Source organism: Hakea prostrata, unplaced genomic scaffold (assembly GCF_041222555.1).
Source record: "Hakea prostrata isolate BN-2017 unplaced genomic scaffold, UWA_Hpros_2 contig_71, whole genome shotgun sequence".
In the NCBI taxonomy this organism is placed as follows: domain Eukaryota; kingdom Viridiplantae; phylum Streptophyta; class Magnoliopsida; order Proteales; family Proteaceae; genus Hakea; species Hakea prostrata.
In genome coordinates this window covers 159540-231628 of record NW_028291190.1, presented here as the reverse complement: position 1 = coordinate 231628, position 72089 = coordinate 159540, and the positions used below count along the sequence as shown (strand labels likewise).

Below are 72089 nucleotides of genomic sequence, written 5' to 3'. Positions count from 1 at the left end.
TCAAAGGAATTAAATAAGACACTATTTCTTAAATGAGTAAGTACTGCAGAAGAAGGATGACCAAGCCGGCAATACCAACCCTTCAGTAGAGTGATGCCTGACTCCAAATCCTTAACACAGAAACCCCATGGAAAAAATTCAACAGAACAATTATTGTTAGATGTAAGTTGAGAAATGGAAATTAAATTCTTTGACAATTGGGGAACTATTAGTATGTCAGTAAGAGATAAATGATTTGAATTTGTTTTCAATTGAGGAGCCTATATGAGTTATAGGGAGTTTCTTACCATCACCAACTGAAACCTGGTCTTCTCCTTTGTAAGTGGCAGATTGTTGTAGCATGGTGGATCAAATGACATATGGTTGGTAGCACCTGATTCCGGTATCCACTATGTATCATTCTGTGGTGTAATGTGTTGGGTATTTTGGGTACCATGTAAGCCAGGATAAGGAATGTGAGGTGGTGGATTAGGATTATTTCGGCTCTGGGCATAATGGAAATAGCATCTATTGGCCGAATGGCCTTGCTTAGCACTTATTTGACATTTGAAGGAATTAGTATTAAATGAGTTTTGGTTTGGTCGGTTATAGGAATTTTGAGATCTTGGAGAGCCATTTGATGAATTTTGGAAGTCAGATCTAGGTGGGTTTTGGTTGTTGGGTGGATAGGAATTAATACTATTATTAGGCCGATTAAATTTAGGCTGATCTGTAACAAGTAATGCAGTAGGGGTATGTGAATCAGTTAAGATTGATTGAGTGTTTCCATAGCCACGGCGTAACCGTTGCTCATGAGTAAGTAGTTTGGCTCTTAGGTCGGTAAAGGTAACGGGTGGGGTAATATTTTCCACAGTGATGATGAAAGTGAGATAATCCGAACCAAGACCATTTAATGTATATGCTACCAAGTCAGAGTCATTTACCTTGTCATTGATTGCCGCTAAGGAATCAGCGATGGACTTAATTTTGTGAAGATAGTCCGTAATTGTGGTTGTTCCTTTATTGATCATCTGCAATTCACTGTGAAGATAAGTCCTTCGAGTAGTGGATTGTTGTTGGAAAAGTTGTGCAAGAGAATCCCATACATCTTTCGCTGTTTGAAGGCCAAGAATTTGAGAAGAAAGAGACAGTTTGAGGGTGGCATTGATGCATGCTCGAACAAAATGATCATTCTTTCTCCAAGTTTGAAATGCTGGATTCAGCGTTTGAGTTCCTCCAGTAGTGATAGTTTGATTTGGCATCGATCCAGTACCATCAAGATGATGCATAAGATCACAGGTAATAAAAATGGATTCTAATTGTTCTCTCCACATGAGATAATTTTCTCCATCAAGCTTGACAGAAATAAGGTTGGAGAGATTGGTAATGGGGAATGGAGTGTTAGCAGTGGCCATTGAAAATGTAGTGTTTTGGGAAGAAAAAAAAAATCTCAAAACCTTAGCTCTAATACCACGAAAGAATGCAAAGAAAAACTATAATTTTGATAAGTAGATTGCTTACCTTGATGGGTAAGTCTTATGTATTTATAAATAAACATGGCTGTTGTACAAGATTCATTTAGAATATTCAAATTTGAATTCAAAATTGAAAACTTGAATTCAAAACTTGAATTCAAAACTTGAATTCAAAAATTGAATTCAAAAACTTGAATTCAAAACTTGAATTCAAAACTTGAATTCAAAAATTGAATTCAAAAACTTGAATTCAAAAATTGAATTCAAAAACTTGAATTCAAAAATCAAATTCAAACCATAACAAATCCGTTAGGGTCTTTCACTAGGTTTTCCTTTTAAGTCACAAAAGTTACTGGTGGCCCAATTCCAACACAGTGCAATATTACTCGTTACTCACTGTTATTCATTATGTTAGGGTCTGTTTGGTTACTTGAGTCTAGATATTTAAAAAATCTAGAGATTTCAAATATATGAAGTCATGGTTCAAAAAATTAACCGTTTAGTTAGCCTAAATCTTTGGAATGAAATTTGTAGATTCATTCTTAAAAAAACATCTATCGAATCATGGTTCACATATTTAGCACTGATGCGTCCAAAATCTACTTAGCCTCAAGATCTGTGAAGATGATCCTGCAAAATATAGTTCTACGTGGCCTGATCATACGATCGAGAGACCACCTCGGAAGGCTAAGTCAGCCAATGAACTGATCACAAGACTCTGGCTGATTGCAGAGTAAAAATGAACGTAAATGTAGAGGAAACGATTCAAATACCTCGTATCGAGTAGGCTACTCATTTATATAGATTTTACCTGTCATTCTCGATCGTTGGATGAATTCATGATCCTTGTTGGTGGTTGTCCGATTGTAGGGGGTTTACCCTTGATATTCGGGATCGTGAGTAGTTACCAATCTTAGCACGATTCCCTTCTCTACCTCAATGGCAATTACCTCCTATAACTTGGTTACGTATCCCACAAGGTTCGAGATCACATTCATGGCTTACCACCGTCAAGATGGCTCTTTCCTTCATGATCGTAGAGATCGGGTCAAGACCGGTCCCGATCGCGATTCAACCGGGTCTTGAGACTCTAACCCGATCCGATCAAGTTCGGTTAGGTTTTCTCCGTATCACTTGCCCCCCAAGTCGAGGGATTCGGGAGGACTTTGGACTGAACGATTGGCTTGGTCTTCATTGCCCCGAACATGAATGGAGACGGAACGTCTTGTCAATTTGAATAAGTCCGCATTTAATGCTTCTGACACTCGCACCTAGCGATGTGTCGTCGAGCTGCATGAATTCCTCATTTCTTGCACGTCATACGCCACGTAGTGCTTGGGGAAGCGTTGCCATCACTTCTTATCGCTCGAATTGTCAATAATTAAGTGTTGCCATCATTACTCTGTTGCTCAAACTGTCAACAATTGAGAACCAGTGATGGTCTTGAATCTTGCCCGTTGATTGATCCTACTCGAACAGTCGTGTAATCGCATTCGTTGATTGAACTCAATCTCGTTCGTCTATTTTTCTTTCACATCTATAAAAGGCTTTTCCCTCTTCTCTTCTCCTTTTCACTTCTTTGCGAATTTGCTTTTGCTCTAGAAGTTCTGCTCTTGCTCTGAGGATTTCCAGTTTCTACCTTCACAAATCAAGCTCTGTTCTTCAAGTTTTAGCTTCTTCTCAAATCACAAGTAAGTTTCTTCCACTTTGCTTGTTATTCTGTTCTTATTTTAATACATTCGGGTAGCCTGCTTTGTTTCTCTTCCCTTTTCTTCAAAACCTCATGTTTTAGCCTCCAACTTCTACTCTTTTCCACCATGGGTAGTGATAAAACCTCGAATGATGACTCCATTGATCGTTTGATTGATGGAGAGGGTTTTGTTGAGGTAGCAACCCCCACTGCCTCTGTTGAGCTTTCTAGCAATCAAGGTGACAGGATCACCGATTGCTGGTTGCGTTCTGTCCCAGCTAGCCCTAGGGACCCCTCTGGAAATGTGCCCGAAGTTCAGGGAACTTCTTCCAAGAAGAGGAAAGCCCCCAAGAAACCGATGGCTGGGAGTTCTGACTGTCGAAAAGTCCTTCCACCAGCCCTTCCTATTATGTGTCCCATGCTCATCCATCAGAAATTGATGGACTTTATTCTGAGTATTCCATTCCTTCTTCTTATGTTCTTCAGGTCCCGAACCTGAATGAAAGAGTTAATTCCAATCCTCCTGGAGAATTCTCCATTTATGTTGAATCCCTTAAAAGTGGGGTTCGATTTCCTTTTTTCTCCCCGCTTTTTTCTGAAATCCTCAACCATTGGGAAATTTATCCTGGTATGCTCCTCCCGAACAGCTGGAGGCATTTTATTGGCTTCCTCGGGCTCTGTCGCGATCTTGGGATAACCCCTTCTTTGGCCTTATTTTCACACTTCTACTATATGAGTAAGTCAAACCCTCCCGGATGGGTGTTTCTCTTTAAGTGCTCGAAGGGTGATTTGGGATGGCAAGGAGGAATACTTGTCGAAGGCACTTGCCCCTCAAACCACAAAGGATGGCATCATGGGTATGTCTTCTGTCGTGCTCCCGAGTCCCATCTGAACTTCTCGATCTCTTGGAGTAACCCGAACTCCTTCACTCAGCTCAATCGTCCTCCTTCTCTATCTACCACCGAAGATGAGGTGGTTCAAGCCATTAAAGCCATTCAGCCACATCAAGAGATCCATGGATATGCCATGGAATATGAAGTGGTTCTTCGTTTTTGGGGTCTAACCCGTGGTGAGCGCCCGAATTTGGTTGTCTATTATCAATTCTTTCATTCTTCTTGTTGTGATTCTAACTCTCTTTTTGATCTTGCAGTGCCTCCCAAGTTCAACCGGAATGAAATAAAGGCTCTAGCCAAGCAGAGCTTTAATGTTGTAGAAGAAAGGGTTCCCTGAAAGGGGAAAGACAAGGCTGCTTTGGAGGGTTCTCCTGCCCCGAAGGGAACTTCTCCTATTGCCCCGAAGGGAGTGTCTCCTTCTGCCCCGAAGGGGCTTCTGAAGATAAGGCAGGATCCTACTGCCAAGGGGAAGGAACCGGTGGATGTTATGGAGTCCACCCATGATGAGACAGCTCTTATTCGAAGGAAACGGAAGTTGGTTGATGATGATGCTTCCAAGAGAAGCAAAACCAATCAAGGGGAGATCTACGTCCTCAATTGAAAACTGAGGACTCGGGACCTAATCTCCCAAAACACAGACGCGTCCATTGATTGGGCAATAAATGCTCGGGCCCCTGGAGATTAGAAGGCTCTGAGTGATATGCCCGATGAGGAGCTGGTGAATTCTAACATCAGGTTTGTCCCAAACCTTAGCTTTATGTACTTGGATTTCTTTTCCTGCCATGTTTGTTGACTTATTCCCGAATGCTTTCTTTCTAGATGCAGGGTCCTCACGAAACATTTCCATCATGATATGGAAACGTACCTAAGGGTAGGCCGCCTTAGCGCTTGGGCTAAGTGTAGCGATGCCCTAGACAAGTCCAAACAGAAAGAGGTCTTGAAGCTATCGGAGGAGGTCTTATTCAGGAGAAGCTGGATTTGGAGGATAAACTAGGGTCATCCTTCAGGCCCCGCAAATCTAGATCCGGACATTCAGAAAGCCTGTGTTGAGAAGTACCTAAACAGTAAGCCCTTTGGCGATTTGTTGTCTCTTTACAACTTGGTGGCTTATCGGGTTGGCATCAGCGAGGTCTGGAAGAGCATTTTGACGAGGGATCTTGCATACTCGATCAAGCAGCATGCATACCTTATTTATGAGGAGACCTTCGAGGAACTGGGGTTGGCTATCCCAAACTGGGTTTCTAAGAAGGACAACTCTCCTCCTGCTAACCTGAACATCGAAGGTTACCTCAGCGATGAGCCTCCAATGACTCCCGAGTGTGAAGAAATGGAAGAAAATGTTCCTCTGAAGGATACTGCAGAACCAACTACTTAGGGCCAGACTCCCGATCTTGCCCAAGACCAAATCATTGATCCTCTGCAGAACTGTATTCTTTTTGTCTGAAATTCGTAAGAAAGTTGTATTTTGGACTCTCTTCTCTTTTTTCTTTTTGTGTGTGTGTGTGTGTAAGGGTTAGCCCCCCATTTGGGCCTTTATATCAATGAACCTTTCGTTAATCTTATAAAGCCAAATGCCACGAGCCCGAACTGTCACATCCACCCCGGGGGTACCCTATCGTAAATACCCGATGGAGTGATCCATAGCCCAAAAGATCAAGTTTAGGAATGATCATATCCACTTAGCATAATAACTTAATCAAAAGCAAGAACAATTCATAGTTTTCAAGTAATTTAATAATAAAAGTCAAGGAAGGAATATTAAAGGAATCACAAAGAACAGCAGAGTGCGGAAAGATACCAATAAAATAAATAGTTAAAATGTGGGATGAGGCGGAAATCCACTCTACAACAATAACGGAAGGTAGATCGAATAAAAGTAAAGGTTACAACCGGTTCTCAAAACAAGGGAAAGAAAAGGTAAGCAACTAAATTACAGTTTCTTCTAGCTTATACAATGTTTCCTAAATAACAAAATCATAAGAAACTAAGCCAGGCCGAAACTGCTCCTGACAAATATCAGTCTCGGACTGCTAGTCTTTATCAACGTGTTCACCACAACCAGTGTGGTACGAGTCATCAACTTGGTCTTCAGAGCGTTGACCGTCACAGTCAACAGTAGTAGTATCTGCAGAAAAATCTAACAAAATATGTTGCAAAAAGGAGTGAGTTCAAAAGAACTCAGCAAGGCAGTCATTCCATAAAACATATGCCATATGATACAAGCCATAACATGATGCAATATGATATGAAACACATGATGCAAGTATGGTTCTAACTCTATGAATGCTGGTCTCTAAGGTAGACATGCTTTAAGTCATAGTACCATACTTCTTTGGGTAGGTCTCAATCACTCAAGCCGGTGGGAATTGGGTCCTGAAACCTTCCGGACAACCTTGGCTGGGGTTTCGGTCACCGCTCTCTCACATCACCATTTGGTCTAAGTATTGGCGCATGTCAAGGTAAAGCCTAGCCCAATGCAAGTCATCTACTTAGTCATATCATGTCAGATCCAGATACGTCCATTTCTCGCCCCGGGCGATCCTTTCCGATATCCTTCACACTAGAGTCAGCGTAATCCCAGATTACGGACTCATCAACCCTATTGGTCATCCACAAATAGTAAACGGGAAGCTCTCACATCCTCTCACGGGTTGCTTACCGGTCTTGAGCGTCCGTGAGCCCAAGTCTAGCTATTTGCAACCCTACCAATAAATGGCCCCTTTCAGGTATCCGTAGTATGGTTTATGTCCTCTCACGGGGTGGTTACCAGTCTTGAGCGCCCATCAAACCATACCCTACCACGGGTCGTTCGATCTCAATGCCCTTTCGATTCGGGTTTGATACGACAGGGACATCCTAGCCAAACAACTGGACAATCCTATGTATGTCATCCAATAACCTGGGAAAGTGTCGATGGGCACCTTCGGAGAACATCCCATACTATTCCCTCCAATGCCCAAGGATAGAAGCGTCAATAGAACACTCCCCAATCCCAAGTTATACCTAAGCAACCACATACTCAAGTCCAACATCTCACATACATTTGATACATCATCATGATAGAAGTTCAGTCATAATATTGAAATGATTCATCATAAGTATAAGTGACCATAATAATTAATCATTATAACAAGAATATATGAAATCACAATACTACTGTTCTAAAGCATGTATAATAGTCCTATGATGTTCAAAAGTAATAAAGAGACCATGTTCACCAAGTTATGAAAATCAAGGCATAAGCACATAGCCTATGTATTTATGGCGATAACCATCCTTACCTTAATCGAGTCGGAATAATACCAATAATCACCAAGAATAGCCCAAAAGTCAGTGTTTGTACCCTAGACAACACATAAGCAACATTAGAGAAGAAAACAATCTAATCGGGGTCAAACGGAGCAATTCGGGCTAATACAGAGTTGTTGTCATATCTTGGTCAACTGGCTGGTCGACTGTCAGTCGACCAAGCAGTCGACCAAGCAGTCGACCAGAGCAAACAGTAACGGGCTGAATATGAGATTTGGCCCGAAACTGATATTCCAGTGCTCCGATCGATCCAAAACTTGGAGGGAATGATTATGGCAATATAAGAACACTATACACTAAGTTTCATCAAGATCCAACGGTCCAATTAGGAATACCCAAATTGCTAGAATCATAGTTTTCAATGAAATTGATTGCTATTGCAAGGGAATTCATAGAATCAATTAAGGGAATGATGAACAATAGATTGAATCAATTACTAACAAGAAATCAGACCTAGAATACTATAGCAAATCAGTTTTAGGAGATGAAATCATGATGTTATGTAGAAAATCATAAGAATGCAAGGTTAGGGATCATGTATAGGGAATATAGCATTGATAGAATGCAAATGGAGTTTAGACAAATCAAAAGAGATATTAGAAGAGGTGGTTGCAAGGTTGCAGCACCATCTTCATAGTCTCAACAGCAAGAAAGAGAAGAGGTGAGAGTAGATTAGAGTGTAAGTGAGAGAATACATACCTTGGGGAAGAAATTGGAGAAGAAGAATCAAGAGTCTTGTAGGAGTTCTTCACCCACACCAAAGAGAGACCCAAGAGGAGCCTTCCCACGTCCCAAGAGAGTCCCAACAGTAAATGGGGTGAAAACCACGAAGTTCCACATAAATAGAACCCAAAATGACCAAAAAAACAGATTTTCTCGGGCTAGATTCCCTTGGTCGACTGGCTGGTTGATTGGCCACTCAACCAGGCAGTCGACCAGACAAGAACAGAAACTTCGGAAAGAGATTCGGAGGGCTATACGGGGTCAAATTGAGTGGGGCTTTCTCCTACAAGTCAATCAAGAAGTCTATTTTCCAGAAATACTTTTGGATTGTGCACAGGAGTTCATTATGTGCTTCAACTAATTCAATCTTCTTCGATGCGCAGACAGGATTGGCCAGACATAGTTCAGCAAGTTTGGACAGGGATTCGGAGGGCTATACGGGGTCAAATTGAGTGGGGTTTTCTCCTACAAGTTAATCAAGAAGTCTAGTTTCGGGAAATACCTTCAGATTGAGCACGGGAGTTCATTAGGTCCACCAAATAAGCTCACCTTCTTCAGGCTGCAGATTCAAAACAATCACTGACAATGCATCCAAGTATGGAGCACCATCAACCACATCCATGGGTTTCGGGTCAAACACCATGTCTTCCATAAAGAGGGCCCACAAGGACAACTTCCATCATTTCGGGACATGGATCTACACTAAGGGAAAGATCGGACATGACTTCCTAAGGTTTTCAAAGATAGTAACACTGAAATCAAGGTCTAACATTAAACAAGTCTTTCTTCACCCAAAATAAATAGGGTGCCCCGGGCTAGGTTTGGGCTGGATTTCACACGAACACCCCGTAATCAACGTACTTAGAAGAATTTCTTTCGAATTCCTTAAGCTTTTGGAGGACTCATTCGGGAATACACCCGATGCCCCCTAATAAATATACTTACCAGAATTCTTTCGAAGTTCTTAAGCTTTTGGGGGACTCATTTGGGTATACACCCGATGCCCCGTAATCAACTTACTTGGAAGAATTCTTTCGAATTCCTTAAGCTTTTGGAGGACTCATTCGGGTTTGCACCCGATGCCTCATAATCAACGTACTTAGAAGAATTCTTTCGAATTCCTAAGCTTTTGGAGGACTCATTTGGGCATACACCAAATGCCCCGTAATCAACTTACTTAGAAGAATTCTTTCGAATTCCTTAAGCTTTTGGAGGACTCATTCGGGTTGCACCCGATGCCCCATAATCAACGTACTTGGAAGAATTCTTTCGAGTTCCTAAGCTTTTGAAGGACTCATTTGGGCATACACCCGATGCCCCGTAATCAACTTACTTGGAAGAATTCTTTCGAATTCCTTAAGCTTTTGGAGGACTCATTCGGGTTTGCACACGATGCCCCATAATCAACATACTTAGAAGAATTCTTTCGAATTCCTAAGCTTTTAGAGGACTCATTCGAGCATACACCTGATGCCCCATAATCAACGTAACTGAAACCTTTTGACTTGAAGATGAATATCTGATCATTTCATGTGCCCTCCATTTGAAAGGATTCAGTGCTTGAAAATTTGGATTGATATTTGGAAAAATTGATGTGTATCACATCAGAAACAAAAATAATTTCTTCAAGGATAGAACTTCTTAAGATGTCTTGCATTCCACGATCGATCTAGCTCCCGATTGGTTGTAGGATTCTTCAGCTTGTAAGCTCTCGAACCGACTGGTTTCACGATCATATACGGTCCTTCCCAAGAAGGGTCTAACTTCCTTTGATGGCGTGGATCTGAGGCCAGGGTATTTCTACGGACAAGATCTCCCGATCAATACTGTCGGTGTTTCACCCGAGCATTGTAGTGAGAGGCTATCCTTCTTTGGTAATGTTGTATTCGGGCGATAGCCTTTGCTCGAACCTCGTCCAATAGCTCTAGGCTATCTAACAATCCTTGCTCGTTTGCCTTTTCTTCAAATTCTCGATCCCTGAGAGTTCCTGCCATTACTTCTACAGGAGCTAAGGCTTCTGATCCATAAGCTAACTTGAGTGGTGTCTCCCCCGTTGATGTACGAATTGTTGTTCAATATGCCCAGAGAACTTTCGGGAGTTCTTCGACCCAGAATGAAGAAGATTAAACAAACTTTCATTTCCAAGATTACAATTTACAGTTCTTGTTTTACGAGCAGGCTTGGAATGAGGAAGACGTAGAAGATAAATGGAGTTTGCATTTTACTTGGATCTTGAGATTTCACTTAGAGTAAAAGAGGAATGTAATTTTAATCTTTGGATTTGTTTTTTCTTTTTAAGAGATTTTTTTAGTAATAAAGGAATCATATATTTTGATGAAAAGAAAAGAAAAGAAAAATATAAAGGGTATGTTGATCTTTCTATATTATAATATATAGAATAGGATAAAATCATAATATTAATTTTTATATAAAAATACTAATATGGATATATTTTTCTTTCCTCTAATTCAATTTACCATTCTAATGGAAAAGGGTTGCCATTTTAAGAGACATCTTGGGGTGTCTCTGCTAGCTTGATATATTTTTGGGATGTTTGTGATTTTGGCTATAGATTTTGAGGCGTCCTGAAATTTTGCCTATTTAATTATTCTATTATTTTCGTTGCACAATTTTATATTATACTATGCAGTGGATTGTAAGCTATGGCGAACGGTCCACAGTCAAAGCATCTTAGCTACAATCCTCTTTGCTTGATCTTGAGCTAACACTCAAACCACTTTCTGCTTTATTTATTTATTTAATTTTCTTATCTATTGTGATCCACTTATTCTTGCCTTTATTTATGTATGCACCTTTTTACTTAGAAAACGAATGGTTAGGCATTTTATTTATTTATTTCCAATTCAATTCGTCTAATGCGTTTAGGATTGTTAATTTAATTATGTAATAAAAAAAAAATCCTATCTGACTCTCATGTTAGCTTAAAAGATTCAAACTAGGTGGTATATCTCTTTCTCTAGGTGTCACACCCCACCCAGCCATATCCGGTCATACCTGAATACCCGTGGGGGTGATACACCGCAAGACCTAGGTTCAGTGACAATTCCATACAACATATGATATAGCATAATCAAAAGGATAGGAATAAATCAAGTTCAAATAATAATAAGTTATCAAATATGAAATAATGATTACACAAAGTTAAACATCAGAGTTCTAAGAAAAGAAAGAATGTCTACAACGAAAAATAATCTAAGGAAAACTCTAATGGAAGCGACTCTATATGAGCAATCTTGACACGAACATGAAGCATCATGTGCATCCACATCTTCTCCGATCATGCCCTCATTGTAACCTCCTGACATAGGATCCTCCATAGGAGTAGGGTCCTCAACCTGTAGAGAAGTCTAAAGACCACACACAAAAATAAAGGAATGAGTTCACTGAACCCAATGAGGTTAACTAACATCCATATCACACATTCATCCAATTTTCACATTATATTCATAGGATAACCATGTAAATAAATAATATAAGTAAACTGACGCATGATTGTGATATGATGTTCCTAACTCTATCATGTAGTCTCTAAGGTAGACACGTTTTAAGTTTAAACACCAATCTCCTTTAGGCGGTCTCAGTCACTCACCCTCAGTAAGAGACGTCTATTGGATTTTTCGCGGTTGTTGGGTAAAGTCCTGTCGAGCCATGGTTGGGGTATAGGTCACCACTCTCTCACATCACCGTTTGGTATGAGATTTGGTGCGTGTCAAGGATAATCCTAAGCCCAGTGCAACATCATACGGTCTCGTACTACATATGGTCCAGATATCTCCCCTCATGCCTAGTGCCTTTTTGGTTCAATACCTTCACACCTATGAATAGAATCCTCAACGGGAGGTGTTTGTTGGATCACATTCCTTAACCCAGTGGTCATCCATATATAATGGACATGATGCTCTCCATGTCCTCTCACGGGTTGATTACCGGTCTTAAGTGTCCAGGAGCCCTTGTCTATTCTATGCAACCTTACCTCTCTATGATGATAGTAGGCCTGTTCGACACCCAAGACCCAGCCACTAGCATCACGGGTTAGCCGGCTTCAATACCCCTACCGGAAAGGTAGTAGTACTCTTAAGGATTCCTAGCCCAACACTTCTAGACACCGATCAATCATGTATTTTAGTTTAGATGCAATCACATAGGGTCACTAGGGTAATGGGCAAACCCACAACCCTAGTTTGTAATATATAATAAAAAGAGTAATTTAATTCACATCATCCATATATTCTCATATCAATAATTTAAGATTTAAGAATAAAAGAAAAACTCAATTCATCCAATCTCATTCATCTCATACATTCTAATATTGTTTTATCACTAATTTTAGGGTTTCAACATAAAAAGAGAGACTCATTCTTTCCAACCTTACCTTCCGTTCGTGCAAAGTCACACATAAACATATCATGGTAGATAGAAATTTACAGCAATTTATATCAACAATATAGTTTAAAATAGCAACAATTAATTATACAAAACATGGTTAGTCATTCATCACCTTTCACTTTGATCCTTTCTCCAAAGTCCAAAATTCACTCCCACAAGTTGGTGACTAAACAATAAATAAACCTATTCATGCAAGAGGATTAATAAATACAAATTAGAAGTCAATTTGGGTTTTAAAAGATATCCCAAATCTTCCCACAAAACAAAATCCTGACCACTAGTTTAAAAAAGGTAGTTCTCAACCTAATTCGTGGATGGTCACTACTTCACCACCGATTCTAAGTCAAATCGAAATGAAACTTTGGGAAAGTCTAATTGGCAGCAAAAGGATCCTACGGACCTTCAATTTGATCCAATTTTGTTTAGATAAAAAAGCCCCAAATTTGGCTCTCCTAAATCGCCCGCGGGCGTCTCAGAGAGTCAAAAAACGAAATCTTTTGCAAGAATTCACACCAACAACTCTCTTACTAAAGGAAAACACTAAAACAAGAATTGAAGAGCATTCAATAAACCTAACATGCTTCCACTACCGTAGGGGTGTCAATTTATAGCCTGAACCGTTAAAACTGAACCGCATCGGTCCGTTTAGCCCAAACCAGCCCGAACCGAACCTTAATGGGCTGTAATTGGGCTGAGGGTTGTGGAGCCCGCACCAACCCGAAACCGAACCGCAACCTGTTATAACCCGTTTACAACCCGTTTTATAATTTTATATTAAATAGTATTTGAATCATTATATTACCATTAGGTAGTTGGTATAGACAATTAAAAAAATTAAGCATGAATGCGTGGGTTCAAAGATCAAATAGTTATTTTACTACTTAATATCTAGGTTCTTGATTTCTATAGAATGGGTGGGTTTTTTTTAATGGAAATTGACCAATGCAACTTTGCTTTTCATATAATTTTCTTTTTTGTTGTAGGATGTTCAATTGTTTCTTCTTGTTCTTTTTCTTACACACCATTAACCGTTAGTTAACCCGAATCTAAACCCTTAGCCCAAACCATTAGTTAGCCTGAACCCAAACTGCACGAAACCAAAACCGGCTCGAAACCGCTCCAAACCGCACCGTTGACACCACTACACTACCGCAATCCCACATTTAGAGAGAAGAAAAACCCCCACAAACTATGTTTAAAGAGGGTTTAAGAATTTTCACCTTTTTCCAATGTTCTTGCAACGATTCGAGTCACAGAGCACCTTTGGTTGGATGGGACCTACTCTTCTCCTTAGTTTCTTCTCTTCCCAAAGCCTTAGCCGCACTCTAGCATTAGAAAATACGTTTAGAGGTGAGTTACAACTGGGGGTGTAAACGGACCAAATTCGGATTGGATAGTGGTAATACCATATCCACATCCTATTATATTCGGACGGATTCAAATAATATCCTATCAATTTTCGGACTGATTTAGTCGGATTCAGATGATAATTGGATAGTTATTTTCTTAAGTAGATTCTTCTAAATAGGCATGAATATAGATTGAATACAAGTTTTTGACTACTTGTTTACATATTTATCATTTTATTTGTGAGGAATAAGTTTGAAATTTAAGAATTTAGCAACTTTTGTAGCTATTTTAGTAGAAAATCTAGAAAAATAGTCACATATCATGAGTAAAAAATTTATAAAAATAAGAAAAATAAATCTGAAGAAGTAACTTAATCGGATAATATTTTCGGACGGATAATAATCAGTAGGAAATGGGTATACCATATCCGCATCCTATTAGTAATTGGACGGATTCGGATACCCTTAAACAGATGCGGATGCGAATTCGGAAGCGGATTTCGGTTATCCATTTACACCCCTAGTTAAAACCTAAAATAGGGTTTAAAAACTCAAAATCCCGATTCTGTCCTAGAGTTTGAGAAGGGATGGGGGGTTGGGGCGGTCAATTGGGCCAACCGACCGGTCCAAGTTTGAACCCCCATCCAAACTCCGAATTCGGTGATTTTTGGTTTCAATAAAAGGTCTTTCGATTATCTACGTTTGGATACCTTAACCTCATCAATCGGACACTCCATCGTCGGTCGACAGATGTGCCAAAATCGTCTTTTAACGCCATCGTGATTGACTTTCTCTCTTCTCTTAAACTGTAGGAGAGTTGTTGAATCATCACTAGGATCATCAATAATCATTGGGTCCACTTCCAAACTATCGGGCTTGACTCAAATTGTCTATAGTTGTCACCGACTCGAGGCCCGGGTTCGTAGTCCTAGAATCATGAGTTAATGGGTTAGAAATCTGGGGGATTTCACATTCCTGCCCCCTTAAAAAAATTTCATCCTCGAAATTGACGTACCTGAGGCACCAAAGAGGATAGGATACCTTGCTCGCATTTCATCTTCTTTTTCCCACAAGGCTTCTTCTATTGTGTGATTCTTCCACCTAATCTTCACCAATGGAATGGTTCGATTTCGGAGTTGTTTGTCCTTTCGGTCCAATATCTCAGCAGCCTCTTCTTCATAAGACAAATCCGCACTCAATCCTTCAGGTTCTTGTGGTAATAGGTGTTCTAGGTTCTTTATGCATTGATGAAACATACAAACGTGGAACACACTATGTACACCTGCCAAGGTTGTCAGAAGTGCCAACCGATATGCAACCGGTCCTACTTTCTCTATAATTCAAAAGGACCAATATATCTTGGACTGAGCTTCCCTTTGATGTTGAACTTCATCACACCTCTCATTGGTGAGACCTTCAGAAAAGCCCTTTCGCCTACTCGAAATTCAAGGTCTGTCCTCCTTTTGTCTACATAAGATTTTTTCCTAAACTGAGCTGCCTTGATTATTTCTCTAATCAAGTCAACCATATCTCCAATGGCTTCTATTAACTCAGGGCCCAAAACTCTTAGTTCTCCAGCTTCATCCCAATAGAGGGAGTTCTACATGTTCGTCCATACAAAGCCTTGAATGGTGCCATGCCAATAGTAGATTGATAGCTGTTGTTGTAAGCGAACTCCGCTAATGCTAAGTGTACATACCAGCTTCCACTCATGTCAGCTACACAAGCACGAAGCATGTCCTACAAGATCTGAATGGTTCTTTCAGATTGTCCATCCGTTTGGGGATGATGAGCTGTGCTCAAACTTAGTTGGGTACCCAAAGCTTTTTGCCGACTCTTCCAAAATCTTGATGTAAACCTTGGGTCACGATTCGACACAATACTCACCGCCACACCATGTAATCTCACCACGTTATCCACATATAACTTTGCCAGTTTGTCCATGGTGAAGGTAATCTTCATAGGAATGAAGTGCGCTGATTTTGTCAATCTGTCAACTACTACCCACACTATGTTGTTTCCCTTGTTGGTTCGAGGCAAACCCGTGACAAAATCCATCGTGATGTCCTCCCACTTCTAACTTGGCACATGCATGGAGTGGTTGCAAAAGACCCACAGATGGTTGTCAAATGACTTTTACCCATGGCAAGTTTCACACTTGGCCACAAAGTCTTCAACATCATTTTTCAATCTAATCCACCAATAGTGCTCTTTCAAGTCCTTGTACATCTTGATGCTACTGGGATGCACAGTGAACATAGAGTGATGTGCTTCACAAAAAATCGCTTTTCTTAGATCTTCATTCGCCGGTACACATATTCTTCCTCTGTACACTAGAGCATTATTGGAGGATAAAGAAAAATCAATTACCTCATGAGGATTTGAAGAAATCTTCTCTAGCTTCTCTTGCAACAATGGATCCAAAGGTTGTAAGGTAATGATCCTGTCTCTTAGGGTAGGCCTTGCTGTCAAAGTGGCAAGGATCACATCGGAACCTTCTGGTACAATCTCCAATTCCAACTCCATGATGGAGTTCAGCAAAGGCTTGCTAAGTGCATTAAGATCAATCACTTCTTGAGTGCTCTTCCTACTCAAAGCATCGGCCACTATATTTGCTTTAGTCGAATGGTACTGGATATCACAATCGTAGTCCTTTACTAGCTCCAACCACCGACGTTGTCTCATATTCAACTCCTTCTAGGTGAGGAAGTACTTCAAGCTTTTATGGTTGGTGAAAATGGCTATCTTCTCTCCATAAAGGTAGTGGCACCATATTTTCAAAGCAAAGACCACCGCAGCCAACTCAAGGTCATGAGTGGGATAGTTATGTTCATGATACTTGAGTTGTCGTGATGCATAAGCTACCACTTTCCTGTGTTGCATCAAAACACAAATGAGGCTGATTTTCGATGCATCCGTGTAAACTGTCAATCCTCCAGAGTTATCGGGTACAATCAAAACTGGTGCATTGGTCAATCTCTTCTTCAATTCTTGGAGGTTCTTTTCACACAATTCACTCCACATGAACTTCACACCTTTCTTTGTCAACCTTGTCATTGGTGCGGATAACCTAGAGAAATTTTCAATGAATCTTCTATAGTATCCTGCAAGTCCCAAGAAGCTTCTAATTTCAGTAACTGAGTTGGGTTGATCCCGATCTGCCACTGTCTTGACCTTATCTGGGTCTACTTTGATTCCATCCGCAGATACAACATGACCCAAGAACACTACTTGTGAAAACCAAAACTCACACTTGGAAAACTTCATATAGAGCTTCTTTTCTCTCAACCTTTGCAAAGCAAACCTTAAGTGTTTGACATGCTCCTTTTCATCTTTAGAATAAATCAAGATGTCATTAATAAAGACTATTATAAATTTATCTAAGACATCATGAATATCCTATTCATCAAATCCATGAAAGCGGCTGGTGCATTAGTAAGGCCGAAAGGCATCACTCTGAATTCGTAATGGCCATATCGAGTCCTAAATGCCGTTTTGCATGTGTCGCTTGCTTTCACTCTCAATTGATGATATCTTGACCACAAATAATTTTAGAGAATATCGAGGCTCCCTTCAAATTGCGGCTCTGGTGGTGGATCAAGTACTTATGGTCGTGGGGATGGAGGTTAGTTAGAAACCCCAACACTGAGGGATCCAATGAAACTGCTGGGAATGTCAAGACTTGTCATCACTCTGGAAAATTAGGACATACACAGAGATTTTGTTGGAAGCTTCATAGCAAGCCACTTCAGGTTTCTGACACTGTATCATTAGAGACATCCATCTAGAAGGGAATACTGTGAAAATGATTGATGAAGAATATGTCCGTTTCGCCCAGTTATAGGCACTTCAGGTTCACCTCCTACTACCACCTTTGTTTAGACAGGTAATGCTACAATACTTGTTTCTACCTCATGTCATTGGATTACTGATTCAGGGGCATCCGATCATATGACTGGAGTTTCAAGTAATTTTTCATCCTTTTCCCCATCCTCTTCCATTGTCACCCTAGTTGATGGTCCCATGCCAATGTTAGAGGTATAGGAACTGTTGGCCTCATCGCCAATTTGTCCCTGTCTTCTATGTTATACTTACTTGAGTTTCCTTTTAACTTATTGTTTGTTCCTAAATTAACAACTGCCTATAATTGTTTTGTGACTTTCTTTCTGGGCTGTTGTGTGTTTTAGGATCTTAGGACGAAGAGGACAATTGGTAGAGGCCGTGAGATGGGTGGCTGTACTTGTTTGAGGATGTTTTGTCGATTGCTTGCTTGAGCACGTCTACTCTTTTCCAAATTCACTACCGTCTAGGCCATCCTTCATTAAAAACATTGAAAATTTTTGATAGAAAATTTTTGATAAACAATTTAGTTCCATTTCTTCTTTACCTTGTGAGTCATGTCAGTTGGGAAGCTTCATCGTGTAAGCTATCCCCTTCGAGTTCATAATAGTGGAGATAAACCTTTTTCTCTTGTTCATTTTGATGTGTGGGGACCATGTCCTATCATTTCCACTTTAGGCTTTCAGTATTTTGTTACTTTTGTGGATCATTATCCTCGAGTTACCTGGTTATCTTTAATGAGTCTGAACCATTTAACATCTTTTGTGATTTTGTGACTGAGATTTGCACATAATTTGGGGTAATGGTAAAATTCTCCCTTGTAGTGTTTGTTTCTTATATCATATGGTTTTGTGATATTTCAAGTATCTCATTTAACCAAATAGCTGCACGCTTCTGTTCTATTTGTCATGTTGTGTGAGGTTTATTGGTTTCATCTGTTTGAAGCACTGAACCGTTATGATCACCTATAGTTAACAGAAATGAAAGATGAGCAGGCAAAGAAATTAGAAGTCCTAGAAGCAATGTCTGCTAAACTGGAAGATCTAAGAGCAATCTGTGCAGAAAGGGAAGATATGAAAGAAGCACTTGCAAGAGTAGAAGACTTTAAAGCCAAAGTAGCTAGTCTAATCCATCGATGGTAGTACCTTGAAAGGTCCAGTTCATTTATGCAAGTTGGAAAATTATTGAAATTTGTTGTTTTGGTTACAGAAGCATATATATACACTGATTTTGCTCACCTATTTATTTGATCAGGTGATAATTGAGGCCATTCATAAGCTGGCCTATATTTTGGCAAGTCTATTTGTACTGGTAAGAAGCGAAGTTTCAGGGCACTGGATCCGTAGTTAAAAAGTTCAGTTATTTGATTATTAGCTCACTAATTATGTAGACTTTTGTATTGATATAGGTTCTCAAGAAATATTTTGCTATTGGTTTGTTTAATCAAGAGAGATTCATGAAGTATTCATGTACGTAGTATTGAGAACTGAGGTTTTAACAGATTTTAAGTTTGTATTTTGTATTGTTGAAATTAATTTGTGGATGTTAAGCATTGGATCCTATTGCTATTTCACACTTGGACAGGTTAATTGTTAGTGAAATTGATGTTTCCTGGATGTTGGGAATTACTACTGAAATGAAAGAAAGTGGATTGTAATTTCATTTTACTGAAATTAATAGTTATATCTTGTGTCTTTTCAACTCAACATATTGTGGGATGAACGAAGCAGGTTATAGTCATAAAGTTTTAGATATTTTTTTGGGGAACTAGTAGCTTTATTAAAGGGGAGGGGGGATAACTATTTAATATATGTAGAGCCACTACAAGAAAAAGTGGCAATTGCCACGAACCTTTTGCCACGGAAAATTGTAACCGTGGCAAAAGGCCATATAAATTGTCACGGAATCAAAATGACCATAATATTTACGGGATTATATGCCACGGAATCAAAATTCCGTGGCAAAAACTCAATATATACCACGTCCGTAGCAAATAGATTGACTAAATGCTACGGTAATTACCGTAGCAAATAGATTACCAACCCATTGGTTATAATACTTGGACCATTTACGTTGTGGGTATGAATACTTAGACATTTGCTACGGTACTAAATTACCGTGGCAAATAGAATAATTAAGTCGATAACACTTGGACCACTTAAAATATTAGTATTTAGACAGTGTCCCCCTAGCAAATAGTTTAATATTTAGAATATAAGCTACGGTATGTACTTACCGTAGCAATAGTTTGTGCTTAGTAATGTTAGTAATTTATATGCTACGGGAATTGGTCTCCGTAGTAAATATTTTAGCGATTAATATAGAAGCTACGGTTGGTACTTACCATGGTAATAGTTTTTACTAAAGATCGATTATACAAATAGTACAATATATACCACGGTAACTAATTACCGTAGTATATGTATTCATTTTATTTCAAAAAGATGATTTTACGTGCTTTTTATTTATTCACGCGCGAAGCTAATTGACTTTATTTCTCTGTGATAAACCTTAAATCTGAATTAAGCTCTCCTAATAATTTTCTCAAATATCTTGAAATCCTCTCTTACGATACACTGAGCAGAAGTGAAGAACAGATTGACCTTTCTCTGAGCAGAAGTGATGAATGACCGTGAATCCTTGGAAATATTGGAAGATCTGACCCGTCTGCTCACATAGCTGAGGCATTTACAACTTTTGATTTGCGGTTTTTGATGGACTAAGGAATTTCCTCCTGCATTAGAGTCTAGGGTTTTAGTGGTTCCAGTGGAGAAGCGGCGCACGACGGTGAGAAGCATAGGTGATTGCAGCGATTGCAGTAAGTGATTGTTGATTGACGCAAGCTTCGTCTTCCGTCGGTGATTGCAGCGAACCAACAGTTAGTCTTAGATTTCTCTTTCATATGCTCAACCAATTGCATTGCTTGAGATCTATATTTTCTTCGTTTCAACTGTTAGTATTCGTCTTCCATCGGTGATTGCATTGCTTCGTTTTCCCTTAGATCTATATTATCTGTTTCCACTTACTATTTCATCAACTCAAGTTTCTCCAACAGTGGTTCCCACGTCTTTTCTTAATTGAAAATGGAGTAATCGTGATTGGTGTTTAGTAATTGTCCATTTCTTTTCTTCTGTTCAAATATCGGAGATATTGGATACTGTAGTAACGGTGACGTCTGAATACCTTTGTTAAACTATTTACTTTTGCAGATTTGGCTTGATAAGTGTTTCCTTGTATTTAGCATCGTGATTACTACTGTATATTGGTTCAGTTTTGGTTTATTGACTCAATCAACACGAGCCAAAGTATAATGTGGTTTCGAGTTTCATGCTTGACATCCCCTGTTGTAGCTGAAATTGTTTTTGAGTCTATATTACCTACCACTTAAGGACTAATAAGAGGACTTTCTCCACCGTGAAAGCAGAAAGGTTTATGGTAACACTGTTATAGATGAGTATGGAAGATCATCTTGCCTCTTCGGTACTCTAATACTCTTTACAGATAATAATACTTTTTTTCCTTCCGGGAAACAGAGTAATATAAGCTGATCAGCTGTATGAGTTGATGTGAATCATTGATGGTGCCTTTCAAATGACCTTGCAGCAGATTTACATATTTTCCAACTTCATTCTATTTTCCCTATCATGAAATATTTCTATTTGGATTAGATGATTGGTTTAATTAGATTATGATAATTCTTTGCCCACTCTATTCTTGGTTTTATATTGTATTTTATTTTTTCCTAATATGACCATAGTTGTGTTTATGTGTGTTCCTCTGTTGAAGTGTTTGTGTGAGTGAGGTCACTGGTTTTGTGGTTGCTCAATCAGGTATTCCATACTTCTATTTCAAACAATAAGATTGATGGGTGACCTTCACTAGCATAAAGACTAAGGTAGTCATTAATCATTCTTTATTTTTTGTTTCCTTCATGTCGATGACCTTGTGGAGGCATTCCACTACCCATCGGTGGGGCCCCCTCTGGGGGGGAGCCCCCCCCCGCCCCCCCCCACAATTATGGTATTAGCAAAAAGAAAGCTGTTGAAAGCCCGCACGTAAAGAGAGTTATTGTTAATGAACAAAACTCGTTTATCCGCATTTTCAAGACAATATGGCAGTCTATCAAAATTGTATCTTCAAAAATTTCTCTTCTAATGTTAGTAATTCTGGGGTCTTCACTGAAGCTTTTGAGCATATTGTGCCAATAAATAAAAGTCTTAAATAACAATCATGATCAGAGTTCCATCAGCATATGTGGATGTACTTCTTCCTTTTCTTGTTAAGTTATTTGCTACTTCATGCAGGTTGTTGCCAAACATGAGTGACAATGAGTTCTCTCCTCCATCTTTGAGTTCAGGGTCTACAGGTAAGAGATTAAACATCTTTAGCAAATTTATGTTTGTTTAACTAATAGTTAATATGTGTATCTCACTAGAATTGAATATTTTTAGGTGGCAAGAAATCTGGAAGAGGGCCGGCTCGAGGGAAGGCGATTGAAGAACTCGTAGGCAAAATTGATGTACAAATTGATGATAATGGTCAACCTTGCAACGAAACAACTGCAAAGTTAATGACTTGGGTTGGAGTTAAAGAAAGGGCTGCACAACTACTTCCTTTATCCTATTCTGATTGGAGGAAAATCCCACAACCTCTGAAAGATGACGCGGTGGATAAGATATATGTAAGATATATTTCCCATATCATATTTCTTACCTATATTTAGATGTTTGTATTCATATATTGCCTAGAGCTAGACTAACTTTTACCATATTATATTTGTAGGAAAAATTCAATCTCCCTGATGGTTTAAGGAGTTGGGTGGAAATTAAGCTCAATGAAAGATGGAAGGATTTTAAGCATGAGCTTAAGGTAAATATGTTCAACAAGTACGGAACACATGAGGGGAGGTTAGCCCATTTAGATAAGCGTGTTCCATTAGAACAATGGAATATACTCCTTGAGACATGGAGCCAAGAGGCTAGTCAAGTATGATGCCTAGAATTTAGCTCATCTTGTGACAAAATAGTAAATTATGTTAGCAATAATATTTCTAATTTAATTCTGTGTGTTTCAAAATATTTTAGGTTGTGTCGGCCCGCAATATTGACAATAGGAAAAATTTAAAATCATTGCACAACACAGAAAAGACTTCTTTTGCTGTAATTCGAGAGAAAAAGGTATATGATGTAATTTGAAAGTATAAATGTTGTTTATGGAAGTTCAGATGTTGTTTATGGAAGTTCACATGTTATAATATTTTATTGTTTCTTAATTATTTAGCGTCAGGAGCACCCAGAGAAAGAACCTCCCACTCGTATGGAAATGTTCAAGATTACACGTGACCCTACAGACGAGGTTGCTAACTTGATCATTGTAAGTTATTAAATCATAAATGAGGTACTATCATTTTATAGCTTCAATTAATATATCTTGTAACTGATTTTTGTGTTTCAAATGTAGGCCAATATGGAAAAACAACTCAATGAACTGCCTAAAGAAATGCGAGGGGACCCTGCCGTGCAAGATGAAGTTTTTAGAGATTGTGTAGGTGAAGATGTCCACGGTCGAGTACGGATGTGTGGAGTTGGAATAACTCCAACACAAGTACATGGGACAGCAAGAGAGCTCAACAAGTCATATGTTAAAGAGAATACACAATTGCGGGCTAAGATACACACATTAGAGGCAATAACATCGGCACAGGCTGAAGAGATAGCTAGTCAGGCTAAAGAGATATCTTCGCTCTAGGGTGGCTACTCTTCGCTCAGGGCTGACATAGAGTTCCTAATGCAAGACCGACGACGTACTTGAGGTGAGTATGGTTCTTACTTTCAATATCCTTACTTGATCCCTATTCTTGGTTTTGATTTTTCTCTAGTTGAAACATTATCTTTAGGTTCAAGTTCCATAGATAGAATGTCCTTTCGCTTCATCTTTGGGTGCCTTTGTCAATCATGCATTATCATTCTGCTTGCAATTATATCTTGATTAGTTAAATCAGTAGTTTTAGATGCCAATTCTGTCATAACTATCTATAGAATCACTGGCAAAGCATGACCGTCACTGGGTCTAGTTGCCCCAAGGAGTTGGATGATGCGTGGACCAAGGCACCACCTTGTCCACTCAAACACATGATTTATATCTTTGATGCCTAGCACATATTTTATGTGCAGGGAAAACAGATGGTTCTTATTTGCTGACACAGTTTCACTTTATTATGTGCGTTTGATATTCATTCTAAAACTTCTTTTTTTCACTTGAGATTAAAGCTAGGGAAATCAATAGGACAATTTGTTTTCTTTATGCCTACATCTCTATTTGTAATCACTGCAGCCCAAGTATTTCTTTAGCCCTTCCCATGAGAGACAATACAGTTGCAGATATGTGTTTTGAAGTCAGTTCTGCTTCTTCCATCTGATCTTTTGCTGAACCATGACCAATGTATCTGTCAGGTAGCACCAATGATCTCAACTGCAAACATTCAAAGAAGCTCCATAGAATCAGAACAAGGCCTGGTATCTGATCCTATTGGTTGTGATGATAGTCATCTGGCATCAATATTGGCTATGGACGTCCACAAGGGTCAGCAGGAGGTTGAGATGGAACTGTTTCTCAAAGGGGAGCATGCTGCAGCTGATAGGAATTTGTTCTTGATCATTTTGTGAAATTGATCTCTGGGTATCCTGTAAAGAGAAGAGAATCTTCTCTCTTCTTTCAAAGTCATGTAGTCTTCAGTTACATGAAATGTATAGGCGTTCTTTGAAGAAATGTTGATTACAATATCTCTTTTTCATTCTCTTTTCTGAAAATATATCACTAGCCAATCAATTGAAGTTCTCTTTTCTCTTCTATTTTTCTCCTTTCTGTCGTGCTGGATTTATAAATATAAACCCACCAAAAAAGGAAAAAATAAAAATAAAATAATAATAATAAGTATTTGCCACGGTACAAAATTACCGTAGCGAAAAATAGGATCCATAATTACCGTAGCTAAAGGGAGCAGAACCGACCCCCGTTATTACCGTCGTATCTCTTTACGACGGCTCCCTAACCGACGGAAATCCAACGGAAATTTTACCGGCGGGTTTTTTTTGCTACGGTTATTGGGCTTTTGCCACGGTAATTTTCCGTGGCAAAAGCCCTTATTTCTTGTAGTGAGCTTTGTTCATAACGCAAAGGAAATCTGAATTCTTGACCCCATATCCTGGAAGTTTAAGATTTAAGATTTTGAAGTTAATAATGCCAAAGAATAAGAAAGTACTATGCTTTGCGAAATTCCATCATAGGTTGGGAACCAAATGTATCGGCTGTTAATCCTTATGACTTGCAGCTTCTTGCTGGTAAGGCGTGGAAGGCGGAAGCCATTAAAATCGAAGGCTATTATGTGGTAGAAGGTGGGTGCACCAGATCGATTCATTCTCAAGTTAAACTCATCACGGGATGTTCACTGTCTCCTCTTTTCTCAACCATGGCAGTATAAAGGACATCATTTAATATTTATACACCCAATGGATCCGACCTTTCCCGCAGCTATTGTACCATTTCACTATGGCATCATGTGGGTGCAAATACTCATTATGAATTGGCTGTATTTCGATTATGATATTCTGCAAATTGTCTTTTCATAGGTGAGATATGTGATAGAGATTGAATGCCCATCAAGGTCCCTCACCAATTACTCCTTGGCAGCTCGTGTTGCACTTGATCTCCACATGGACCTACCTACCTCTATTAAGCTCGATGGGACACAAAATCCACCCATCTTTATACACTTTGCATATGAATAGAGGCCAGCCACAATTTTCCCATATTGCTTCCGCATCGGACATCGAGGAATGAATTGCCCTTTACATGACAATCCCCAATACTCCCATGTGATCTTAACGATGTCATTCAGAGATGCTGCAGATCCTTCCTACATACCTTGATTAGCAACACCAATAAAAAGGCAGGGTTCTCTGCATGACGTAGTCGCTTGTACAAGGATGTTTTCTTTAAAGGGCTCACTCCGAAACATCCCTCCGAAACATATCGCTTCCACATCCTCTTTATCACAGCAGTGAGATATGGAGATTATTCGAAATTTCTTTATGCTTGCTCACCTATTCCAACTTCAAATTCCACAAGAATTGGAATATCGATATCTGACTCCAGATTGCATCATGAAAATTACCAGCTCCGGTATTGGTGAGGAGGACCCAGTGGACAAGAAAAGCACTTATGTCATGGTTGGAACTGAAATGCAGGATATCACAATTTCCTCCCATCCCTTATCCCCTTGCGAGGTCCCGCAAGTAGCACAACTAAATATAGTCTCTTAGCTGATAGTTACGATTGTCATGCCGTCGAGCTCTCAGTCAATCATTACAGTTCCTTTAGCTAATGAAAGGTACAAAGAAATGTTGTTTTCTTCCATTGCTATCCACTTACCCCATACTGCCAATCCTGAGCAAGAACCCCTTCCCCCACCTTCCATGCTGCCTACCCTCCTTACCTTACTCCCATGTAAGCGAAAATTGGTGCTCACTGAGATGGAGAATTTTGATATAAGATGCACTGAATCATTGGAAAAGATACTGTTTAAAAAAATAAAGGTGGGTGGAAGGATTGATTCGTGTTCCCCTTTTGAGGTTGAGATGGCTAGTCGGACTCAGCCATCACAGGAGCCATGATCCAACTCAGTCTTAATTGTCGAGGGTATGGTCATCCCTCAATTCAAGTGGAGCTTCAACGGTTTATTCACAAACTTTGACTATCTTTGTTATCTTTTTTATTTTTGTATGAAGTTAGGTCATCTCGAGTCCAACCCCACCTTATGTGTAAAAAATGGGGCTTTTTTGGTCCCCCTCGGGTCGTGTTGGTGGTTTGCTTTTGTTTTGGGACTCTGCATCAATTAGGATCTTTTGTTAGCATGCCTTGGCTACTGAATGGTGATTGGAATTATTATGCCTCGCTAACTGATCAACAAGGGTGTGTCCCACTCTCGTGGAAAGATGTCGAACCTTTCTCCACCTTCATCTCAACTTACCATCTTCATAAGGTCCCCACCCACGGCTTGAAGTTTTCGTGGACCAACAAACAATCCGGAATTCATCGAGTAGAAGGGATTCTAGACATGTTTATTTCTAATGAAGATTGGCTTGCTCTCTATGTGAAACCCGGCCCTAACCTTAACCCGGATACTCTTTGATTGTAGGTTCGAAGACCCGAAGTAGAAGTGAAAGTCAACTACGGGCCATATTGGTAGAAGATATAGTGTTCGACTCTGAACCTATGGAGATTGAAGATGATGCCCCATACTTGAAGACAATGTTGGATATAGAGAAGAGACTGCACCTTGATGAATAGAAGATTAGTTGATGACTTTAGAGCTTGGTGGGATATGATTTAAAGCCATTTTTCCATGCTAGGTATGTTATAGAACATGTGTTTAAAGTTTCGTTTGATTCCGAGTAGTGGAAGACCCTCAAATCCCTATTTTTGGCCTTCTTGGTCGGCTGGGTCGAGTGCTTGGGTCGACTGGCCAATGCTACCCAGCCAATCGACCCAGAGTTGCTGAACTCGAACAGAATCTTGCTATATATACCCCATGACTTCGTGATTTTAGTATCCCTAGCCTCCATAACACTTAGAGAACGAAAGGAAAACCATCTCCAAGCCTCCAAGAGTGAAGAAGAAGACCTAATCTTGCAATCTTGCAAACTCTCTCTCTTGTTCTTCAATTAAAGGTTAGTAATCTATCTTTTATGTTAATGATTTATTCTTTCCATGATCACACTCATCTCTGAACTGAGATTATGATGGAGATGTTGCAACCTTGTAGTCATATCTTTACAATCTCTTTTCATTCTCTTGCACTATGATCATCTCATTCATTCTTGACATGATTCTTATGATTTCTTCTTAAACTATGATAATATTTCCTATTTTGATTCATTCTAGCATTATAGATGCTTCTCTATGATTATTCATACCTTTGATCTACTGTATTCTTGTACTAGAATGAGATCTAATCATCTCTAGTTCATCTCTTTCATTCATAGCATGTTTCCAATGAAAACTATGATTTTTACCAAAATAGAAACTATGGTTTTAAATTAGTAAGTAATGTTTTAATGGTGGTTTGATGTCTAAATTATGCTTTTTAGGCTTAGACTACTGTGTTAGACAATCCCTCCAAGTTTCGTCGTATTCCGGTTTGTGTAGCATAGGTTTCGGATCAAGATTCTATTTTTACTTTCGGATTTGCTCTTGGGCAGATTGCCTGGGTCGACTGGCCAATGCTACCCAGCCAATCAACCCGCAACAGCAGAATCTGTTTTCTTCATCCGATTTGATTCGATTCATGCTTATTCTTTTAGGACTACTTCCTAATGATTGTGTGATGCTATTCTAGGGTTAATTTGCTAACTTTGGATTCATCCTCTTGTCCGTCCGGAATATTCTCGGATCTATTTAAGGTAAGGAAAGTTGTTACCATATTAACATAGATTTGCATAGATTTAGTTTCTATATTGGGAACTACTTATATTTGCTACTGTTATGTTAGTTTCTATTATGATATGAATGCTGCAAGTACATTAGGATCTTATTTCCTTATTTACTTTTATGTATTGGATTATGTATGAATACTTACTCATGTATGTTTTCTTATTTATTTAAGCTTGTCTTATTATACTCTTTCATATGATGAGATATTTGTCGTGGATGATATGACTGAATTATGATTGTGATTGCTTAGGTATGATTTGGGATTGGGGAATGTCCTTTTGACATTTCTGTCCTTGGACCTCATTGGGAGTAGTATGGGATATTTCCAATGTTGCCCTTTGACGCTTTCCCGGATTATTGGTTTTCATACCTAGGACTTGTCTAGCAGTGTTTGGCTAGGTTATACCCTTGTTATATCAGACCCGATTCGGAAGGGTATTGAGACCGAACGACCCGTGGTAGCAATGGGGATTCATGGGTGCTCAAGACCGGTGAGTATATCCGTGAGGGGACATGAATCACATTGTGGGGACCATTTGTGGGTAGAGTTGCATATGGATAGACTTGGGCTCATGGGCGTTCAAGACCGGTAACCAACCCGTGAGAAGACATGAGAACTTCCCGTTTACTATATGTGGATGACCTATAGGGTTGATGAGTCCGTATTTGAGAGAGTCGGATACGCTGACTCTAGTGTGAAGGATACCGGAAAGGATCGCCAGGGGCGAGGAATGGACGTATCTGGATCTGAGTTAATATGACTAAGTAGAAGACTTGCATTGGGCTAGGCTTTACCTTGACATGCGCCAATACTTAGACCAAACGGTGATGTGAGAGAGAGGTGACTTAACCCCTAACCATGGATTGTCCAAGATGGATGAAGGACCCTTTGCCAACCGGCGTTGTGAGATGAGACCTACCCAAAGAAGTATGGTGCTATGACTTAAAGCATGTCTGCCTATAGAGACCAGCATACATAGAGTTAGACTCATACATACATTGTTTGTCTCATATCATATCACTTTATGCTTTGTTCATGTTACTATGTTATTTATGCTATTATGGAATAACTTGCCTTGCTGAGTTTCTTTTGAAACTCACTCCTTTTTGTACAATATCTTTTGTTAGACTATTCTACAGGTTTTGATGGCTATGAAGCGCAATATGAGGAAGCACAAGATGAAGAAGCGTACCATACGCTAAGTGTTGGCGATTACGAAGATTACTTTGAGGATCCCTCGAGTGGTCTCTCTTGTTACCAAGATTAGCCCTACTGTGGAGTGGGAGCGTTTGAGCGGAATCAATTAAGTCTATGTTTATGAAGACATCCTGTATAAAGTAGAAAAGACTCTAGTTTAGTTAGAATATATCTTTCTTTCTTGTCTTTAGAATCAGTTGTAATCCCTTTGATTTTTAAACTACATTCCGCTGTACTCGTGGAGTGAGATTCCGCCTCACTCTACTTTTGATTTATATACCTATTGGTATCATTTCCGCACTCTGATGATTATCTCGTTACTTAACTATGATTCATTTGAATAATATTGTTAACATTGATTTAGTCTTGTTCTTGATTATATTGTTGTGAATGTGGGAGGTTGATTTTACTAACTACTGGATCTTGTGGACTGTGGACCACACACTCGGGTATGCCATATAGGGTACCGGCTGGGTGGATGTGACACTCTACCCTGAGGCCAACGTTCAACACATTCCATTCTCCCATTCAGACCATGCTCTCTTGGCACGTCATACTGACCCTCCTTTACCTAATGGTGTGAGGCCTTTTAGATTTAACCATATTTAGCTCCATGAAAGTTCCTATCTAGATCTAGTTGGAACAGACTGGCATGCCTTTCCACCATCCAATGCGGCATCTTAGGTAATTGACAATCTTAATTCCTTAAGACCAGTTCTTATTACCTAGAATAAACAGGTGGTTCAACACTTGGAATCTCAAGAAAAGCAACTCTGCTTAGACCTACAGAGACACTACAACCTGCCACCCTCTTTGAGGTCGCTTGAGTGGTATACCATTGAGAAACACCTCCTGGAATCTCACAAAAAATCCTCCATCAAATTTATCTCAAATGGGCTCAAAAGTCTCGCATCCAGTGGCATTCCGACAGAGACCGTAATACTCGTTTCTTCCACTTGTCTACCTTGAAGCACCGAGCTCGAAACCGCATCAAATCACTATCCTATTAGGGTATGAACCTAACCGACCCTCAACATATCGCCCAAGCATTTCAACAACATTTTCAAAAGCTATATACATCGAGCAATCCATCTTGCCCTACCAATTAATTTTCACCAGTTAAGTATCAAGTTTCTTCTGAGGATCAGTCCTTACTACTACGCCTTGTTACGGATGCGGAGATAAAGGAAGTTTAGTTCGATTCCAATGGACTTAAATCCCCTGGTCCTAATGGTTTTCGAGGCATTTTCTTTCAACATTCTTGGGTGGATGTCTCAACTAAAATATGCAATATGGTAAAAGATTTCTTTTCTAAAACTCATTTTCATTATGATGTGAACCATACTTTTCTAGCCTTGATACCAAAAGTTGATGGCCGAGCTTCTGTGGGTGATTTCTGTCCGATTAGTCTATGCAACATGACATTCAAAATCATTTAAAAAATCTTGGTGAATAGATTGAAACAAATCATGCTGCGACTCATCTCCTTTCAGCAGAATGGCTTTGTCAAAGGTCGACACATTCAAGATAATATTCTCATAGCTCATGAATTGATGCACAAAATCCACTCTCACAGGAAATGGAAAAAATGAGTCATGGCAATTAAGTTGGACATGAGCAAAGCCTATGATCGCTTAGAATGGTTTTCTGTTGAGTCAGCCCTTGGCAGCTATGGGTTTCCGCCACAACGGATTGCTTGGATTATGAGCTGCATTACTACCACCCAACTATCAATACGAGTTAATGGGTCACCTCAGTTGCCCTTCACCACATCACATGGACTATAATAGGGTGACCCATTGTCCTCTTACTTATTCGTGCTTTGTGTGGAAGTTTTGACCTCGTACCTTGAACTGGCCCTACAAACAAAAAACTCCGGGGCATCTAGCTTTGGCAAGGAGGGGAACGCATCTCACACTTAGCTTTTGCTGATGATTTGATCCTATTTGGTCAAGCAACTAACAGAAAAGCAAGAACCTTCCAACACATTATTGCAGAATATTGTTCTCATTCCGGGCAACAACTCAACATCCAAAAAACCTGGGCCCACTATAGTCCAAGCATGTCATCGGGGATGAAGCGTACTCTCTCAACTCATTTCCACATCACAACCACCATGAAACTTGACATTTATCTAGGGATTCCCCTAATCCCTGGTAAGTATAAAAAGAAGCACTGTGACATCCTCATCAACAGAATAAATAATTGGCTTCAACACTGGAGGGTCAAATTCCTATCCTATGCAAGAAAAAAGGTACTCATTCAATCCACTCTTGCTGCCATACCCACTCATTTCATGTCATCCTTCCAATTACCGGTCTCGATCACAAACACCCTTGACAAACTTTCACAAAATTTCTTTTGGTCCAATGGAAATAATAGGCATTTCCACACAATGTCTTGGGATTTAATTTGTAGCTCTACTAGAGTAGGCGGTCTCAACCTCAAAAAAACCGCCACCTTTAACCTCGCTTTTCTGGCTCGGAAGGCATGGCAACTCCTCAATCCAATGGACTCCTTATGGGGCCGCTTGATGAAACATAAGTATTTCAGACATTGTACCTTTTTAGAAGCTCCAGCATCCCCCGCGGCTTTGTAGGGCTGGAAGTCATTGATTAAAGCAAGGGATCTATTATGTCAGGGCCTCTTCCTTCAGTTAGATGATGGAAATCTAGCGAGCCCTTGGAACCTCAATTGGGTCCCTAACCACCCTTAGGACTTGGGATGTTATTCAACATCTTCCTTGCCTCTCAAAGTGTCCGAATTCATTAACTCTGCGAAAACATCATGGATCAGGTAAAAGGTGCTTGATTGGTGGCCTCCTGATGTGGCAACAAAGATCCTCAGTATTCCCCTTCCACTGCTCCCAATAGTAGATCGGTTCATTTGGAAGCTTCATTTGACAGGTATGGTCACAGTTAGTTCAACATATTGACTGGCATCAACTCCTCCTAATACCTCTACCCCATCATCCACTTTCAATTGGCTAAAGTTGTGGCATCTCCCCCTCCCACCTCGAATCCTCTTTTTCTTATGGAAGGCTATCCATGGAAAGCTACCCACAACAGATCTTCTGCTGTTGCGAGGTTGCCAAGTGCCCTCTCAGTGCACCACCTGTGGTCTCCAAAATGCTTCCGCACAACATCTATTCACATCTTTTCCTTTGACCCTTCACTTATGGCATACCTTACATCTTCATCAGGGAGACCCATCACAACTCTTCAGTCCTCAACTTTAGGCCCTTGTCTCCAACTCCACCCCTTCATTCCCAAACAACCAACAAGCTATTCACACCCTCATAGCATATTGGACTCTCTGGGGTTACTACAACTTTGTCACTTACTCGCCTCAAACACCGCAGTCACAGGATGCACTACAGAGGCGTTGACAAGCTCTCATCGAATTCTCCCAATCCTTCTCTGAAAAACCACACTGAGAAGTACAACGGCTCATACGATGGGAACCCCCGATGCCAGGTCAAATCAAACTTAATGTGGACGGATCCTCTTTCTTAGAACCAACTAGACCAGGAATTGGTTGGATAGCACACGACCATAACCATCAAGTGGTCTTTGCTTTTGGCCAAGGAACAAGATGTCAAGACTCTCTCATCTCAGAAGTACAAGCCATTCGGCGAGGACTCTCCCATGCACGTGATTATCAGCTCTCGAATGTCCATGTGAAAAGCGATAATCATGCGCTCGTGCTCATTATTCTCAATCCAACATCCCGACGCAGCTTGAAAATTCACCACTTAATCAATGACATCATCAAGTTAGCTAAATCGCTCATTATATGTACCTTTGCACATGTTCCCCGAGAGGCGAGTTTTGCTACGGACGAGCTTGCAAAATATACTGCATTAACCTAGGATTGGTTTGTGTATAGACATTCCCCACCATCCTACTCTTTGATTCCCTTGTGTGTAGGGTTCCTCGAGGCTTTCTTCTCAATCAATAAAGTACTTATTATTACCCAAAAAAAAAAGAAAAAAAAAGTACTTTCCCAATTCTGGTGGTAAGATATTTTTGTGCATGTTTTTTGATAAATACTGTTAAATTAAAATTTTAATGCAAAGAAAATGACCATCAAACCAGGAAAACTAGCAGGAGATCGATTACAAGTATCTTTTTTATTTTTTGTTTTTATCCTTTAAATTGGTTCAAGTGTCAAACGACTCAAACACCCCCCCCCCCCAAAAAAAATAAAAAATCCAAGTATCTTTCTTTCTTTTTCTATTTTTGTTTTATTTTTATTTTTTTCTTTTAAATGGGTTGAAGTGTCAAACGACTTAAACAGAAAAGAAAAAAAAAAGTCTTTTTTTTGATGAATTGATGCTGAGATCCTGCATCTACCATTGTTTTTTAACTTGGAAATGCAAAGTAAAATCTATGCAGAGCTGTGGAGCAAGATATGGGCATGCCACATATGAGTTGTTGGAGGATATTTGATGTGTCAAAATGAATCTTTGTAGAGAAAAACATTTAAGTTGACCTATATTATGTGCGAGTTGGTAACATGAATGCTAAATCTTACTAAACATTGAACTTAGCTCCTCTAAACCCTTGATAATGGAGTCTTATTCTCACAATGCAGCCCTTTAATTGATAATAAACATTTTCCACACTCTTTTTCACACATCAACTTATGACTTATCTCGCGCAAAGCCTAGTCTATGAAGACCATAACATCTTGGCATAGCCTTTGTACAAAAAACATCTTGGCATAGCCATAATCTGATGAGTTTCAATCAGAAATAACTCTAAAAACTGTTTGAGAATCTCGGTTAGGTTCGATTTGGCCTCCAATATAATGAGTCAGGGCAAAGTTTCAAGTTAACAGGAAAAAGAAATCTTCTTTAGGGATGAAATAGACATATTTGCAAGTAATGTGTTACTGACTCTGAGACAAGAGGGTAAAGCTGGATCAAAGAGATAGTTATGGTAGGGTAAATGCCTAGCAAAATTGGATGGCTTGTTTAAAAGTCAAAGTTTCTTGATTTTTAGGTCAAGATTTAGGGTTCCTAAACAAGAATCTCAAAAACTAGAGTAGGTTTTTTTAGAATCAGGTGAATTTGTAATGAAGTTTGGGTTAGGTGAGGAATATCTATATGAAGTTTGAGGGGATTGTAATGGTCCAATCCTCAGATCTGTGAAGGTCGAGGTGGGGCTCGATGGAGGGTTTCTAGCCTTGGAGAAAAAAGAACTTAGGGGAAAGATTATATGAGTTTTTTGGGTTCTTGTTTTAGATTAGGGTTTTGTGACCTCAAATCTAAATCGGACCACTTTGAAAGCAATAAGACAATGAACTAATGTTATAAATGGAATGAAAAACCAAAGTAGCTCAATTATAAGTTGATAGTAACTTACGATTTATGTAGTACTATGTTCTATTCTTTATTGGGCTTTTCGAAACAGCAAGTTTTTTGAAGAACCCTAGCCGCCTCCCGACGCTGAACTCCCTCCACCATCCCGTCGGTTGAGGCGGAGAGACTCAGCTTTTGCAGTCTCTCCGCCTCCGTCTCTTTTCTCTCCTCTCTCCTCCTCTTCCCACCTTCTTCCCCTCCCTTCTCTGCTTACATCTGATCGAATCGAATTTTTTTCTTTTTCTTCCTTTTCTCTGGTTTCAAAAACGAGATCTGACCTTCGTCTCCGATCTATCTCATCGCCAATCTCTCTCATCTTCCCTGTTTGCTCTATCCGCTTCTGTTTTTCTTCTCCATCTCAGTCTCTTTTTTATTTTTTTCTTCTCCATTTCTGATCAGTCGCTTTCTTCCTCTTTCTTCCTCTCGTCCCCGTTTCTCCGCTCCCGCTTCTCCGGTCTCTGCCTCCTGCCTCTCTAGTCTCTTCCACTACTCGTCTCCGTCTCCATCTGCGCCTCCCGCCTCTGATCTCCGCCTCTTGCCTCTTGCTTGTTGTTCGAACAATCAGATCTGTAGTTTTTGGCTTCGATCTATTTTGTTTTTCCGGCCATTCTCTCTCCCTGGTCGCAGTACATTTTTTCCCCTTTCTTCAAATTTTTAAATAAAAAAAAATTTCTTTGGTTGCAGCGATCGTTGGTGAACATCGCCAAAAAACTCCAAATCTGGATACAAGTATTTCTGCGGCAAGCTTGAACGCCTTTACGGCAGCGCCGGATGGCAGGTCTGACCCTCCTCCGCACTTTTGATGTTACCACTGCGACAACCGAATGATTTTTTGTGTCCGCCCTTGAGGCGTGTTGTCTATCCACCCTTGAGGCGTGGTGTCTGTCCGCCCTTGAGGCGTGTTATGTGTCCACCTTTGAGGCGTGTATTTTGTTCCCCTATGTGGGTGCCGTCTCTGTTGCAGCGTTATTTCTAAGGGTATATTGGGCTTGACCCATCCTTTACTCAGGATGACCCTGTCTATTGCATGTATGACAGTTTGGTCTCTTTCCGCTCCTTGGTTCGGTGAGAACCTTGTGTTTTCATGCAACTGTGTGTCTGTACTTTTCTTTCTTTAATGAATGAAGTACTGCTTAACAAAAAAAAAAAAATGTTCTATTCTTTATTAAATATTGGAAAATTTTTTTGGGACACACCAATATGATTGGGGAAAAGTAGACACGCTAAAACTTTGCCTAATCAACAATCGCTCCTTTTTCCGATAGAATAAATTTGTTAGAGGGAATGAAGAATATACGTTTAGTTGCATTATTCTAAATCTTACAAGAAGGAACTCAAGGAGGAAGACAGAAGATGAAATATATAATTTTCACACATTCCTCCTTTCAGTTTCAAATGCATATGTGAAAGATAATATTTTTTCTCATTAAAAGAGCAAAAACGAAAACAACAAACAAGTAAGGTTACAAAATGATTGAACAAGTCAATATTAAAGGACTCGCAAGGTCCACTTTCGTAGCTAATGGGTTTCTATGGCAAGTTTAATGCCACTACTTATTTATTTCATAGCATGTTGTCTTCATCAAAAAAGGCATGAAAGTATTTATAATGTATATTCTAAGTATAAGACTTCCATATATTTTGGAAAAATAATATGCCCTAGCTGCATTTTAGAGGCTGAGGACTTCAAGTACATATTGAATTAGTCAGAGATATGCATGAATTTCAAAGTCTTAATTTGAACGAAGGCTTGACTAAGTCAGTCACAATTGTTGCTTTCTGTCACATAATTAACTTCGCCCTCGACTGCATGTTTGATTTCTAGTTAAGTGAATAGCATTTTGCATGACAAAAAATGCCATGCAAAATTCATTTATTTAAATTTTTATTGTTGAATTGTTCAATCAAATTGGTGGGATACAGTCTCACTTCTTCCTTTTTTTTTTTAACCATTGTTTTAGGTAATACATTCTCGTACAATGAGAGAAAATACTATCTTTTCACATGTACACTTGAAAATATGTGAGATGATGGTTTTGCATGATAACATAAATGAATAATAAATAATTAAATTTCAAGATATTCATTTACGAATATATATATTGGTAAAGTATATTTTTGGAAACTTTTGTTTATAAAACTTTTCAGGAAAGATATTAGGAGAAATTAAAAGATGGAAAGTGAAGATTCTAAATATAAATATAAATAGAAATTTGATTAGTTAAATTTAGATAATCATCTGATTTATTAGTAAATATAGCTAATCGTTCAACTACTTTTTTTTTTTTTTTTTTTTTTTTTTTTTTTAATAGAAAGGGACTTTATTAAGCCGGGGAGGGGATACTAATATGCTTTAGCAAGAGTCAAACCTACGACCTCTTCACTAAGAGGTGTTGATTTCATCATTAGAACAGCTCTGCGTTAGCCTAATCGCTCAGCTACTACGATCGCAATATTGCTAGTCCAACATGGGCCATGCTAGTAGACATTTCTACTATCCTAGACCAGCCAAACATAAGTCTTGAGTCTTGATGAGATCTATTGTTGTTCTGTTATTTATTTTATTTTATTTTCCAAGACATATTTGACGTAGATTGTAGACTTAAATTATCTCCTTTCACAAGCATGAACTTTGCACCTATGACACTATAAATCCATTATTCTCATGAAATATTTTCACAAATCGGAGCTTCCACATTTTCTCTATACATTCTTATATATTCTTAATTTTCCAATGTATACCCCAACTTCCAGAATGAAAAGCCTCCTATTAACCATCACTTTGGCTGGACTTTTAGCAAGTCTGATGCTAGAAACTGCCATTGCTCAGACTTGTGGATGTGCCTCAGGCCTTTGCTGTAGCCAATATGGATACTGTGGAACCGGAGACGCCTACTGCGGCACTGGTTGCCAAGCAGGTCCTTGCTATTCTTCTACTCCAACTCCGACGTCTGTGGGTAATATAGTGACACAATCATTCTTCGATGGGATAATCAGTCAAGCTTCCTCGACTTGTGCCGGCAAGACCTTTTACACTCGTGATGCATTCCTGACAGCACTTAATTCATATCCTAGCTTCGGCACCTCTGGGTCAACTCTTGAAAATTACCAAGAGATTTCTGCCTTTTTTGCCCATGTATCACACGAGACTGGTGGTAAGTGTTTCTCATAAGAAAAAATCTTCCGTATTGTTGATTTCTTCAAACTTGTTGATTTAGGGTCTAATTTTTTAGACAAAATCTTGCATGTATATATTTGTAAGTGTGTGTTTGTATGTGCACAGTTTTCTGCTACATAGAAGAGATAGGTGGAGCTTCTCAGAATTACTGTGATGCAACAAACACACAGTACCCATGTGTTGCCGGACAAGGCTACTATGGCCGTGGACCGCTTCAGCTATCATGGAATTACAATTATGGTGCTGCTGGTAATAGTATAGGATTTGATGGACTAAATGATCCTGGAATTGTGGCAACCGATGCAGTGACTTCCTTCAAGACAGCATTGTGGTTTTGGATGAACAATTGCCACTCGATCATGATTTCTGGCCAAGGGTTTGGGGCAACCATTCGAGCCATCAATGGTGCAATTGAATGCAATGGCGGAAACACAGCAGCCATGGAAAATCGTGTTCAGTATTATGAGACCTATTGTAGCCAATTTGGTGTGTCACCAGGTAGCTACCTCACTTGCTAAGATTGTATGTATTGTTTTTATTAAATTCTCAAATGATGGGAAACAATAAATTAAGAATTGATTGTCAATCACGTCCGCGGTGAATAAGTTTAATCACCTTAATTGTATTGTTTATGGACTTGAAAAAAAGTATATATTCTTATACAGGGATAGCTTCCATACTAAAAGCTATGTTTTCCAATATTGAATTGTTCAATGTATTTTTCTTTGTTTCTTTAAGTGTAAGGAGTTGTTCAAACTAATTAATAAATTAGCTAGTTGGATTCAAGTTCGTTATAGTATAAATCCACCCTTTCCCACTCCTCCAAGTATTGGACTCTTTTCCTAATTTTGGCATACAACTAGTAGTATTGATGAATACAATTGAGAGACTGCAGCCTCTTATTTTTTTTTACTTTTAGGGCTCATGTGTCACATTAGACTAGATTTAAGAGGAAATGATGAATACATCCTTAGTTGTATTATGGTTGATGCGTCCAAAATCTACTCAGCCCTTAGATCTCTTGAGAGTAATCTGCAAAATCAAGCGTCAGATGTTCCACCTCTGAAGGCTAAGTCAGTTGATGAACTTAATCACAAACGGCTCTGTTGAAGCACAGAGCTAAGGAATGAATAACGAGAATACGATTCAGATTGTATGTATCTGAATGTTTTCGTCCGTCCCTACCTTGTGGGTAGGTGATGTCTTATATAGAGTGTACCTTTGAATCTCCTTCGTTGGATGTATTTGAGCCTTCTTCGGATAGTCGTTGGATCTCAACAGATAGATCTGTTGAGTGATAGATCTCTAATAGATTGGACTAGTAGATGACTCCTTTGATAATACGATCGTTATATGGTAGTTATCCATATAATAGCGATGAGTGACAGCCGCCAAACACTGCTAGCCGTCTTTAGGTTGATTAACCTATTCCGATCGCATCGGATTAGGGCGTGCTTAAGCTTGTGACTGAGTTAGTTTTCTTCCTCAGCAAGCTATCTCCTAGACCCGGCTTGCTCGGAAGCGAGTTGATTCCTTTCGTCCCGACCGGAGTTGAGGGTCGAACCAAGTTTGAACCAGGTTCAGTTATATTTTCTCCATATCACGAGCCCCCCAGACCAAGCGTTCGGTCGATCCCGAGGGCTTGGTTTTTAACTGGGTTTTCCGTCGAACGATAGTTTTGCATAATCCTCAACCCACTAAATGTCATATCACATTTAATGCGGCTATGTTCCCTTTTCCTCGAGCATTGTGAGTATTCTCACTTTTTGTGGGGTGACGCCACACGTCTTTTGTAGCCGAAACTATCGTTTCTCACGCAATCAAAACGACGGTTTCTGAACGCCTGTTTTGGATTCGTGAGTTCAAACTTTCGAATTGTCTCCAAATCTCGATCGTTGATGCTAGATTCATCTCGATCGTACACGTCCTCAAACACTCGTGCGGGTGCTTAAAAGCGGTTCGTTGTCTCCGTAGGTTTCATTCTCCTTGTCTGGAATTTTGAAACCTCGTCCTCTTCTTCACGCCTTCACGATCCTCTTGTTCTCGAGCTTTCTGCCTCAGTGATTCAGTAAGTTTACTGACTCCTTTGCAAAGTTTACTTTCGTCTCTAGGTTTCTTTTTTCTCCAGAAACCACAATCAGACTTTTCAGTAATGGAGGGCGGTAGGGTTTCTTCTGAAATTTCCCCCGTACTTAACGCCGGTAAAGGCGATAGTGGTGATGAGGCCCTTGCCTCTGTCCCCTCCAATCAGTCGGATAGCGAAAAGAAAACCTTAACTGCTCTCTGGCGTGACTTCGCATAAGTTAGCCAACAGAGAAAAGCAGAAGAAAAAGCTGAGACTTCTTCTACCCTTTCGAGTCTGGACCGTCCATGACTCCGAAGGTGACTGCTGAATCTTTTGGGCAGTCCAAACAACCCACCAGGTCCGCTGGTGGACTTGGTTCTATTGCTTCCTCCTATACTGAGGAAAACCTTCCTTCAGCCGTCAAATGTTTTGATTTTCCTTCCTCGTACCAACTTAGGGCTCCCACTTCTGATGAGAGGGTTGATTCGATCCTTCCGGGTGAATTCTCCCTGTATATAGATACACTAGAAAGCGGAGTTCGCTTTCCCTTCTTTAATACTTTGTTTTTTGCCATTCTGAATCATTGGGATATTTGTCCTGGAATGCTTCTTCCCAATAGTTGGCATCTCATCGTCGGCTTCTTGGGTTTATGCTTTGAACTTGGCATCATACCTTCACTTCCTCTTTTTGTACATTTTCATGTTCTTTCTATTTCCCATCCTCCTAGCTGGGTTGTGCTTTCTAAGCGCAACAAAGTTGAGCTTGACTGGATGGGCAACATTCTTGCCAAAGGAACTTGCCCTTCCAATCATAAAGGGTGGCGCAAGCGGTATTTTTTCTGCCGAGCGCTTGAATCAGATCTTAACTTCCCGACCGCCTAGAAGCTGTACACTTCATATTCTGAGGGTAATCGGGTCCTTCCATTATCCAAAGAAGACAGAGCTGCTGTCGGGAAGATCAAGTCAATTCCATGGTATCAAGAGATACATGGATATGAGATGGAATACAACTCCATCCTTCAGTACTGGGGGCTGGCTCAACGTGAGGTTTCTAACAGCCACGTTTCACTTTCTTGAATATACTGCGAATTTTTTTCAACTTTCTGACTTTCCTCTTTCTTTGTAGTGCCTCCAAGAATGAATCCAGACAGCCTTCGGGTGAGGGCTGCCAAGGCTGTTGTGACCGCAGAGCAACGGTCCCCTCGAGCCTTGACTGCAGAACAGGTAGCCTCTGTGCCACTTCTAGACCCTTTTTACAAGGGTATCAGGAACCTGAAGCCCAATGGTTAAGGCTTCGGGGAGAGGGAAAAAACCAATGGTGGAAGAGGTAGACATCCCCTCTCCCGTTCGAACCAAAAGGAAGCATGACTCGGTTGATGCTTCAGCCCCGAAGAAATCCAAAAAAAATAGTGATTCTGAGGAGACCTTCGTCCACTTCCAGACCCTTCTTACAAGGGTATCAGGAACCTGAAGCCCAATGGTTAAGGCTTCGGGGAGAGGGAAAAAACCAATGGTGGAAGAGGTAGACATCCCCTCTCCCGTTCGAACCAAAAGGAAGCATGACTCGATCGATGCTTCTGCCCCGAAGAAATCCAAAAGAATAGAGATTCTGAGGAGACCTTCGTCCCCCAATGGTCGCTGACGCAGACAGACCGAGTCACGCAGGATCCTGAAAAGGCCGTTGAGTGGAGCTCTCTCGGCCTTATGCCTGCTGACTGTTAGGCCTTTGAGACCCTGCAAGATGACGTTCTCGTTCGTCTTTCCACAATGTATTATTTTTCTTGAGCTTTTGCTACTCGCTTTGTAATCTCTCCTGAGATTTTCTGATAATCTCCTTGTCTTTCCAGGAATGCTGCGTTGAGCTTCTATCAACACATGGAGGCACTGAGTCGAGTTGGTCACAGTAGCTCCTTGTTGCAGACTTGTGAAGAGAATCTGGCGAAGGCCAATTCTGAGGTGGACTGGCTGAGGAAAGCAACCGAAGAGTTGAAGGAGAAGCATGACGAGGAGATGAATTCTTTAAGGAAAGATCTTGATTCGTCGATCAATCGTGCTGTTGCTGCCGAACGTGAGGCCAAGAAGCAGAAGAATGCTGCTGTCGCGTTTGGTGAAAGCCTCGAGTTTCAGCCAAGGATAACAAATGGCTGAAGAAGATGACCGTTCCTAGCAAGCCCGAACATCTTTCACAAGATCTTCGGAGGGACTGCATTCAAAAAAACTGTGTTGCGGGCTGTTGTTATTAGGAAATTTGCAGATTTTCATCTCTATTTTTCTATTAATTTTGGTATCCTAAATCTCTGGGTTCCAAATTTACCCTTGTCCTTTTAATGTAAGAGTAGTTCAACTAAGAACCACTGCATAGTAGGATCATAGATGAGATTGAATGGATTAAGGTTCCATCAACGAATCTCTATCTAATCGATCTCATGCAGCTATTGTAGCTATGCCAAGCAGCATTGTAGTGATAGGAATCTTAAGATCTCAACCAAATTGTGATCTCAGCAACAGTTGATTTGATGAAATCCTTGACTGGTAAGAGATCAACTAGTAGCCAATTCTAAACTGGCAATTTGAATGAGTACTCGAAAAATGACCATCTCTTCAGCACCCAGCAGCCTACAGGAACGGAATCACCACATTACCTGACCTACTGAATTGCCTTAATAAGGTTTTATAGGATTCACCACGGAGAGGTGTATAACTGCTTCCGCATTTTAACCTGTCAAATTCATCAATGAAAAACCCCCAGCACAACCCCCGCCCCAAAAGAAAAAAAAATCTCAATTATCTCTTCTATTACAGCACTGTATTGTTTTAAAAAAAATATGCACAAAATATATATATATATATATATATATACATATAGTAACTAACAAACATATTTCGCTGATTACTAAATAACAATAATAATAACTCCCTATAAACTCTTTAACGGAGAGAATCACTAGAAAAATCTGATAATAGAAAGCCTAAGACAGAAACCACTAAGGCACTAACTGATTATCCAAGCATGGGAGAAAGAAGGTGGAAACCTCAAGAAGTGGTTGAGAAGGCTGTCTACTCCATGCAAGAGGTTTGGGATAACCAAAAATCAGCCATATCTACTTTAGAAAGAATGGGTGGAATCTGAAGCAAATGTTCAATTGACGTGGGAACCTCCTCCAAGAGGTTTTGTGAAAGTAAATACAGATGCCTCATGGATTGCAAGAACAAAGAAGGGCGGTGCGGGGATCATTATTCGAGATACCGAGGGAAAGCTCTTGAGTGCTTCATCATTACCTGGAGACTACAATTCTGCTGAAGAAGGAGAAATTCTTGCTTTCAGAGCAGGACTATTGGAAGCACTTGCATGCGGGCACGAGTCAATTGTAATTAAGTTAGACTGTAAGCAAGTTATCAAGCATCTTGCAGGTGAAATTCAACCCCCAATGGTAGTGGAGCCTCTAATCCAAGATATTCATTATTTAATGGATAACTTCATACATTATATACCTGCCTTTATTCCTAGGAGTTCTAATGTAATTGCAGATCTCTTAGCCAGGAAGGCCCTTTCGGTTTCGGGCCCGAAAGAATGGCCGTCTTCCACTGTGTGGTTGGTGGAATTATGTTCCCTTCCACCCCATGCCCGCTTTGAATAAGATTGTTATTTACCAAAAAAAAAAAAAAAGATTATCCAAGGAAACTAGTAACATAAACATAGGAAATTCTAAAACAACATACTCTGGAATCTCCTCAGCAGAATCTATCAGCCAATCATATTTTTTTAATCAAATTATCAACTCCATTGAATTAGTTTGCACATAGACAATACTCATGTGAATAATAATAATGTGAAACAGTAAAATAAACTAGATTTTGGCCAGAATTTTGCCTGAAATCTTCCTAACCGTTCTTGTGATTTCTTTGACTAAAAGTGAATTTTCCATTTGCTGGCTGAATATTTAGAAACTGAGCTTGCAGCAATCCTCAATATGATCCTCAGTGAATTGCAATTTCCAGGCAAAAAAGATATTATTGAAAAACCATTTCCAGCTCCTCATCTGAGGCCTTGGCACCAACATACACATATTAAAAAGTCACCAAAACTATGAAGTGCTAAATAGGGTAATATTATATAGTGCACCAACATATAGCCAATATAGGCATCACCTTCAAGATGCTGAAACAGACATGGTGCAACTGCACTATAAGTCTGTTTACCAAAAAGAGAGTACATGGAATATTCTCAAAAATTTGACTTAGACTTGAAACACCAAGGAATTAGTACTTAGGACTTCGACTTTGACTTGAAACTCCAAACCTAAGATGCCAGTGAGATGCATAAGTTTAATGTTGTCATTCCTAGTTTGTGGAGTCTCATATTATTCATTCTTTGGTTTCCTTGCAGATGCGTTAGCTTGAGAACATGGGGATAAAGAACTCAAAATTGAAGATATGGTTGGATAAAATAGTTTGAGAGCAAGGGAGATTTTTTGTTTGAAACCTTTGTTTTTTTATATCTTTTCAACGATGTCATGGAGACTTACAAACTTTGTGACTTTTAGAATCTTGAATGTAGAAGTCTTATTATTGTTATTATGTTTTTGTGTGTTTCCCTGCTATATATTATGAGTTGACAAAGCAAATATGCAATTACAGGCTACATGGTCGTATTTTTTTGGAAAAAGAAAATTATAATGCCTACGGACATACCAGATTGTAGGCAAAAATGCATTGTTGTATATTTGCCTACGGTAAGCAAGTGAGCCGTTTCAAAAAATGCTTGCTTATGCTTGCTTTACCTATGTATATTTTCTCTACAAAAGACAACTAAGCCGTAACAAAAAAATGCATACTTGTGTTTACATCTTTCCCTATGGAATGTAAGAGCTGTAGCAAAAAATGTTTAACCCTACAACACTTATAACCCATAGGAAGAAATACGTACCTGGCCCGACGGGAATAATCTGTAGTCATATATATTTCCCTACAGAAGGCGATGTCTCCATAGGGAAAAATATTTAAACCTAAGACACTAAGTATCCGTAGGGAGAAGTTCCCTACGAGGTTATTCTCAATGACTTTCCTATGGACATGGTTCGTCAGCCATTTATTTTTGGCTACGGACAAAATTAGTGGCTACAGAATTTGTCCGTAGGGAAAAATGCGATTTTTGGTGGTTAAGAAAACTATCAGTTGAGAGTACATGAGAGCTTCCCGTCCATTATATGTGGACAACCAATAGGGTTAAGAGTCAGCATAGTCCAAGCTGGTTGGTGCCATAGGATACGATGACTCTAGTAGGGAAGGATACCAAACCAAGATTGTGAGATGCATGAGGGGAAGTATCTGAACCTAGATTGATGTGACTGAGTAGTTGACTTGCACTGAACTAAGTATAACCCTGACATGCGCTAGTATTAATACCAATGGTGGTGAGAGAGCGGTGACCTAAACCCCAACCATGGTGATAGTCCGAGAAGGATGCCTTGACCCCTTACTCGGGATCTCAAGACCGGTAACCAACCTGTGAGAGATCAAAGTGACGATACCTTCCCAGAAGAGGCTGGTGTTCCATCTTAATGCGTGTTTTCTATTAAAGACTAGCATCCATTAGAGTATATATAGTTGCATTCTTGCATTTTTTCTCATATCATATTGTATTATATAATATATTGATTTGGATTGTGATTGGTTATTTGTTTGTGAACTACTCGCTGAGTTCTTTTGAGTTTACCTTTGGGGACAATGTTGTGTTAGACTTTGTTGTAGATATAGATGTTACCGGAATCCAAGAATATGAGACATCGGTGATCGATCCGTATGGTGTACAAGGTTTTGGAGACTATGGCATTCACGGTGAAGAACGTTCGTGTCTTGACTGCGCATACTAGAATTAGCTCAAAATTCATGAGATGATCTATACCATTCGCGATACAGAGATTTTTTTAATTTAAGAACTATATTTTACTTAAGGATACATACCTAATTTAATACTTAGGATAGATTTGACCTTATGTTATTTCTTTTTAGTTGTATACTTTAGGTTTGGCATTACTTCCGCACTCTGATTATGGTTTTGAGATCCTTCTGAGATCCTTAACATTTGATTTTATTCTTTATTAACATTAATAAATTGATTTATCCATTCTCATAATTGGACTATTGTGTGGAATGGTTGGTGATTGTCTAAGACCTAATCTGTGGGGCTGTGGATCACACCTCCGGGTGTTCAGGTAATTGGATACCGGCTGGGGGTATGTGATAGTTGGGATAAAGGAATGAAAAATGAACTCATGACCCCAATCTTAGAGCAACTGAAAGAGAAACTAATAAAATGCATAAGGAAATTGTAAAAAATAATGAGACATTTTTTATTTTTCTTCCGCTCATACATTCTTATTTTAGATACTCTTAGCAATCATTTTGAAAATTTTGAACTTTTATTTCCTTTATTAATTGATGAAATGATTATTCTTTGCTCTTGATTAGAGGATTGTGTGCCTAATTTATTACTAATAGTGTAACTTGATCTTGCAGCTATAGATCACATCGACGGATTGTTGGGGCGGCTCTGATATTGTCGGGTGGGGTGTGACAGATATGGTATGATAAAAAGGCTATATTATAACTTTCTCTCTTTCAATTTGCATAAGGGTATTTTGATCATTTAACAATGAAAGTTAACTGGGCATAATGGTGTTACTTTTACTTGTGACCCATATTATAGTGGCTGGCATTACATCATGACTAAATATAAGGAGCACGAACCAAATTGGGTTTTCCATTTGCCCACTGGGGCTCATAGAGGGTCCATGGCCTATTAGGGTTTTGAGCGTGTTACTCGTCAGATCCCTCCTCTATATATACACATATATTGTGGGAACCAGCCGCAGAAGTGGTTGCAGCAGCTTCTCTTTCCCCTTCACTCTCATTCTCTTGTTTCCTTCTTCCACACCCTTTCCAATCGTGAATTTTATGTATGTGTCATTTGGGAATCCATAATGTTCCTTCGGATTTGAAGATCCAAGAATTCTATGATGTGAGGCTTGTTGCATTCTTCACATAGAAATATATTCATCTAGAGTTTACTCGTTTTGATTTTTCTTTAAATGAGATTCAATTGTTCTATTCTTTTTTCTTCAAGTTTGAAGGGCGCCGGGGGGGGGGTGTCTACCATCAATTCAAAGTCCTAGAGCAAGGTCTTTGGCCAGCAGTAGACCTTAACGGAAGTCTGCGCATGACATCATGTGGGAAAAACCTAGAATGAATTTCTTTCTTTTAATTCTTAAATTAATAATTGTATTTGCATCCAATAATGAACCACTGGCTAATATTATTTTTAGGTGAAGGAAAGATCGAGTGATATGATTCACGACATTAATGGTGAACACCAGGGATACAAATTTGCCTTGCTTGGTTATCAGGTTTGCTACGTCTTTGATTCCGTTGCAATAATATAGTATGATTGGTTCAGTACAAGGCATATTTTTATACCTATTATATGTGTCCTTGTATTCTGTACTTCTTTAGAATTGGAAATTGGAAACATGAATAACCATTATTAGAAGAGTAGTTTAGAAAGTGGTCATTCTTTTTATTATCCAAAAGAAAGTTGGATCTTTGTCATCCTGTAACTCCAGGATTCTAGAGAAACCCTTCCAAAGATTAACTAAGGAATGAGCTGAGAAAGATAACATTAATGGGGACACCACATCAAACCCTTGAACTACTAATGAAATAATAAAAGTTACATAGAGTTCAATCAAGTTTGGAAAATTTTAACATGAAGGAACAAAAAGGACTTGAAATCTCCATTGGACATCAAATAAGAGCACTTAGATATCCTGAGACAAACTCAACACAGTGGAGAAGATATGAGATTCAGCTGATTAGTTAGAATTGGAAACCATTACCCACATTACCCACATGTTTCTTTTCTTTTTTCTTTTTCCTTTTTTCTTTTTTGTGGGGGGGGGGGGGTATCAATGATAAGGATACTTTTCCTGGCTTACACTAAAGTAAAGTCCAATTCTACTTAAAAACACCAACAGCCCACCCTTCCAGAATGTGTTATCCATTCCACAAACACACAAGACACCACATTTTTTATTGAAAATTTGAAAAATGCTCCTTCGATTGTTCTTCTAAGATTTCCCAATGGGCATCCATTTACATTCAACTTAGTCAGATTGTATATTAGACTTTTTCGTAACAGCTCAATCATCATTGGCGTCCTTTGGTCTTTTAGTTTTAAAACCAATTTGAATTGCCACCGTTGATCCTAAACAGACTTCAGCTGGCACATTACTGATTGCGATACTTGTTGCAGATCCTATGATATCAACTTTACAATTAGACTCCTTGTCATCAGCTTTGGGTCGAATATTCATTGACTTCTTTCATCCCAAAGAAAATGAGAAAATTAGTCTCTCCACAAACTCACAAGCACTATGACCTACATTTTAGTTTCCACCAGGATAGCAAACCCTTAATAAGCATGGCTATTGCCATTAGATCTTGAACAACTTAATGTTGGGTTTGGGTATGTCTTGTATTCTACAGGTCCACATAATTACAATTTTGCTGTATTTGTAACTAGAATGAGTTTTGGGTCAATTACTTGTATAGGGACTGAATTGTAATTATATGGGAATTAGGGGTTTGGATTTTCCCCATAAATAGTCTCAATGGGATAACCTTGAAAAAGGGAAAGAAAATGGTAGCACGTGTGAGAATGGTGGGGGTTTACAGGAAATAGTCGAATCTCTTTCTCTCTAGTGGACGCAGGCAATCATGCTAAAACATGGTAATTAAGTTCCTTGAGTGTGCTTTGCCTTGTGTTATTCTTCGTGGTTGTGCATCCTTTCCCAATAAGTGATATCAAAGCAAAGGTTGGTAGATTGTCATCGAAGGTAAGAGAAATCCAAGCAGATGAGGATCAGTGCAAGGAGATCGAAGAACTCCTCAAGGTATGAATCAAAGGTACGATTCTCTGGTATTAGAGATTGTGAAATTGTATATTCCCCTTTTTATACAATTGTAGAAGGTGTTGGAGCATCTAGGAATAGGAGGATCTAGGATCATGAAATAAAAAAGAAAAAAAGAAAAAAGCATTCTTCGTTGGTTGAAGGATGGTGGCTCCTACAGAGCGGTTTTGGAAGAAAAAAGAAAGAAGGAAAGGTAGTGATTACTCTTTAAAAGAGTACCATAGTTTTGAATATGAGAAAGTGGGAACATGAAGGTGGACCCGGGAAAAAGAATTTGGTGGGGAAGTAAAACAAAAGAAATTTCCTTTTTGTTCTCATCGAATTTTGTTTAGTACAAATTATTTTCCACAAAAAAGAAAATTAATTTAGGTTGATGATGGGTACAAAGGACAAGTCACATGGTGTTGAAGACTTCAATCCATAAAACTTTTCAATGGTTATAATGATTTCACTTTATGGCAACAACTAGTGAAGAATATTTTTATGTGGGAGGGGACTGTTAGGCCTCTAAAAAAAAATCAGGATGGCCAAATATGATGGAGGAGTGGCATGAGTTGAGGGATCTAGCAAATAGTATGATCCAGTTATATCATGTGGATAACGTTCTTCGAGAGATCAGTGGGTTGGCAGAGTTAGAGGAAGTTTGGGTAAAGCTAGAGAGAAGGTACAATTTCGAGTCATTGACAAATCGATTATTTTTTTTGAGAAACAGTTATATGGTCTTCGGTTGTCAGAGGGAGTGAAGTTTGACAAGCACTTCTATGAGTTCAACAGGATTTTGACAGAGTTGTCGGTTTTGATGAGGACATCAAAGAGGCGAACATGAGATTACCTTGGTTGGTATCACTACCTTAATCATTTGGTCACATTGTGACTAAATTACTATCTGGTAAGGTTACGTTGATATTTAATGATGTTATTATTGGATTGTTGATATTTAAGTCCATTGGCAGTTATACTATCTTTCTTGGATGTAATATTGTGTCCTGGAGCTCCAAAAAGTAGGCCATAGTTGCTCGTTCAAGCACTGAATCTGAATAGAGAGCCGTAGCCAATGCTGTTGTGAACTTACTTGGCTCCAATCTTTCTTGTAGGAACACTATATATTTCTTCTGGATCCTCCAATTTTGTGGTGTGACAGTGTTAGTGCCACATGCCTTATACCAACCCCAATCTTCCATGCTCAAATCAAGCATGCTGAAATTTATTTTCATTTTGTCGATGATAAAGTTGTTGAAGGGTATATTTATGTTCTTTTCTTGTCTACAAAGGATCAACTCACTAACATCTTCATGAAACTTCTCTCTTATAAACGCTGTAGTAGTTTAATGTCCAACCTTAAGGTCACTTCACTGCCCTTGAGCTTGAGGGGGTGGGGGTGTTAAGGATATTTCTAGAAATTCAGCCCAATCCCTAGCCACCACTACTCCTCAGGCTTATGTGGCAAGGGTTTCCTCTCAAAAGCTTGCAGAGTAAAACCCTAGCTCCCACCAACTCTGAAGTGCATGAAGGTGACAAGGACTCTAGCTACCTTATCCATAGCTCATATGAAAGTGACAAGAACTCTACCATATTCTAAGTAGTGTTTGTAGCTGATCATAATTCTTGTGGAACTTGAGCCAATATTTTAGGTAATCTCAAACTCTTATCCTGTAGGAAACCCCTAAACTCTACAAGACTTGTAATACAAAAACTCCATAAGATCACAATTACTAAAGTTCTAGAGACTGATGAACAAGGACTTTGGTCCTACAAATTCTCTATAAAGAGTATGTAAAACTTTATTTGAATATAGTGGAAAACATATCAAAGTCTCCTGTGGACGTAAATTGTATTACTCAATCGAACCACGTAAACTCTTGGTGTCATCTCTCTCTCCTCTCTCTTCTTCTCAAACTCAACACACTCCACTAACCCTTATTCAAGTCTCTAATACCATATCATAATTATTCCATTATATCTATATCAAACATCTTAGTTCTTATCTTTAGTAGATGGGGGGTCAGCCTCAACAAAGGATAGTATGTCTTTAGCCAATATTAATTTGAACAGCCTGGGCATAGGAGATAGTTGGCGCTATCATTAAGCTTAATTGATGTTATTAGGGATATTTCTGGAAAATCACCAAAACCCTAGCCGCCACTCCATCTCAAGCTTATGCAGCTAGGGTTGCTTCCAAGAGTTCCATCACTGTTAGAATTGCCACATTTGATCAAACACCAGTGACTACATTCAAGGCTTCCAAGAGTTCTACGGCTGTTAGAAGTCTCACAGCTGATCAAACACCAGCTACTACGTTCAAGAATAACTCTACATTGGTACTTACAAAGACTCTAGTCAACCCAAAGAAGAGTTTGATACTGATTGGTACAAAACCCTAGTCAAAATTTTATGTAATCTAAAACACATATCTTCATGTAAACGAAAACACTGTAACTCAAAAGTCCTAGAACCACAACTACAAGAGTCCTAGAACACTGATGAAGGACTCTATTTCTATATAAAGCCATGTATACAACTCATTGTAATCAATGTGAATAATATACTTGTTCTCTCTCTCTCTCTCTCTCTCTCTCTCTCTCTTACACGCACTCTCTCCTCAACGTCTCTCTCTTCTTCTCTCTTTCTCTCTTCAACTATCATTATTTAACAGATGTGATGTGAATATTGAGTTGTTTAGATGAAAGAGAGGGTGCAGTGGTTTCAGTAGGTGCTTTGGTGGTCATAAGTACAATAAGACCTGAATAAGACAAAACAATAGAACCGGAAGGCAATCTCTGTCCCAATCCAAACTACTATTTTTTAGAAATAATAGGGCAGCAATAGTGACAATTCTCAAGAAACAATTATATTTACCAGTACCACCAAAGTGTTGGCCCATTGGCAATGACCAACGCCTTTTAGTGAAGAAGTCAAGGTTCGACTCTCCCTGGTGGTATATTTAAATTATTTAAAAGCCACCCTGAGGATGTTGTCGAGGTGTCCATAAGCTGACCTTGATGAACCTTAGATACAAAAAACAATTATTTTTACCAGAAGCATTACAGATTTGAAGTCAATTCTGGTAAATAGAGTGACAGTCATAATCGGCAGGTATATCAATTGATAATAATACACAGGAGTACTAATAGCTCTCAAAGCTATATTCGAAGTTCCAATATACTGGCATAGCAAAAGTCATTCTAGTTAACATAGATGTAGAAAATACTGGGATAGCAGCAACAACAATGCACATATGTTATCAGCATTAAAACATGTGGGTTGCAATGACAGTAGTATTCATAGCAGTAGTAATCATGTAGCAGTAAGGGTATAGTTGATCGTAGGATCTGATGCTAGTTTCTATTATGATATGAATGCTGTAAGTACATTAGAATCTTATTTCCTTAATTAATTTATGTACTTGATTATGTATGAATACTTTCTCATGTATGTTTCCTTATTATACTCTTTCACATGATGAGATATTTGTCGTGGATGATATGACTGAATTATGATTGTGATTGCTTAGGTATGATTTGGGATTGGGGAATGTCCTTTTGACATTTCTGTCCTTGGACCTCATTGGGAGTAGTATGGGATATTTCCAATGTTGCCCTTTGAAGCTTTCCCGGATTATTGGTTTTCATACCTAGGACTTGTCTAGCAGTGTTTGGCTAGGTTATACCCTTGTTATATCAGACCCGAATCGGAAGGGTATTGAGACCGAACGACCCGTGGTAGCAATGGGGATTCATGGGTGCTCAAGACCGGTGAGTTATATCCGTGAGGGGACATGAATCACATTGTGGGGACCATTTTTTGGTAGAGTTGCATATGGATAGACTTGGGCTCATGGGCGTTCAAGACTGGTAACCAACTCGTGAGAAGACATGAGAGCTTCCCATTTACTATATGTGGATGACCTATAGGGTTGATGAGTCCGTATTTGAGAGAGTTGGATACGCTGACTCTAGTGTGAAGGATACCGGAAAGGATCGCCAGGGGCGAGGAATGGACGTATCTAGATCTGAGTGGATGTAACTAAGTAGAAGACTTGCATTGGGCTAGGCTTTACCCTGACATGTGCCAATACTTAGACCAAACGGTGCTGTGAGAGAGAGGTGACTTAACCCCTAACCATGGATTGTCCAAGATGGATGAAGGACCCACTACCAACCGGCGTTGTGTGATGAGACCTACCCAAAGAAGAATGGTGCTATGACTTAAAGCATGTCTGCCTATAGAGACCAGCATACATAGAGTTAGACTCATACATGCATTGTTGTCTCATATCATATCACTTATTGCTTTGTTTGTGATACTATGTTATTTATGCTATTATGGAATAACTTGCCTTGCTGAGTTTCTTTTGAAAATCACTCCTTTTTGTATAATATCTTTTGTTAGACTATTCTACAGGTTTTGATGGCTATGAAGCGCAATATGAGGAAGCACAAGATGAAGAAGCGTACCATACGCAAAGTGTTGGCGATTACGAAGATTACTGTGAGGATCCCTCGAGTGGTCTCTCTTATTACCAGGATTAGCCCTACTGTGGAGTGGGAGCGTCTGAGCATCATCGATGAAGTATACGTTTATGAGGACATCCTTTATAAAGTAGAAGAGACTCTAGTTTAGTTAGATTATATCTTTCTTTCCTGTCTTTAGAATCAGTTGTAATCCCATTTGATTTCGAACTATATTCCGTTGTACTCGTGGAGTGAGATTCCGCCTCACTCTACTTTTGATTTATATATCTATTGGTATCTTTTCCGCACTCTGATGATTATCTCGTTACTTATCTATGATTCATTTGAATAATATTGTTAACTTTGATTTAGTCTTGTTCTTGATTATATTGTTTTGAATGTGGGAGGATGATATCACTAACTACTGGATCTTGTGGATTGTGGATCACACACTCGGGTATGCCAGATAGGGTACCGTCTGGGTGGATGTGACAACAATGATCCAACGGTCATGATTGAAAAAGTGTTATAAGCGGGAAAGTTTATATAAAGGGAAAAGGAAGACTCGAGGAAGGTAAGTCTCTGAAATCAACCAAACTCTAAACTCACTCTGCTTGAACTCCATTAGAACACTTTAGAAGCTCTAGTGAGCTCTGAAGCATCATCTTTGCAATACTGACTAGATCGTCGGAGACGAGATGCCGATCAAGACGATCGGCTCCGTTTCTTACTAGTGTTCTATCTCTTTCAGGAGTGAAAGGTTGATTGATCGAAGAGCGAACCAGATCGAGTCAGATCTGAGGAGTTCGGTGCGAAAGCAACGGTTCAAGGCGATCGACAGAATTAACACCAACATTTTGGCGCCGTCTGTGTGAAGAACAGTAACTGGAACAAGTTCAGAACAGAGGCTATGGCTCAATCACCTGAGCGAGAGGAAGAATTACCAATTGAAATGGCAGAGACAAGTCAAAGAGAATCGAGGAGAGAAAATCCAAAAAGGAGAAGGAGAGAAGTGGTTCTAGTACCACAAATTCCGATGATGTAGACTCGGCAGAGGTAGAGAATGGTAGAAGATCATTCACCTCGTCCTACTGATCAGTTCGAAAGACAAGAGAAACAATTGGCGGATACATTGGCGGCATCTCGTCCGGAACTAGATCCAAATCAGATTACTGAACGATTTGAGAGCATGCAACATCAAATCCTGGAGACACAAAATCTGATGAGGACATTCATCAAGCAGATTGGAATTCATCCGGAGGGAAGAGTCTCGGCTTCACCAGCTAGAAGATCACGAACTTTTTCTCGAGCTGAGGCAATTTCTGTCCCTAGTCAGATTCAAAGGTCAGGAGAGGGCCAAAGGAGATCAATTCTGAAGGAAGGATCAGGAGAGAGTGTAGATCCGAACTATATTCCACTGGAGACTAAAGATCGAGGATTATCCAAAGATGATCAATTGAGTCACATTTGGAGCAAAAAGAGTAGAAGTGTTGGAGATCGGAGAGATAAGAGAGAAATAGGAAGGTCAGAAGGTAGCAGATCTGAAGTTCACGGATCGGAAATCAGTAAAAGATTTTGTATCCTAGATGATCAAATTCAGCGATTGGCGAACAAAGATTCTGGAGAAAAAGTGGAGGAAGTGATGAATCAAAATCCATTCGCTAAGGAGATTATGTATGCACCATTGCCGCACAATTTTAAACTCCCGGTATTCATGATGTATGATGGAAGCACAGATCCGATGGAGCATCTAGCTCAGTTCAATTCTGTGATGATGTTGACAGGTAATTCTGACGTTTTAAAATATCAATCCTTTCCATCTTCTTTGAAAGGTTCTGCAACAACTTGGTTCTTCAGTTTACTACCAGATTCTATTAAGGATTTCAAAGATTTGACGAAAATATTCTTGTCGAGGTTCCAAAGTAGTATGAAGAGTAGCAAAACTGTTGATAATTTGGCTGCAATTCGTAAAAAATCAGGAGAATCAGTTCAAAGGTACATGAAGAGATTCAATCAAGAATCAATTCAGATTAAAAATTTGAATGACGCAGTAGCATATGATGCTATGTTTAGAGGTCTGACGGATGATCATCTATTGGAATTCCTGATCATGAATAAGCCGGCAAATATTGTAGAGCTGACAACTCGTTGTAATCAATATGCTAATATGAAAGACATCCTTCAAGCGAGAAAAGAAACTGATGGCGGTGGAAGCAAAAGGAAGGAGGACAGAGTCATGAGATCTGATCAGAGGGATCAGAGAGATCGGAGGAATAGCAAGAATTTTTTGAGAAATGGTCCTGATCGTCATTCCAGGAAAATTAAACTCCTCTCAATACTAGAAGGTCAGAAATTTCTGATGCGAATTCAACATCAGGGAATTATGAAGTGGCCATTACCAATGATAGCAAAGGCAGATGAGAGGAATCCGAATAGATTTTGAAGATATCACAGGGATAATGGTCATGATACTGATGATTGCAGAATTTTGAAAAATGAAATTGAATGATTAATCAGTCAGGGAAGACTGGATCACTTTGTTCAAAGGAGAAATGGAGGTAACCGGAGAAATGTTCCTGATCAGCCTAGAAGATGGAATAACCAGCCCCCAGCAAGGGAAGATCAAGCGAATTCTCCAGACGAAAATGCTAAGCACCAGGAAAACTAGCAAATTCAACAGAAGCAGTCTCCTGTCATGACCATCTTGGGAAGTTTAGATTTGAATTCAATTTCAAAGTCTAAGGCACATGCTAGGTATGTAAGTGCTGTTGAATCTCATGTTATTCCTAGAAGAATCAAAATGATGAAGGAGATAGTCTTCACAGAGGAGGAGATGGAAGGAATTCAGGAACCACATGATGATGCCATTGTGGTAGTCATTGAGGTGGCAAACAAGGATATTCACAGGGATCTAGTTGATACGAGGTCTTCTATAGACATAATGTCTTATGAAGCTTTTCAGCAATTGAAATTAGATACAGTCAAGATAAAGCCTTGCGGCACAAGACTATTCGGATTTTCTGGAGAATCTACCACGGTAGAAGGAACTATGGAGTTAACAATAACACTGGGAACACATCCACAAACGGTAACTACGGTTACTAAATTTTTGTTGATAAAGAGTTTGTCAGCATACAATATAATTTTGGGAAGACCAACGTTGAACACTATTGGAGCTGTAGTTTCGACAAGACGTTTAAAGGTCAAATTCCCAACTGAAGGAGGCATTGGAGAGTGCAAGTCTGATTAGAGATCTTCAAGGCAAAGCTATACACCTTTTTTAAAGGATTCAAAGGCACAAGGTAAAGCTCTTGTTCTCACTGTGGAGGTCATGGACAATAGGGATGAAGAAAAAATTCAAAGAGGTGAACCAGTGGAAAAGCTAGAGAAAATTTGTTTTGGTCTTGAAAATCCAGATAAAGGAACCATGATTGGGGCTGATCAGAGCAATCAGGACAAGGACCGGTTAAAAGAATTTCTTTAGCAAAATGCAGATGTTTTTGCTTGGTCAGCACAGGATATGCCAGGTTTAAGCAGACAGGTGGCAGAACATTGTCTCTGGATAGATTCTTCTATCAAACCAGTAAAACAATGGCGGAGGAATTTCTCATCAGAAAAGCATGATGCAATTAAGATTGAGGTGCAAAATCTTAGGGAATCTCAGTTTATCGAGCAAATTGAATGTCCTAAATGGCTGGCGAATGTGGTAATGGTGAAGAAACATAATGGCAAGGGGCGAATGTTTGTAGACTATACTGATTTGAACAAGGCATGTCCTAAGGATTGCTATCCTCTGCCGCTGATTGATCAGTTAATTGATGCCACATCAGGTCAGCAGATGTCACATCCTCCCAGCCGGTACCCTAACTGGCATACCCGAGAGTGTGATCCACAGCCCCGAAGATCAAGTATCGAGGAAATCATCCTCCCACATATACAATAACATAATCATAAACAGGAAATAATCAAGGTTTAATATTATGAACAAAGGTTCAAAACAATAATGGATACTCAGTATAATCAGAGTGCGGAAAAGATACCAGATATCCAATGATATCAAAAAGAGTAAAGTGAGGCGGAAACTCACTTCACCAATATAGCGGAACGTAGTATGAAAGTCAAAAGGAATTACAACTGAAACAAATGTACTAAGAAATAAACGAAGATCAAGCGTCTTCTAGTTTATAGATCACGTCTTCATAATTATGGACTTCGTCAATCCAATGAATTCGTTCTAACTCTATGCTGTTTTCAAAAGTAGTACGCAGCTTGATCCGCCGGGGGATCATCAGAGTAATCTTGATCGTCGCCAGCACCTTGCGTGTAATACGCTTCATCGGCTTGCGCTTCACTGTACTGCTCGTCATAATAATCTGTACTTGTAGGATAATCTAAACAAAGAATATACAAAAAGGAATGAGTTTCGAAGAAACTCAGAAAGGTAGTTAATCCATAACATCATAGATAACATGTGGCAAAACATAGCATGATGCAATGCAGTATGAAACAGATAAAGTAAGAATGCATCTAACTCTACGTATGCTGGTCTCTATGGTAGACATGCTTTAAGTCATAGCACCGTACTTCTTTGGGTAGGTCACGCATACGGCTCTTGTTGGTAGTGGATCCGGGCATCCCTCTCGGACAAACCATGGTAGGGGGTTAAGTCAACACACTCTCTCACAACCATTTGGCATAAGTACCGGTGCATGTCAGGGAAAAGCCTAGCCTAATGCAAGTCATCAAGTCAGTTACATCAAGTCAGTTCCAGATACTTCCATTCCTCCCCTCTCGGGATCCTTTCCGGTATCCTTCACACTAGAGTCACGGATATTACTTACCGGACTCATCAACCCTATTGGTTATCCACATATGGTAAACGGGAAGCTCTCATGTCCTCTCACGGATATAACTCACCGGTCTCGAGCGCCCATGAGCCCAAGTCTAGCCATATGCAACCCTCCAATAAATGGCCCCCACAATGTGATTCCCGTCCTCTCATGGATATAACTCACCGGTCTTGAGCGCCCGTGAATCCCCATTGCTGCCACGGGTCATTCAGTCTCAATACCCTTCCGAATCGGGTCTGATATAACAGGGGTATATTCTAGCTAAACACTGCTAGACATCCCTAGGTATGACAACCATTGATTCGGGAAAGCGTCAATGGGCAACCCCGGAAACATCCCATACTATTTCCGATAATGTCCAAGGACAGAAGTGTCAAAAGGACACCTCCCAATCCCAAACCAAACTTAATCAAACACATTCTCAGATCAGTCATGACATACACAACAAGTACTTCATCATATAAAAGAGAATGTAAAAGCAAAATCAGATTAAGCAGTAATAAGTAATTCATATAACATGAATAATGAAAAAGATGATATAAACAAGTGCTACTGTTCCCACAGTAGGAGATCAGAATTAAAATACAATAACAGTAGGTAATCTCATAGTTTCATAAAGTAGAAACCAGAGAACAAGCAATCTATGTAGTTAAGGAATTAACTGTCCTTATCTTCTAACTTGGATAGGATCTTAAAGAATCCAGTATGATCTTGACTAAACCTTAGAAGACAGTCCTAAACAAGTGCACACAACATGTTAGGAAATATGCATAAAGGAAAAGATCATAAATCAATCAAAACAGACCAAGAATGAGGTTGCTGTACTCATTGGTCGATTGATTGGTCTACTAGACCAGTCGACCAATGAGTCGACCAATGCAGACAGTGGCTTGCAAGAATCCGAATTTTGAGAATCAAGAACCGAATTCGATGGTTCAAAAGGGTACAAATCAGAGGGGAATTATCATGGTAGTATTCTAGGGTATAGAGGATATCAAATCATAAATCAAATCAAGTTCCCAAATTATAACCTAGGAACACAAAGGTTAACCTACTAGGTTAAACATAGATTATGAGAGAAAAATATTATAATCAAAGATTCAAGAATTAGGATATGAGGATTACAGATATAGTAAAGAAAACACATTGATTGGGTTACCATGATTAAACTAGAGGTTCTTGATCTTACCCAAGAAATTAGGGTTTTACCCTTTTTGGTTCCCTCGGAAATTAATTGAGAGCTCTGGATGAAGGGAGATAAATTGTTAGCCAAAAATAACAAGAAGGGTCATTCAATGATGAAGTTTAGGTTAACTCAATATTACCCAAGAAGATTTTCCTTCACAAGGGAGGTTACCAAAAGCTCTTCAGACGATCTCACAAGTTAGGGTTTCAAAGATTAGGGTTAGGGTTTCAAAGATTCACTGGCTGAGGTTAAGATCATGATGATGATCATGGATCTTAAAGAACATGATATGATCATGGAATAGATGGTTGCAAAGGTGCATCATCTTCTTCCTGATCTCAACGAAGAACAGAATTAAAGAAAGAAAATCAGAGATAGAAGAAAGAGTGAGTGAAATCATACCTTTGCTGTAGGAGGATGAAGAATTCTTCAAGTCTTTGCGAGAGATCACCAAAGAATGCAAGGGAATGGGTTAGATTAGAGTTCTAACTCGTTCCAGAGGCTTAGGAGGCAGAGGAGGCGGAGTATTCCCGAGATTAGACTTAAATAGAAGAGACAGGATTCAAATTTCAAAAACAGAATCAATTGGTCGATTGATTGGTCGATTGGTCCAATCGACCAATGAGTCGACCAATCAAGACAGCAACTTCAAAACAGGGAATTGAAGGCTCAGATCAAGTCCAAACATCAAGGGGTTTTGCACACCTCTAGAGTGACATACCTAGGAGTTAGAAATGCCTTTGAATCAATACAGAGACCACTCCAAGACCATCAACTAATCCAATCTTCATCCGGGTGCAGTTTCCACCATTGGGACATTGACATCAACACTCATGGATTCCAATCTAGCCATCAAATCTTCAACAGAAATGGCCCAAAGATGACTTCTTGCCTTACTTCGGGTCACTGGACCTACAAATAACAAAGTTTCCGGATTAGGGTCAGGGTTGGGTTTCACAGCAGATGTTGAGTTTTATGGATGCTTATTCTGGTTATAATCAAATTCTTATGAAAAAGGAGGATCAACCCCACACGGCATTCATGATGAATCGGGAAAGCTATTGTTACAAGGTTATGCCTTTCGGGTTAAGAAATGCTGGTACAACATATCAAAGGGCAATGAATAAGCTATTTGCTGATCAGATTGGAAGAAATATGGAGGTTTATGTAGATGATCTTCTCGTAAAAAGTCAATTAAGATCTGATCATCTTGCTGATCTAGGGGTATGCTATGATGTACTGAGGAGAAATGGAATGAGACTCAATCCTGAAAAGTGTGCGTTCGGGGTTTCATCTGGTAAATTTCTTGGTTATATGGTTACACAGAGGGGTATTGAGGCGAATCTAGAAAAAATCAGGGCTATCTTGAATATGATGGCGCCCGGTAGTATGAAGGAGATCCAAAGTCTAACAGGAAGAATAGCGGCATTAAACAGGTTCATATCGAGATTAGGAGATAAACTCCAACCTTCACCAAACCTCAAAAAAAAACAAAACCAAAAAAAACAAAAAAAACAAAAACAACAAAAAAAAAAAAAAAAAAAAAATAAAAAAAAAAAAAAAACCACCCCCCCCCCCCACCCCCCCCCAACCCCCACAAACCAAGCCCAAAAATATCTACCCCTCAACACACCACACCAAAAAAAACAAAAAACAGAAAAAAAGGACAAACAAAACAACCCACCCACCAAAAAAAAAAAAAAATAATAAAAACAAAAAAAAAACAAAAAAAAAAAAAAAAAAAAAAAAACTTTAAATAAGCAAAACACCAAAACCCAACTTAACCCTTAAGCCCCCCCCCCACCATATTTTTCCCACCCCCCCCCCCAAAAAAAAATACAAAACCCCCCCCCCCCCGGGGGGAAAAGAAAAACATGAAAAACCCAGCCCTAACCTTGACCCGGAAACCTTGTTATTTGTAGGTCCAAAGGACCCGAAGTAAAGTAAGAAGTCAGCTTTGGGCCATCCCAAGAGAGGACTTGGTGTCCGGCTTTGAATCCATGAAAGTTGATGAGGAAGTTCTATTTATGGAAACTGAATCTTGATGAAGATCGGATTAGTTGATGGACTTGGAGTACTCTCTATCTTGGTTTGAAGGCATTTCTACCTATTAGGTAAGTTACTTGACTTGTGTGCAAAACCCCTTTAGGATTGGATTTGATCTGGGCCTTCAATTCCCTGTTTTGGTCTTGTCATCAACGCATTGGTCGATCCGGCTGGTCGGATCGGGCCAGTCGACCAATCCACTCGACCAATGAGTGCTGTCTTTGGCAATTAGGTTGTTCTTGCTCTATTTAAGTCCAATCTCGAGTCCACTTCGTATTTGCTGCCTCCAAACTCTCTCCGAACGAACCAAAGACCTCTCGCAAGTCATCTCCCTTGCATCCTTGGTGTTTTCTTGACGGATCTTCGTCGAAACTCTTCTTTTTGCATCAAAAGGTATGTCTACTCTCTCTTCTTCTCCTCCATCTTTGTTTTTCTTTCCTTTTTGAGTTGAGACAGTAGAAGAGATGCTGCATTCTCTGTTGCAAACATCTCCGAACATGTTCTCATGATCATCCTAAGGATTTGAGGCTAGAACAATGATCTTAACCATGATCATTGCAAGCTTTTGAAGGAATCATGATCAAACCATGATCTAATCTTGTTAAACATCTGATTTGAATTCTGATCTCTTTGGATCTTCTATGTTGATCATGTTAGTAGTTAGTTACTTGTGTTTTCTTTCCATGATCCATGATCTATCAATCCCTAGTTGTTCTCTTCTACCATACTATGTGTTCTTCATGAAGCATGGTAGTTACATATATGGTAGGTTTTATTTCCTAATTTAGATTTATGCTTCTAAGCCTTGTTCCTTGAAGATCTAAGTATGTTTTCATGATACCATTACCTGAAGCAATGATCCATCCTCCTATTGTTCTTGTCTTTGATTTCTATTTCAATTCATCAAGATCCATGGTTGATCTAATTATGGTAACTTTTTGTTTCCTAATTTGGATCTTGATATCTTGATTTGATTGGTGTTTTGAGGTACCCTATATGTTGGAATACTGCTGATGTAGTTTACCCCTTGATTAGTACCCTTTTGAACCACCAAATTCGGATTTCATATCTTAAAACTCGTTTTTCTAGGCTATCGTCTGCATTGGTCGATCGATTGGTCGATCGGCCAATCGACCAATCCACTCGACCAATGAGTACAAAGAACTCCGGAATTGGTCCGTGTTGGATGTTTTGGTATCTTTTCTGTTAGGGATCTTTCCTAATATGTTGTATATACTTGTTTAGGACATTCTTCTCAAGTTTGCCAAGATCTTACTTGATTTCTTAGGATTCCCTTGCGAGTTATAAAAGGTAAGGATGGTTATTTCCTTAATTACATAGATAGCATGAATCTAGTTTCTATATTTGAATATCATAGATATGATTCCTAAATTAGATTCTTACAATGATATACTACTGTTGCATAACTTTGATTACAGTAGCATTACTTATTCATATTGAATTGATTCATGTATGATTTACTTACCAATGTTATACAAGTGATTGTAATTATTGATTTTCTTTCCATATATGAAGTTACCATATATGTGATGATATGAATTGATGCATGTGTATGCTTAAGTATGGTTTGGAAAGGAGAGGTGTCCTTTTGACACTTCTGTCCTTGGACTACTACGGGAATATTATGGGATGTTTCCGGAGATGCCCTCGGGACACCTTCCCAAACTGTTGGATGACATATCTAGGATTGTCTAGTAGTGTTTGGCTAGGATGTCCTGTTATGTCAGACCCTAATCGGAGGGGTATTGAGACCGAACGACCCGTGGTAGCAATGGGGATTCATGGGCGCTCAAGACCGGTAACCAACCCGTGAGAGGACAGGAATCACATTGTGGGGGCCATTTATTGGTAGGGTTGCATATGGTTAGACTTGGGCTCACGGGCGCTTAAGACCGGTAACCAACCCGTGAGAGGACGTGAGAGCTTCCCGTTTACCATATGTGGATGATCAATAGGGTTGATGAGTCCGTAGTCAGGGACTATGAGGACTCTAGTGTGAAGGATACCGGAAAGGATCGTCAGGGACGAGGAATGGAAGTATCTGGATCTGACTTGATGTAACTAAGTAGAAGACTTGCATTTGGCTAGGTTTTACCCCGACATGCGCCAAGTACTTATACCAAATGGTTGTGAGAGAGTGTGTTGACTTAACCCCCTGCCATGGTTTGTCCCGAGGGATGAAGGACCCATTACCAATCGGCTGCTCAAGACCGGTGAAATGATCCGTGAGAGAATCCAAGATATCTTAAATGGTTGAGGATGTGAGTGGACTTTCCTAAAGAAGTACGGTGCTATGACTTAAAGCATGTCTGCCAATAGAGACCAGGACATACATAGAGTTAGATTCATTCATTCATTGCTTGTCTCATATCATATTGCATTTATGATTGTTCCGGAATCCTGCCATTTATGTTATTATGGATTTTTAATCGCTTCTTACCGAGTTTCTTTGAAACTCATTCCTTTATTGTACAATGTTTGTTAGACTATCCTGTGTCCGAGAGTATTATGACGGTCCCTATGAAGAAGCGCAAGGCGAAGAGGCATATCTCCGAGGAAGGTGATTGCGGTTACCACAATTACTCCGAAGATCCCGCGAGTGGTTATGCTCCGTACGATGCTTAGTCCGACCATTGAGTGGAAGCGTCCTTGTGCCATTTATGAGATTTACACTTATAAGGATGTTGTCTATAAAGTGGAGAACAATTTAGTTACCCAATGTACTTGCTACTGGGATTAGATTTTGTCTAGTTTATTCTTTTAGAGCTACTTTTCCGCTGGTTGTAAAGTGGGATTTTTGCCTCACTTTACTTATCTGTTTGATACTCTGATTATATCTATTATTCTGATTCATTTATGATTCATTCTTTCTTTATTGGATCTATGGTTTATCTTCCGCCGCACTTTTATTATGATTGTTCATGATTATGTTATTGTTTATGTGGGAGGTTGATCACTCGATACCTGATCTTCGGGCTGTGGATCACACTCTCGGGTATGCCAGATAGGGTACCGGCTGGGAGGGCGTGACATCATGGGCAGTAGAATTAACAGAACATGATATAGATAATAAACCCAGAACTGCGATAAAAGCACAGGTGTTGGTTGATTTTATTGCTGAAAGTATTTTGCTACCGGAGGAGGAAAAAGATTCCAGTGAAATGTCTTCTAGTTGGACTTTGCATGTTGATGGGTCAAGTCATTCTCAGGGATCAGGAGCAGGGGTGATTTTACAAAGTCCGTTCGGATTTGTAATTCAGAATGCACTTCGATTTAATTTTCATGCTTCAAACAATGAAGCGGAATATGAAGCTCTTATTTCAGGTTTGCGATTGGCCAAATCTCTCGTGTACCAGAACATTGAAGTAAAAAGTGATTCCGAGTTGGTGGTCAGCCAAGTTACAGGAGCGTATGATGCGAAGGATGATCGGATGGTCAATTATCTTAAGAAGGTATGGGAGTGTAAAGAATGGTTTTCACAATTCTCAATTATGAGAATATCACAAAATCAAAACAGTGAGGCAGATTCTCTGGCGAAATTAGCATCTGCAAAATCTACTTTTATACCACAGGCTGTATATTTTGAGGAGCTGGATATTCTAGCATATTCAAAGCCAGAGATAATGGAAATCGATGTAGAAGTATCTTGGATGAATCCTATTATACAGTATCTTAAAGATGGCGTTCTTCCTGAGAATAGAGAAAAGGTCAGAACTGTGAAAAGAAGAGTTGCTAGATTTATCCTAAATAATGAACTATTATATAAAAGAACAGTTTTTGGGCCACTTTTGAAATGTTTGGGACCATCTGATGCACGATATGCTTTGTCAGAGGTCCATGAAGGAATCTGTGGAAGTCACTTAGGTGGGAAGGCTTTGGCTTATAAGATTCTAAGACAAGGATTTTATTGGCCCCGTATGCAATCTGAAGCAATTGAGTATGTTAGGAGATGTCATCAATGTCAAATTCATGCACCAATTCAGAGCCAGCCAGCAGAACAACTAACATCAATTCTTAATCCCCTTCCATTTGCTATGTGGGGTATGGATTTGTTAGGGCCATTTCCTGTTACAACTGAAGGAAAAAAGTTTGAGGTGGCCGCAATTGATTATTTCACGAAGTGGGTAGAAGCAGAAGCCTTGGCCACGACTACCACAGATCAAATCGAGAAGTTCTTTAGAAATCATGTCATATTCAGATATGGCCTGCCAAAGATTCTACTGACTGATCACGGACCACAATTTGACAATGAAAGATTCAAGGAATTTTGTGCAGATTATCAAATTGAATGCAAGCACTCATCTGTGGCATATCCTCAATGCAACGGTCAAATTGAGGTAACCAACAGAACACTTCTGCAAGGAATAAAAAGGAGACTGGATGAGGCACATAGCTTGTGGATCGATGAACTACCTCATGTACTATGGGAGTACAGGACTACAGTCAGGACACCAATAGGAGAAACACCTTTCAGACTAGCATATGGGTCTGAGGCATTGGCTCCAGTGGAGGTTTTGGTGGGATCAAACAGATATGAAGGATTTGATCCAGTAACTAATGAAGAAGGGTTGAGGGCAAATCTTGAATTCTTAGATGAAGTCAGAGAAAAAGCATTATACCGCAATATAGAATATTAGCGGAGAACAGTGGCGTACTACAATGCTCGAGTCAGACCTAAATCTTTTAGAGTGGGAGATTTGGTTTTGAGAAAGAAGTCGGCATCAAATCCAAGAAATTGTGGAAAGCTTTCTTCAAACTGGGAAGGACCATATGTGGTAACAAAAACTATGAGCAGAAACACATATTGGCTGAAAGATGCTCATGGGAGATGTTTGAAACGACCGTGGAATGTAATTCACCTCAAGAAATATTATCAATAGAAAGGAGGCAGGATTTCTGATATTCTTGAAGAAATCATCTTATTAATCTCTGATCATCAAAAGTTTCTTCTTCATCTTATTATCCAAAAGATATTTTTGCGAACCAGTTATCTGATCATGCCTTTCAACGCTGATCCAGGGTCATTCCTTCCGAGGATGATCCCGACTTTCCGAAGTTAGGCTCAAGTGGCCAGCCTTTCGAGGTCTGATTATGCCTTTCAACGCTGATCCAGGGTCGATCTTGACTTTCCGAAGTCAAGCTTAAGTGGCCAGCCTTTCGAGGTCTGATCATGCCTTTCAATGCTGATCCAGGGTCATTCCTTTCGAGGTGATCCCGACTTTCCGAAGTCAGGCTCAAGTAGCCAGCCATCCAAGGCTTGATTATGCTAGCTGATCCGGATCATTCCTTCCGAGGGTGGTCCCGACTTTTTGTAAGTTAGGCTCAAGTAGCCAGCCTTCCGAGGCTTGGTCATGCTTTCCGAAGCTGATCACGGATCATTCCTTCCGAGGGTGGTCCTGACTTTTCGTAAGTCAGGCTCATGTAGCCAGCCTTCTGAGGCCTGGTCATGCTTTCTGAAGCTGATCACGGATCATTCCTTCTGAGGGTGGTCCCGACTTTTTGTAAGTCAGGCTTAGGTAGCCAGATCATGCTAAGCTAATCATGGATCATTCCTTCCAAGGATGATCCCGACTTTCCAAAGTCAGGCTCCAGTAGCCATCACTCTAAGGCAGCCTTTTGATCGAGAGTAACAAAGTTAATCAATAAAACAACTCAAGGAGCAAATTATATGGAGGATTATTTATCGAAAGCTCAAATATTTTTTGCAGATCATTAACTGAGAATATCTGATCAGCTGTTAAGGTTTTCATCAACTATTTTCTCTTCAGAAATATCTCATCAGATGATCAGAAGCTAATGAAGAATAAAAGTTTGATCAGAAGTATATATCTAATAAAGTATGCGATGGTCAGAAGATGATAGCCAATATTATAAAAGATACTATTCTTCAAAAGCCAAAAGGAGCAAAAGAAAGGAAGAAAATTTCATTAATATAAAAATAGACAAATTCAAAAGCCTCACATGCTGAAGAGGTAAACAAAAGGAAGGAAAAAGGTAAGTTCATAAACAAAGGGAATGTATTCTTCAAACTTGTGATTTTGTAGACGGATCAACATCTGCAACATCATCAGATGGATCAACATCAACAGCATCATTGGTAGCAGTTTCTTTATCATCTTGAAGAGGTGAGTCATCATCATCATTATCATCTAAATCGCGGCCAGAATGATTTTGGCCAGGGTTGGAAGACTCACTATTATCATTATCAGAATCATCTTCTGATGAACTATCAGAGTTGGGATATTTAAAATTCCTGAGATCAAAAAAGGTTCTGGATGGGAGAAATTCTGGAGGTAACAATCTGAAATCTATATTAGGGTGAATCTTGAGGATTTCTGAGAAGATTTGATCAGAGCAGTCTTTCACCATGCTTTTGCAAAATTCGAGGAAAGTTGGATTATCTCCAACTTCCTTCATAGAAGAGGTGACTGAACTTAGGACAATTTGATTTTCACTCTGTATTCTTTTCTTCTCTGCTTCAAATTGTCTTCTCTCTACTTCCAAATCTTCATGTAGTAAAGCTTTGAATTTTAAAGTCTCATCCAAAAGAGTATGAAGACTTTCCTTTTCCTTAGAAACCAAGCCTAGGGAAACCTCAAGATTATCTTTCTCTGTTGTCACCTCGCAGAGTCTTAATCCCAAACCATCATTTTTATCCTCTAAAGCAGATTTTTCCTGTAAAATTGAACTGAAAGCTTTGACATGATATTCTTGGGTCAATTCCAAAGTTGCATTCAGCTTTTCAATCTCATTGAACCTTTCCTGAAGTTCATTCTTCTCTTTCTCAATACTTTGTGACCAGACCAAAGCTCTGGTTAGCTTTTCCTTAAAATCCTCTCTCTCAGTAGTGGCAATCTTGGCCCTTTCAAGGGCATTGTTCTTTACCATCTCGAGCTGAAGAAGCTCGTCCTAATAATTTGAAACAACATCTCCTAACATGGAAATCTCTTCCTGCAAATTAGCACAATGATCAGGCGAGTTCATAATCAGTGTGCAAATCATCAAGATCATTGACCAAATCAATTTCTCTAAATTCAGTTGCTGTCAATCTTCTCTCTGAAGAGTTCAAATTTCTTCGAAGTTCTTGTACCTCATTGACCAGCTCAAAATTCCTTTTGATCAGATTATCATTGTCACATCCACCCAGCCGGTACCATATCTGGCATACCCAGGATGTGATCCACAGCCCCGAAGATCCATAGTTTAGAGACCACATCAGCCACATCAACAATAACACAATCATGAACAATCAATATTAAGCTACAATCAATAAAATAGAATTCAGGAATAAGGTATCCAGGATAATCAGAGTGCGGAAATAAATATCAAATCAGATAAATTAAGAAGGCGGTGGGTGGAATCCACTCCTTCACCAAGCGGAAGTGAGGTCAAAATTTAGTAAAGTACAAGTCTCAAGTTATGAAGATAAGTTAAAGTTATTACAATTCTTCTAAGTTTAATTGTCACAAAAAGAAGGGTTAACTACTCATAAGTCTCCTCCACAATGGATATGTCCTCTTCAAAGGACCATGTAGATCCAACATGACTGCTCCCATACAACGCCAGGGCTAACCCTGGTACGCCGGGTGATCTTCTTCGGTATGGTCACCGAAGTCTTCAATGTAGCTAGTCTGCGGATAGTAGTATGAGGTATCTGGGTCCGCCTCAGGGAGGGTGCCATCAGAGTAATCACCTGTAGAATAGCCTAACAAAATATTGCAACAGAAAAGGAATGAGTTCAAAAGAACTCAGCAAGAAAGTTATTCCACCACACATAAACCACAAGATAATCATAACATGATGTAGATGATATGAGGCATATAATGCAATATGATTTTATTCTAAGTATGCTGGTCATCTATGGTAGACATGCTTTAAGTCATAGCACCATACTTCTTTAGGTAGTCTCAGTCACTCATCACCGGGGGAAATTGGGTCCTGCATCCCTCTCGGACAAATCCATGGTTGGGGGTTTCGGTCACCACTCTCTCGCATTACCGTTTGGTCTAAGTATTGGCGCATATCAAGGTATAGCCTAGCCCAATGCAAGTCATCTACTTAATCATATCATGTCAATTCCAGATACGTCCATTCCTCCCCTCTCGGGATCCTTTCCGGTATCCTTCACACTAGAGTCACGGATATTACTCACCGGACTCATCAACCCTATTGGTCATCCACAAATGGTAAACGGGAAGCTCTCACGTCCCTCTCACGGATCATTTCACCGGTCTTGAGTGCCCGTGAGCCCAAGTCTAGCCATTTGCAACCCAACCAATAAATGGCCCCTTTCGGGTAACCGTAATGCAATTTATGTCCTCTCACGGAGTGGATACCGGTCTTGAGCGCCCACAAATCCACACTACTACCACGGGTTGTTCGGTCTCAATGCCCTTCCGAATCGGGTCTGATATGATAGGGACATCCTAGCCGTACATCTAGACAAGTCCTATGTATGTCATTCAATAACCCGGGAAGCGTCGATGGACACCTTCGGAGAACATCCCATACTATTCCCTCAGATATCCAAGGACAGAAGCACCAGTAGGGGTACCCCTCAATCCCAAGTTATACTTAAGCAATCACATGCCCAAGTTCATCATATCAGTTCACAAGATACAACATCATAATAAACATTCAATTCATGACATTGACATAAGTCATCATATATTGAAATTGATAAACATGATAAGACATTGAAATAACATAATGTAAACACAAAGCTACTGTTGAAAGACATATGTAGCAAGTCTAACATGATAAGAATATGAACTAGAAACTATATTTACTAAGTTAGGGATACCAAGTCAAAATTCCATATCTTAGGTAATTATATCGATAACTATCCTTACCTTGAATCGGAGAAGAGAATGGTCCAAGATCACAAGCAAGTGGCCCAAATAGCCTTAAAGTCCTAAACAAGCATATATGAAAGGTTAGAGAAGAAATCAAAACAATTGGAGATCAAACGAATCAGAACTAGGCAAAAGTTGCTGACAACAACTCTATTGGTCGATACATTTGGTCGATAGTATCGACCAAATCAATTCCAGGACAGCAAGCTGGCTTTTTGGATTCTTGCCCAGATTTGTTCTTTCGGGTCTCGGATTGACACGAAACTTGGAGGATAGTCTAAGCACAACATGGGGACACTAATTATCAAGAAACTTTCATAATCCAATGGTCCATTTGGAAATCCCCAAATTGATATATCAAGGTTATTAGTTGTAGATCATGGTATTGGCTACATCTTAATGCAAATTGGGGGAAAAACATGGGGTATTAGGTAGGGAATCGTTTAGAAGTATCATGGAACACATATGCAAGGTATAGATTAGGTTAATCATGAGATTTATCTCAGTTTTGGTAAATAAAGCAAGTTGGTAAGCAATAAATCATGGAAATGTGTAGTCAATGATCATGAGGTGAATCAATCATAGTCATATCGGTGAAAACATCATTGTATGGGGTTTAGAAGGTTCATGGCAAGGTGTATGCAAGGTTACAACACCTTGGCCATGGTCCCAACAGTGAAATAGAGAAAAGATGAGTGAGAAAGTGATTAGGAGAGAGAGTCATACCTTTAAAGTGGAACAAGAAAGTAGGAATGAGTGGTTGGCAATGATTGATGAAGAAGATGCTTCACCACTACCAAGGAGGAGTTCTTGAGAGGCTCTCCCACGTTCCCAGATGTTAAAAACGCGAGAGTAGGGCTCCAGTCTCGAGGAATAAATAAATAGAAAAGAATATTCCAAGAATCTTTAAATCTGGGTTCAGCAAACTTGTTGGTCGATAGTATCGACCAAAACATGTTTCTGCAGAATTTTACAGAATAGTTCAGCAACTTTAGGTGCGGACTTGGAGGGCTATACAAGGTCAAATTGCATGGGGTTTTCTCCTACAGTTCACTCAAGAGGTCTAGTTTTAGGGAGTACCTTCGGATTATGCACAGGAGTCCGTTTGATATCTCAACTGTCTCACTCTTCATCAGTGCGCAGATTCTAACTTAACACTGATAATGTGCTCAAGGAAGGAGCAGCATCGTCAATGTCCATAAACTAGAGTTCCGACATTACGTCATCAACCAGTAGGGCCCATAAGTCCCTTCTACCACCACTTCGGGTCTTCGGACCTACAAACACAACAATGACCGGGTCGGGTCAAGGTTAGGTAAAAGCTGGATTTTACAATTATTTTCCTGGGATAAAGTTTTTTCCCTTTCCAACACTTTAGAAAATGCATTGAAGGCAGCTCCAAAACATCTGTAGATTAGTTAATATAAACTAAACAGAATAAATAACTAGATCAATAGTAAATCAATTTTAATAAAAGAATAATAAGAAAGATCTGTTTATTACCCCCATCCGTGAGAGTAAAGCTCAGAGTCAGACATTCGAGCAGTTTTTCTCTTGTCACAGGGGATCCGGCCTTTTGTGCCCCACTCTCTGGCAACCTCCCAATTGTGGCTGGCTGTATGATTTTCTTTTAAAAGCCACTCAGGATTGAAAGGATTTCCAGAGTCAGCAACACTCATGGTATCATCAGGTTGGTCAGGGACTGGTTGAAGATCAGCTACCTCAATTACATTCTCAAGATTTACATTTA

At 39.5% G+C, this 72089-nt stretch overlaps 1 protein-coding gene across 1 annotated transcript; it reads left to right on the top strand.

Annotated features, from left to right (window-relative positions):
- The first annotated feature begins 37474 nt into the window (after nucleotides 1-37474).
- Nucleotides 37475-38549, top strand: LOC148999005 (endochitinase EP3-like). The gene is made up of 2 exons (XM_089141544.1): nucleotides 37475-37874; nucleotides 38003-38549. The coding sequence occupies exons 1-2, from the start codon at nucleotides 37475-37477 to the stop codon at nucleotides 38413-38415; spliced, it is 813 nt and encodes a 270-aa protein (XP_088997670.1). The 3' UTR covers nucleotides 38416-38549.
- Nucleotides 38550-72089: the final 33540 nt, after the last annotated feature.

Excerpts from the sequence above, each read along its gene's own strand:
- LOC148999005 (XM_089141544.1), top strand. The coding sequence starts at position 37,475 with ATGAAAAGCCTCCTATTAACCATCACTTTGGCTGGACTTTTAGCAAGT. Across the intron at positions 37,875-38,002 it reads TGTATCACACGAGACTGGTG|TTTTCTGCTACATAGAAGAG; the intron begins GTAAGTGTTTCT and ends GTATGTGCACAG.